At 47.8% G+C, this 72,089-nt stretch overlaps 2 protein-coding genes across 2 annotated transcripts; one reads left to right on the top strand and one right to left on the bottom strand.

The window, feature by feature from the left end:
- The first annotated feature begins 37,254 nt into the window (after positions 1-37,254).
- Positions 37,255-40,229, top strand: LOC147957349 (multiple organellar RNA editing factor 2, chloroplastic-like). Its single transcript, XM_087536305.1, has 4 exons — positions 37,255-37,733; positions 37,865-37,962; positions 38,050-38,115; positions 39,803-40,229. Exons 1-4 carry the CDS (start codon positions 37,336-37,338, stop codon positions 39,946-39,948), a joined length of 708 nt encoding a protein of 235 aa, XP_087392431.1. The 5' UTR covers positions 37,255-37,335; the 3' UTR covers positions 39,949-40,229.
- A 481-nt stretch (positions 40,230-40,710) lies between these two features.
- LOC147957348 (protein ENHANCED DISEASE RESISTANCE 2-like) lies at positions 40,711-48,581 on the bottom strand. Its single transcript, XM_087536304.1, has 22 exons — positions 48,040-48,581; positions 47,211-47,285; positions 46,666-46,719; positions 46,104-46,169; positions 45,657-45,757; positions 45,520-45,578; positions 45,315-45,431; positions 45,174-45,214; positions 44,970-45,070; positions 44,788-44,883; positions 44,092-44,156; positions 43,939-44,010; positions 43,684-43,839; positions 43,327-43,547; positions 43,201-43,237; positions 42,961-43,094; positions 42,780-42,881; positions 42,220-42,264; positions 41,698-41,838; positions 41,525-41,620; positions 41,258-41,359; positions 40,711-41,175 (listed from the first exon to the last, which is right to left on the bottom strand). The coding sequence occupies exons 1-22, from the start codon at positions 48,325-48,327 to the stop codon at positions 41,059-41,061; spliced, it is 2,286 nt and encodes a 761-aa protein (XP_087392430.1). The 5' UTR covers positions 48,328-48,581; the 3' UTR covers positions 40,711-41,058.
- Positions 48,582-72,089: the final 23,508 nt, after the last annotated feature.

The raw sequence follows: 72,089 nt of genomic DNA, 5'->3' as shown, positions 1-72,089 counted from the left end.
TTACCCCTCTTGCGACATGCCTACAATGTGGTTATGCCTCTAAGTCGTGCTCCGACACGTGGGAGATATAGCCGCATCGTGGGTGTTACACTATTCCAACTGACCTCAAGCAAATCTAGAAGTTAACTGGATGTGTGGCGGCCTTAAGCCGCTTTATCTCCCGATTAGGAGAAAAGGCACTCCCCCTTTATCGCCTTCTTCGGCGCAGCGAACACTTCAAGTGGACGGACACATCCACGGCCAGATTGGAAGAAATAAAAGCCATCCTGGCCACCAACCCAATCTTGGCCGCGCCAAATGTCGGCGAACCAATGCTGTTATATATGGCGGCAACTCACCAAGTTGTAAGCGCGGTGCTCGTCGTCGAACGAGAGACGGACGGACATAAATTCCCACTTCAGAAGCCGGTATATTATGTATCCACTGTCCTCACTCCATGCAAATCAAGGTACCCACATTATCAAAAGATAGCATACGCGGTATTCATGGCATCCAGGAAATTACAACACTACTTTCAAGAGTGTTTAATTACGGTGGCCTCAGAAGTACCACTCAACGACATAATAAACAACCGCGATGCCACGGGCCGGATTGCCAGATGGGCTATCGAGCTCCTCCCGTTCGACATAACATATAGACCACGGCGAGCCATTAAGTCACAAGTACTGGCCGATTTCGTCGCTGAGTGGACAGAAGCCGAACTCCCTAAAGAGTATGGTGCGTACTCCAATTGGATCATGCACTTTGACGGCTCTAAAATGCTGGCTGGTCTGGGGGCTGGCGTCGTCCTGACGTCCCCCACCGGAGATACAGTTCAATACGTACTCCAAATACTATACACAGGCTCCAACAACGCAGCCGAATATGAGGCCCTATTACATGGTCTCCGGATGGCAGTTTCCATGGGCATTCAACGCCTGGAGGTGCGTGGGGACTCGAACCTCGCAATATCCCAAATAAATGGAGACTTCGATGCCAAGGATCTGAAAATGGAGGCATATCACAACGCCGTCCTCAAAATGTCAGCTCGGTTCGAGGGGCTTCAATTCCACCATGTGGCTCGGGAAAACAATCAGGCGGCGGATATCCTCGCCCGTATCGGCGCCAAGCGCGATCCTGTCCCACCTAGCATCTTCTTGGAAAGGTTGTTTAAGTCATCCGTGGTATGGGAAGGGGACACCGGTAAACATAGTCCGGACCCGGCCACAACACCAGATACCGAACACTCTGACACAATCGGAGGCTCTGCCATCGAAATAACACCTTCAGCCCACGTGATAATGGTCGTCATCGCCCCGTGGACAGAACCATTCCTGGCCTACCTAACCAGGCAAGAACTACCGAGGACCAAAACGAGGCACGCTGCATAGTGCGGTGGTCTAAAGCCTACAAGGTCCACGAGGGAGAGCTTTATAAGAAAAGCACTAGCGGAGTCCTTCAAAGGTGCATCTCCGAAGAGGAAGGGTGGAAACTTTTGGCAGAAATCCATGCTAGACTCGGCGGCCACCACGCCGCAGCCCGGGCCCTTGTAAGCAAGGCCTTCCGTACAGGTTTCTATTGGCCGACGGCCCGAGCAGATGCACAGTCCTTGGTCCAATGTTGCATCGGTTGCCAGCTTTTTCCAAACCAAAGCCATACGCTGCCTACCGCTCTCCACACAATCCCCATTACTTGGCCCTTTGCGATCGGGGGGCTTGATATGGTCGGACCCCTAAAAGGGGGAACCCATAAGAAAAAATACTTAGTGGTCATGGTGGATAAATTTACCAAATGGATAGAAGCCAAACCTGTTAAAACGGCTGAATCCGGACCGGTGATAGACTTCATATCTGGGGTTGTACACCGTTATGGCATCCCCCACAGCATCATCACTAACAACGGCACGAACTTTACAGCCGACGAGGTAAAACTTTGGTGCAGCAACATGGGCATCAAGCTCGATTATGCTTCTGTCTATCACCCGCAAACTAACGGTCAAGTCGAGCGAGCAAATGGTCTTATCATGAGCGGCATCAAAGCCATATTAGTGCGGTCCTTAAAGGAATCAAACACGCACTGGGTAGAGGAGCTCGACTCCGTACTATGGGGGCTGCGGACCACACCGAATCGCACGACCGGATACACATCGTTTTTTATGGTGTACGGCGTAGAGGCGGTTCTGCCTTGCGACATAATTCATGACTCACCTCGAGTGCGCATGTACGAAGAAAAAGAGGCCGAGCTCGATCGGCAGGACAGTTTGGATGCCCTGGAGGAGGAGTGCGACGTGGCAAAAGCCCGTTCCGCATTCTCTCAGCAACATGCTTGAAAGTATCAAAGCAGAGAAGTGCGGGCCAAAACCTATAACATTGGCGAACTAGTTCTACGCCTGCCGGAGAAGAAAAAGAACAAGCTCAAGCCCAAATGGGAAGGTCCCTTCATTATTGACCAGGTTCTGACCGGTGGAGCATATCGTCTGCGGGATGCATCGGACAATCGACTCGAGCCAAACCCATGGAACGCAGCCAGACTCCGAAGATTCTACGCCTAGTGCCGGACTCTATGTTCGTCTCCTTACCCCCGTCAATTTTTTTTTTGCATATCCGGTATCTGTCTTTTCTCTCTTTCTTCTTTTTGTCTTCTCCTCAAGGCCTTAAAAGGCTAACTTGTGTCTCTACTACACAATCTCGACGCGCTAACCGCGCTCATTATACATGGGGGCTTCTTATACAGAAGCTTAATATAACTATTTTTCTGGGCTTTATGCCCCACACATGTGTTATTCTTCCACATGTACCTTTTTCGCCATTATATGCATCGATATGACTTAAGTTTTGGCCAAGCTGGGTTGCCTGGCTCTTGTATTTATGCCCTACGTTCCTGTTAATTTGGCTAGGGCATAAGGGGAGCACCTCTGCGATTGTTACTGCCGGGTCAGCCGGATGTGTACCTCAGACTGGGTGAAGCCGAAATCTAGCGTTCTTAAGGGAATATTCGGTCGGTGAACAAAAGATGACTTTTATTTATTTTGATACATGCCCCCAGATGTTTATAGCATGCGTCTCTTTTCACAGTTCGGACATGCACATTAGGGATGCGTACCCAGGGAAAGGAACCCTTAATGGAACTATTCTCCCTGGAAGATGTTTCTTACTATCCATGTAACATAACATAGCTAGTTGGGTACTTGTCTGTTCAAGCACTTATGATCCCTACGCCTGGTTTCCACGCATACCCCGGTTTTTACATAACCGAGCGGGTATTCGGATACACTCCGGACTATCGGGTCTAGAGGTCGAAGCGAAAAGGTCCGCCATGACAAATGATTTACAATCTGGCTAGGGACATTATATATGTCACTCGAAGTACACAGTCACTAGGACTGATTAAATTCTTCTTCTATACCATCCAACAGGCTGTAGCCTACAATCCTGTTGGGAATACTTTGCGGCTAATTCTACTTGGTCATACACCAAACTGACGGGGATCTCTTTCCCATCGGGCCCCACAGGTCCGACCTCGGCCATGTGATTTGGGTCAGCTTTGGTATATCGTGTCTTCACCATGGCCCAGGCTTCCCTTGCACCTTGTCGGAAGGCTAATATCTTCCATAATCGGAAGCGCCGCCGCGCTCCCTTGAGCTTTTCTATAAGCTCCCACATGCCTCCTGGCGGGGACGCGGATGGCCACAAGGCTTGGGCAATAACCTGCATCACCTGCCGAACTTGTTTGTGCAGTTGTGAGAGCTCTGGTAGAAGATCACCAGCAGACCCGGGCATCTCCTCCGCGGGATGACCCGTCAGCATACCTGCAGACATAACTCTGTTAGCCGGCTTCTTCGCCGAACTCTTTCCAAAGTTCGTTCAAGCACTTACTGAAAATGTCGCGTCAAAGCCGCTTATTCTCCTTCACGGAGTCCGCAAGCTGGGCTCGGACATCTTTCAGTTCCACGCCCAGCTGGATATTGGCGTCCTGGAGATTATTTTTCTCCTGCCTGACCCGCGTAAGCACGCGCTCACCAGCATTTAGCTGTCGATCAGCAGGTTCTACATTCTCCGGCACGGCCTCCGGATTCACTCTGGAGTCATCTGCAACATCTACTGTTAGATTTGCATGCATGCCGCATACTATCTGGTACCTGTCATTCTTTGCAATGGAAACAAGTGTTACCAGAGGGGGCCTTCTCGGACTCCTTCAACGCGGCAACCGCGGCCCGTAGCTGGGCTTTGCACTCTTCCAGCTCTTGAGACAATTGGGTATTCTTCTCTGTAAGAACCTGCACAAATAATGATCCTTAAATCAGTTGTGTCAACTGTTTCAAGTCTCAGGGGCTACTGATATATATAATCGTCAGATTTCTTACCCGTATATCCTTTACATACTGGTCTATGGCTCTGGCTAGACCGTTTTGAGCAGCACGGATGTACGCGTCTCCTGAGTTGAAGGCATCAAACGCCTCTTGGGAGAAACAAGTGTCACGGAGTACGGCCCGGCGACGCCTGTGATTCATGGCGCTCTCCACTTTGGAATTTATAGCGGATAGTCTGTCCGCATCCTCTGTAGGAGGAGCATCCGGCGTTCGCCCCGTGTTAGCTTCCGCCTCTATGTCCGGCTCTGGAGCCATATTGGTGGAGGCGTGATCGGCAACCTCTCCGGATATAGTCCGGCGAGCGTTTTTCCTACTAGGTAACATGGACGTCATTGTATTTTATGAAAGACAACAACCACAGAGCGAGGTTCTGTATCATACCTCTGCGCCGGCGTCTCAGTCCTGACCGCCTTCCTTTTTGGCCTACCCGGCTTCGGTGTCCCTTGTTGGCGAGTCACTGCGGGTTCGGCATGGCGTCCCGAGGGCCTTCCCTGTAAAACACCATATGTGTACGGTAGGTGAAGTGCATAAAAGGGGATCCTTCTTGGAAGTTCGGACTCCGGTTTTTCTTACATGCAATGCAGGGAGTAGCCTAGGATAGTCGGCCATGATGGCCACCATGGCATCGTCGCAGCTCAATTGATAGAATGTCATGTCTATCAGCTCCACAAATATGTCCGGATCCTCTTCGATTCCGGGATCGAGGGCCCGGTCAGGGTCCTCCGGTTGTGGAGGTGGGCTGTTGACCTCCCTTACAGCTTTTCGCAGTTCCTGCCATGAAACGGCAAGGTGAGTATTTATGACGAAGAATGCGGGAAGGTTGGGAGTAAAGAGTGACAGCTTACCCAGCTTGGAGCGTTGTACATGGAGAATCCATCCCGTGGCTTAATACGGATGAACTCCTCTTCCTCTCCCTCGAACAAATCAGACAAATTTTTTGCTAGAGCAGCAGCTGAGTCCGGTCCCTTACACACGCAGCGGGTGACATCATCTTCTCCGTTAAAGCGCCACATGGGGTTCCCTCGATATTGAAGTGGCTGCACACCCCCCTGATACATCTCCAACGTATCTATAATTTTTGATTGCTCCATGCTATATTATCTACTGTTTTGGATGTTTATGAGCTTTATTATACACTTTTATATCATTTTTGGGACTAACCTATTAACCCAGAGCCTAGTGCCAGTTTCTGTTTTTACCTTGTTTTAGAATATCAAAGAAAAGGAAAAGCAAACGGAGTCCAATTGACCTGAAACTTCACGGAACTTATTTTTGGATCAGAAGAAGCGCAGAAGACTTGGAGTGCACGTCAGGGGATCTACCAGGAGGCCACGAGGCAGGGGAGCGCGCCTCCACCCTCGTGGGCCCCTCGTGGCCCCCCTGACGTACTTCTTCTGCCTATATATCTCCATATACCCTAAAAACATCCGGGAGCACAATAGATCGAGAGTTCCGCCGCCAGAAGCCTCCGTAGCCACAGAAAACCAATCTAGACCCGTTTCGGCACCCTGCCGGAGGGGGCAATCCCTCTCCTGTGGCCATCTTCATCATCCCAGTGCTCTCCATGACAAGGAGGGAGTAGTCCATCCTCGAGGTTGAGGGTATGTACCAGTGGCTATGTGTTTGATCACTCTCTCTCGTGTTCTTGAGGTGGTACGATCTTGATGTATCGCGAGCTTTGCTATTGTAGTTGGATCTTATGTTTCTTCTCCCCCTCTACTCTCTTGTGATGGATTGAGTTTTCCCTTTGAAGTTATCTTATCAGATTGAGTCTTTAAAGATTTGAGAACACTTGATGTATGTCTTGCCGTGCGTATCTGTGGTGACAATGGGATACTACGTGATTCACTTGATGTATGTTTTGGTGATCAACTTGCGGGTTCTGCCCATGAACCTATGCATAGGGGTTGGCACACGTTTACAGAGGGATAAGTACAGGTTGTTACAAGAGATAACTACAACCCTAGATACTAACCATACCAGATAACTATACAGTTTAACACCTGGCGGTGCTGTTCTTCTTCCTCCATAAGGAGAGATACACTGCAACCTAGTCTCCGAGAGCATGGGTGATTCCTCATGGGTATAGAATGTAATTTGCCAGTGGTGACTGCCAACGTCGAACACAGCCGATTCTACACTCTTGGAAGCCCCGAGTCGCTTCCCGTGCAGGCTGTATCCTGAGATCTCAAACACGTGGGAGCCCTGCACCGTCTTGCCGACGCCGCGCCCGCACGCCATGACTCCCATCATCACGCGCTTCCCTTGTCTTGCTCGGGGTTAGGGTTTGGTTGGGCATCTAAAAAAGGGTTTGGTTGGGTGTACAGGAGGACCAAGCTAGCGGAGGAGGGCACGAGGCCTTTTTGTGCAGAAAATAGCGCAAGGCCACGCGGACACTATATATGAGCTGAACCTGGACTTGGACTATTCTTTCGATTCACCTGTCACAGCGGATGGACTCAAAAAACTATTTAGGACACATCTAAATGTGACATATATATTTGTGGTTTATTTTTTTCCCATTTTTTTTCTTGTTGCTACGTTACTTGTGGGAGATTAGAGCAACTCCAATGGGGCGACTCAAACGAACGGCGCATTTGTCCGCTTTTTGTCCGTTTGGGTCGGCCGCCCGCTCGTCGTCTGTCCAGTTTTGCATTTAGGTCGGCAGTGCGCCTAATGCGCCGACCCATTTCATGTCCACGCTCAACTTTAAAAAAAAGGCCCGCGGCCGATCATGCCAGCGGCCATGTCTCATCATGCCAGCACCGGCATACAATGTCGGCTTCAGAAAATTCACCACAGTTCATGGTGGCGCACTCGCCAGCCGGCCGGCACACATGCCAGCACACAAAAAAGGGGGGGCTTGAGTTCAACCACGCCATCGCAGCCCCCGTGGTCATGCCAGCACACCTGCCGGCATACAAAAAAGACGGCGCTCGCCGCCATAGATCACTCGTTGTCGAACTTGAGCATGTCGGCCTGCATCTTCTCGAACCACGGCCTCTTCCTTGGCGACACGGTGTTGAGATACACCTTCATGATCTCCACCCCGGTCATCATGCTCGCGAGAGCCAATTCTTTGGCCTTGGTCTTGACGTTAGCGGCCTCGATCTCTAGCATCTTGGCTTGCTTCTCCGCCTCGAGCTCGAACATCTTGGCTTGCTTCTCCGCGTCCATCTCAAGCCTCCTCCTATGGATCACCATGAAAGCGTCCATTTGCTCCGCCTTGAAACGCCGGTGCTCCTCCTTCCTTGAGTCCTTCTTGTTCATCATGCCCTCCACGCTTGCGATCAAGGCGTTGGATGCCGCATCCCACTTGTCCTCCTTCTTGGAGTTGGTCTTTCCCCGCGGCCGTGCCGGCTCGCCCTCCCCAACCTCCTCCACGGCTTTCTTCTCCCCACGCGACTTGAGGGCGGTGTATTGCGCCTTGAACTTCTCCTCGTTCTTGATGACCCGAAAGCAATGGGAGAGGTTGAAGCACTTGCCATTGTGTTGAACCTTGAATGCCTCCAAAGGTTGAAATGCCTATAAAATGTTTCCATGCAAGCATATGGGCAAATGATATGCAAATAAACACGCAAGCATGAACTTGATGACACAAAAGAGGGCGGCTTGCTAGCATACCATGTCTTGCATGCAGATGCCGCTCACGGGGCGGGCCTTGATGCTCTCAAGAGTGGCGCAAAACTTGTTGCACTATGTTGGATCACCCTCCATCGCTTGGAAATGGACATTCACCCGCGCGTGCTCACAATTTGGTAAGGCGGAAACTTCTTGCGCTCATGAAACTCCCGGTGGACACGAATCTAAAAAGTTGAATGCTTTTGTTCGGCGCCGGTCTTGGGGTCTTGTCCAATGTCTCGCCAACACTCGCAAAGAAGCATGTCCTCGGTCGCTGATGAAGCTATGTACCTAGGGTAGGGTCATGGACCTGTCCAGCATACCCTCCCCGAGGACATCTTTACAAAGAATCAGAAGCAGTCGAAGAGAAAATATCATCCACTCGACCATGAAGATGTGCTCACTCGACTTCCTTGAAGACACTCGACCACCAGAAGACGAGAAGCCCTCCACTCTGCAACGGTCGCGACTTAAACCATAGCATTATGGGCATTTATAACACTTTATTGTAGACGTTACCAGTAACGCCCCACCTTTATGAACATTGAACCCTGTGTAACAGAGGGGAGCTGGGGTCCTGGCGCACTCTATATAAGCCACCCCCCTCCTCTGGGACAGGGGTTCACACTTTTGTAAACACACACACACGTATAATCCAGTCGACCGCCTTAGGGCACCGAGACATAGGGCTGTTACTTCCTCCGAGAAGGGCCTGAACTCGTAAAACTCGTGTGTACAACTACTCCATAGCTAGGATCTTGACTCCTCATACCTACCCCCCATTCTACTGTCAGTCTTAGATCCACGACAGTTGGCGCCCACCTTGGGGCAGGTGTCTTAGCGACTTATTGGAGAAGTTGCAATTTTTCCGATCCCCATCATCATGGTTCCAGGCGGAGGTTTGGCTGAGGGCCGCGAGATCCGTCTCGGCGCGCTCGTGTTTGTCGCCGACGACTCCGCTTGGCTTCAGGAGGCACCACTCGACGTTGATGCGCTCCCCGCCCGCGAGGCGACGCACTTTCACGCGTGCGTCCGTGACGTCCTCCTGCGGCAACCGTCGACCCAGTACCAGTCGACTCCTACGGCTTTCCCCCTCCCTGTGACCCGCCGGAACAAGCGCACCGGCCGGTCGAGGGTTCAACGGTGGGTGAAGCATGCGGTGGCCCGCCAGTCAGCCACCCCTCAAGTCGCGGCGCTCGAGCCCGACGAGTCTCTCTACGGCTTGTTCGATCTGTCGACTGGCTCCGTAGAGACTGCATCCGAGTGCGGCAGCAATGACTCGGCAGCGGAAGTCCTGATGGTCAATGGACCACGCGGTCCTCCTGGCTTCGATCGTGAAGACGGAGGTGATGGGAATGGCGATCTGTCGCGCGTTCACGAGGAGTACCGCCCCGAGCCTCTCTCCTCGCAGCGGAGAGAAGAACTTCGTCGCCGAAACATGGATGCCCTGCATACTCCTATAGTTGGAGAAACGCCCGAGGCCCAGGCCTTGGAACAGGCTCGCTTGGCCAATCTGGCTGAGTGCACTCGGCTGGAGAACCTACAGCGTGCACTCGACGATCGCGCTCGTCAACGTGCTCTTGAGTCCTGCCGACGCCAACTTTTTCCACCTCCGGCTCAGGTATACCGAACACCGATCCAAAACCTAGCAGCTGCGGCCCGGATAGCAGAGTCGATTCAACCTTCCCAGTCAGAAGCTGGCCGAGATGTGGCGCAGATCAGGGCCTTGCTCCGGGCAGCAGGAGAGCAGAATACGGCCGTGTCTCAGTCGCGGGATAGGACCATAGCAGATATTGTTGGGGAACGCGGTAATTTCAAAAAAATTCCTACGCACACGCAAGATCATGGTGATGCATAGCAACGAGAGGGGAGAGTGTTGTCTACGTACCCACGTAGACCGACTGCGGAAGCGTTGACGCAACGTAGAGGAAGTAGTCGTACGTCTTCCCGATCCGACCGATCCAAGCACCGTTACTCCGGCACCTCCGAGTTCTTAGCACACGTACAGCTCGATGACGATCCCCGGACTCCAATCCAGCAAAGTGTCGGGGAAGAGTTCCGTCAGTACGACGGCATGGTGACGATCTTGATGCACTACAGCAGCAGGGCTACGCCTAAACTCCGCTACAGTATAATCGAGGACTATGGTGGCTGGGGGCGCCGCACACGGCTAAGGAATAGATCACGTGGATCAACTTGTGTGTTTCTGGGGTGCCCCTGCCTCTGTATAAAAAGGACTAGAGGGGGGAGGCTGGCCGGCCAAGGGTGGTGCGCCAGGAGAGTCCTACTCCCTCTGGGAGTAGGATTCCCCCCCCCCCCCAATCCTAGTTGGAATAGGATTCGCGGAGGGGGAAAAGAGAGAGGGGGGGCCGGCCACCTCTCCTTGTCCTAATAGGACTAGGGGAGGGAGGGAGGCGCGCAGCCCATCTTGGGCAGCCCCTTCTCTTTTCCACTAAGGCCCACTAAGGCCCATATAGCTCCCGGGGGGTTCCGGTAACCTCCCGGTACTCCGGTAAAATCCCGATTTCACCCGGAACACTTCCGATATCCAAACATAGGCTTCCAATATATCAATCTTTATGTCTCGACCATTTCGAGACTCCTCGTCATGTCCGTGATCATATCCGGGACTCCGAACAACCTTCGGTACATCAAAATGCATCAACTCATAATAATTGTCATCATAACGTTAAGCGTGCGGACCCTACGGTTCAAGAACAATGTAGACATGACCGAGAAACATCTCCGGTCAAAGCTTGCATCAACGTAACCTCTTACGATGAGCTCTTTGTCACCTCCATATACGAGAAACATATCCTTAGTCCCCTTCAGGTATTTCAGGATGTTCTTGACCGCTGTCCAGTGATCCACTCTTGGATTACTTTGGTACCTCCCTGCTAAGCTTATAGCAAGGCACACATCAGGTCTGGTACACAGCATTGCATACATGATAGAGCCTATTGCTGAAGCATAGGGAACATCTTTCATTTTCTCTCTATCTTATGCAGTGGTCGGGCTTTGAGTCTTACTCAATTTCACACCTTGTAACACAGGCAAGAACCCTTTCTTTGCTTGATCCATTTTGAACTTCTTCAAAATCTTGTCAAGGTATGTACTTTGTGAAAGTCCAATTAAGCGTCTTGATCTATCTCTATAGATCTTTATGCCTAATATGTAAGCAGCTTCACCGAGGTCTTTCATTGAAAAACTCTTATTCAAGTAACCCTTTATGCTATCCAGAAATTCTATATCATTTCCAATCAGTAATATGTCATCCACATATAATATCAGAAATGCTACAGAGCTCCCACTCACTTTCTTGTAAATACAGGCTTCTCCGAAAGTCTGTATAAAACCAAATGCTTTGATCACACTATCAAAGCGTTTATTCCAACTCCGAGAGGCTTGCACCAGTCCATAAATGGATCGCTGGAGCTTGCACACTTTGTTAGCTCCCTTTGGATCGACAAAACCTTCCGGTTGCATCATATACAACTCTTCTTCCAGAAATCCATTCAGGAATGCAGTTTTGACATCCATCTGCCAAATTTCATAATCATAAAATGCGGCAATCGCTAACATGATTCGGACAGACTTAAGCATCGCTACAGGTGAGAAGGTCTCATCGTAGTCAACCCCTTGAACTTGTCGAAAACCTTTTGCGACAAGTCGAGCTTTGTAGACAGTAACATTACCATCAGCGTCAGTCTTCTTATTGAAGATCCATTTATTCTCAATTGCTTGCCGATCATCGGGCAAGTCAACCAAAGTCCATACTTTGTTCTCATACATGGATCCCATCTCAGATTTCATGGCTTCAAGCCATTTTGCGGAATCTGGGCTCACCATCGCTTCTTCATAGTTCGTAGGTTCATCATGATCTAGTAGAATGACTTCCAGAACAGGATTACCGTACCACTCTGGCACGGATCTTACTCTGGTTGATCTACGAGGTTCAGTAGTATCTTGATCTGAAGTTTCATGATCATTATCATTAACTTCCTCACTAACTGGTGTAGGTGTCACTGAAACAGTTTTCTGTGATGTACTACTTTCCAGTAAGGGAGCAGGTACAGTTACCTCGTTAAGTTCTACTTTCCTCCCACTCACTTCTTTCGAGAGAAACTCCTTCTCTAGAAAGGATCCATTCTTAGCAACGACTGTCTTGCCTTTGGATCTGTGATAGAAGGTGTACCCAACAGTCTCCTTTGGGTATCCTATGAAGACACATTTCTCCAATTTGGGTTCGAGCTTATCAGGTTGAAGCTTTTTCACATAAGCATCGCAGCCCCAAACTTTAAGAAACGACAACTTTGGTTTCTTGCCAAACCATAGTTCATAAGGTGTCGTCTCAACGGATTTTGATGGTGCCCTATTTAACGTGAATGCGGCCATCTCTAAAGCATAACCCCAAAACGATAGCGGTAAATCTGTAAGAGACATCATAGATCACACCATATCTAATAAAGTACGATTACGACGTTCGGACACACCATTACGCTGTGGTGTTCCGGGTGGCGTGAGTTGCGAAACTATTCCGTATTGTTTCAAATGTACACCAAACTCGTAACTCAAATATTCTCCTCCACGATCAGATCGTAGAAACTTTATTTTCTTGTTACGATGATTTTCAACTTCACTCTGAAATTCTTTGAAATTTTCAAATGTTTCAGACTTATGTTTCATTAAGTAGATATACCCATATCTGCTTAAGTCATCTGTGAAGGTGAGAAAATAACGATATCCGCCACGAGCCTCAATATTCATCGGACCACATACATCGGTATGTATGATTTCCAACAAATCTGTTGTTCTCTCCATAGTACCGGAGAACGGTGTTTTAGCCATCTTGCCCATAAGGCACGGTTCGCAAGTACCAAGTGATTCATAATCAAGTGGTTCCAAAAGTCCATCAGTATGGAGTTTCTTCATGTGCTTTATACCGATATGACCTAAACGACAGTGCCACAAATAAGTTGCACTTTCATTATTAACTCTGCATCTTTTGGCTTCAACATTATGAATATGTGTAATACTACTATCGAGATTCAATAAGAATAGACCACTCTTCAAGGGTGCATGACCATAAAAGATATTACTCATATAAATAGAACAACCATTATTCTCTGATTTAAATGAATAACCGTCTCGCATTAAACAAGATCCAGATATAATGTTCATGCTCAACGCTGGCACCAAATAACAATTATTTAGGTCTAATACTAATCCCGAAGGTAGATGTAGAGATAGCGTGCCGACCGCGATCACATCGACTTTGGAACCGTTTCCCACGCGCATCGTCACCTCGTCCTTCGCCAGTGTTCGCTTAATCCGTAGTCCCTGTTTCGAGTTGCAAATATTAGCAACAGAACCAGTATCAAATACCCAGGTGCTACTGCGAGCTCTAGTATGGTACACATCAATAACATGTATATCACATATACCTTTGTTCACCTTGCCATCCTTCTTATCCGCCAAATACTTGGGGCAGTTCCGCTTCCAGTGACCAGTCTGCTTGCAGTAGAAGCACTCAGATTCAGGCTTAGGTCCAGACTTGGGTTTCTTCTCTTGAGCAGCAACTTGCTTGCCGTTCTTCTTGAAGTTCCCCTTCTTCTTCCCTTTGCCCTTTTTCTTGAAACTAGTGGTCTTGTTAACCATCAACACTTGATGCTCCTTCTTGATTTCTACCTCCGCAGCTTTCAGCATTGCGAAGAGCTCGGGAATAGTCTTGTTCATCCCTTGCATATTATAGTTCATCACGAAGCTCTTGTAGCTTGGTGGCAGTGATTGGAGAATTCTGTCAATGACGCAATCATCTGGAAGATTAACTCCCATCTGAATCAAGTGATTATTATACCCAGACATTTTGAGTATATGCTCACTGACAGAACTATTCTCCTCCATCTTGCAGCTATAGAACTTATTGGAGACCTCATATCTCTCAATCCGGGCATTTGCTTGAAATATTAACTTCAACTCCTGGAACATCTCATATGCTCCATGACATTCAAAACGTCGTTGAAGTCCCGATTCTAAGCCGTAAAGCATGGCACACTGAACTATCGAGTAGTCATCAGCTTTGCTCTGCCAGACGTTCATAACATCTGGTGTTGCTCCAGCAGCAGGCCTGGCACCCAGCGGTGCTTCCAGGACGTAATTCTTCTGAGTAGCAATGAGGATAATCCTCAAGTTACGGACCCAGTCCGTGTAATTGCTACCATCATCTTTCAACTTTGCTTTCTCAAGGAACGCATTAAAATTCAACGAAACAACAGCACGAGCCATCTATCTACAATCAACATAAACAAGCAAGATACTATCAGGTACTAAGTTCATGATAAGTTTAAGTTCAATTAATCAAATTACTTAAGAACTCCCACTTAGATAGACATCCCTCTAATCCTCTAAGTGATCACGTGATCCAAATCAACTAAACCATAACCGATCATCACGTGAGATGGAGTAGTTTTCAATGGTGAACATCGTTATGTTGATCATATCTACTATATGATTCATGCTCGACCTTTCGGTCTCTGTGTTCCGAGGCCATATCTGCATATGCTAGGCTTGTCAAGTTTAACCTGAGTATTCTGCGTGTGCAAAACTGGCTTGCACCCGTTGTAGATGGACGTAGAGCTTATCACACCCGATCATCACGTGGTGTCTGGGCACGACAAACTTTGGCAACGGTGCATACTCAGGGAGAACACTTCTTGAAAATTTAGTGAGAGATCATCTTATAATGCTACCGTCAATCAAAGCAAGATAAGATGCATAAAAAGATAAACATCACATGCAATCAATATAAGTGATATGATATGGCCATCATCATCTTGTGCCTGTGATCTCCATCTCTGAAGCACCGTTATGATCACCATCGTCACCGGCGCGACACCTTGATCTCCATCGTAGCATCGTTGACGTCTCGCCAATCTTATGCTTCCACGACTATCGCTACCGCTTAGTGATAAAGTAAAGCATTACATCGCGATTGCATTGCATACAATAAAGCGACAACCATATGGCTCCTGCCAGTTGCCGATAACTCGGTTACAAAACATGATCATCTCATACAATAAAATTTAGCATCATGCCTTGACCATATCACATCACAACATGCCCTGCAAAAACAAGTTAGACGTCCTCTACTTTGTTGTTGCAAGTTTTACGTGGCTGCTACGGGCTTAAGCAAGAACCAATCTCACCTACGCATCAAAACCACAACGATAGTTTGTCAAATAGACTCCGTTTTAACCTTCGCAAGGACCGGGCGTAGCCACACTTGGTTCAACTAAAGTTGGAGAGACAGTCGCCCGCAAGCCACCTATGTGCAAAGCACGTCGGGGGAACCGGTCTCGCGTAAGCGTACGCGTAATGTTGGTCCGGGTCGTCTCGTCCAACAATACCGCCGAACCAAAGTATGACATGCTGGTAGGCAGTATGACTTATATCGCCCACAACTCACTTGTGTTCTACTCGTGCATATAACATCAAACCATAAAACCTAGGCTCGGATGCCACTGTTGGGGAACGCAGTAATTTCAAAAAAATTCCTACGCACACGCAAGATCATGGTGATGCATAGCAACGAGAGGGGAGAGTGTTGTCTACGTACCCATGCAGACCGACTGCAGAAGCGTTGACGCAACGTAGAGGAAGTAGTCATACGTCTTCCCGATCCGACCGATCCAAGCACCGTTACTCCGGCACCTCCGAGTTCTTAGCACACGTACAGCTCGATGACGATCCCCGGACTCCAATCCAGCAAAGTGTCGGGGAAGAGTTCCGTCAGCACGATGGCGTGGTGACGATCTTGATGCACTACAGCAGCAGGGCTACGCCTAAACTCCGCTACAGTATAATCGAGGACTATGGTGGCTGGGGGCGCCGCACACGGCTAAGGAATAGATCACGTGGATCAACTTGTGTGTTTCTGGGGTGCCCCTGCCTCTGTATATAAAGGACTAGAGGGGGGAGGCTGGCCGGCCAAGGGTGGCGCGCCAGGAGAGTCCTACTCCCTCTGGGAGTAGGATTCCCCCCCCCCCCAATCCTAGTTGGAATAGGATTCGCGGAGGGGGAAAAGAGAGAGGGGGAGCCGGCCACCTCTCCTTGTCCTAATAGGACTAGGGGAGGGAGGGAGGCGCGCAGCCCATCTTGGGCAGCCCCTTCTCTTTTCCACTAAGGCCCATATAGCTCCCGGGGGGGTCCGGTAACCTCCCGGTACTCCGGTAAAATCCCGATTTCACCCGGAACACTTCCGATATCCAAACATAGGCTTCCAATATATCAATCTTTATGTCTAGACCATTTCGAGACTCCTCGTCATGTCCGTGATCATATTCGGGACTCCGAACAACCTTCGGTACATCAAAATGCATAAACTCATAATAACTATCATCGTAACGTTAAGCGTGCGGACCCTACGGTTCGAGAACAATGTAGACATGACCGAGACACGTCTCCGGTCAATAACCAATAGCGGGACCTGGATGCCCATATTGGCTCCTACATATTCTACGAAGATCTTTATCGGTCAGACCGCATAACAACATACGTTGTTCCCTTTGTCATCGGTATGTTACTTGCCCGGGATTCGATCGTAGGTATCCAATACCTAGTTCAATCTCGTTACCGGCAAGTCTCTTTACTCGTTCCGTAATACATCATCTCACAACTAATATATTAGTTGTAATGCTTGCAAGGCTTATGTGATGTGCATTACCGAGAGGGCCCAGAGATACCTCTCCGACAATCGGAGTGACAAATCCTAATCTCGAAATACGCTAACCCAACATGTACCTTTGGAGACACCTGTAATGCTCCTTTATAATCACCCAGTTACGTTGTGACGTTTGGTAGCACCCAAAGTGTTCCTCCGGCAAACGGGAGTTGCATAATCTCATAGTCATAGGAACATGTATAAGTCATGAAGAAAGCAATAGCAACATACTAAACGATCGGGTGCTAAGCTAATGGAATGGGTCATGTCAATCAGATCATTCAACTAATGATGTGACCTCGTTAATCAAATAACAACACTTTGTTCATGGTTAGGAAACATAACCATCTTTGATTAACGAGCTAGTCAAGTAGAGGCATACTAGTGACACTAAGTTTGTCTATGTGTTCACACATGTATTATGTTTCCGGTTAATACAATTCTAGCATGAATAATAAACATTTATCACGATATAAGGAAATAAATAATAACTTTATTATTGCCTCTAGGGCATATTTCCTTCAGATATGTGGTCGCAGATATGGTCCAGTCGGCCCATAGCCCGAGATCGACCCCGAGGCGTGAGGGACGTGGAGAGCGGCGTGATCAGTACAGAAACCAGGAGCAGTATGATCGTCGAGCCGATCGCGATGGTCGCCATCGAGTGCCCACGCCTCCTCCAAGGAGTGGGTCGTACGTGCCGCGGCCACATGAAGACAGGCGCCCTAACAGCGTCGGAAGAGGTATTCCAGTCAACCCCAGGGAGCCAGGCTTTGATGCGAGATCTATTCTCGTACAAGGCTTGGTCGACAAAAACAGAGCTCACCGAGATGGCCATGACAGAGGCCCGTAAACCAGCAACAGGGTGCATGTCTTGGCCTAGAGTGCTTCAGCAGAGCTATCAGAGCTGCTGTGATTCCCCCCAACTTCAAGTTGGCGACTGGAGTCAGTAAGTTCACCGGAGAGTCAATGCTTGACACCTAGCTCGAAGACTACCGAGTGGCTGTCCAGATTGGTGGCGGCAATGATGAGGTGGCCATGAAACACCTTCCTCTAATGTTGGAGGGCTCGGCTAGGGTGTGGCTGAATCAGTTGGCGCATGGCAGCATCTATACTTGGGAAGATCTCGCCCGAGTGTTTGTCAGAACGTTTGAGGGTACTTGCAAGCGGCCAGCAGGTTTGACAGAATTACAGTGTTGCGTCCAGAAACCGAATGAAACTTTGAGAGATTATATCCAGAGGTGGATCACCCTGCACCACACGGTGGAAGATGTGTCTGATCATCAGGCAATTTGTGCTTTCAAGGAAGGCGTCAGGTACCGAGAGTTGAATCTGAAATTCGGTCGGACAGGAAACATGACTTTGACTCGGATGATGGAAATCGCCACCAAGTATGCCAATGGTGAAGAGGAGGAGCGACTGCGGAGCGGCAAGCACAAAGTAGTCGCCCACGAAGCCGGAGGAGGAAACTCCAGTCAGAAACAAAAACACAAGGCCGAACCAGCTGCTCCGGGTGAGGCCTTGGCTATGGTTCAAGGAAAGTTCAAGGGGAAGCCCAAAGGGCCGTGGAACCCCAAGAAAGTAAAAGATCAAGATGGAAATGGCGTGTTGGATCTGCCGTGCCATATCCACACCAAAAAAGACGAAGAAGGTAATTTCATTTACCCGAAGCATACCACTCGACAGTGTCGGCTCCTGATCCAGCAGTTCCGAGAGAAACAGCCCAAGGAAAAGGAGAAGGAGGCAGACAAGGCTGAGAGTGAAGGGGAAGATGATGATGGTTATCCTCACGTGAATTCCACTCTGATGATTTTTGCTGATGTTGAAAACAAGAGTCGATTGAAAGTCATCAACAGAGAAGTGAACATGGTCGCTCCGGCGACACCCAATTACTTGAAATGGTCGCAGACTGCCATTACGTTTGACCAGTCTGATCACCCAGCGCACATCGCCATCCCTAGGAGGCAAGCGCTGGTGGTCGACCCGGTGGTCGAAGGCACTCGACTGACAAAGGTCCTGATGGACGGTGGCAGTGGCCTGAACATTCTGTACGCAGAAACGTTGAAAGGAATGGGCATTCCGATGTCCAGACTCGGTGGAAGCCACATGAGTTTCCATGGGGTCATCCCAGGCAAGAAGGCTGCGTCCCTCGGTCAGATTGCACTCGACATGGTTTTCGGTGATGCCAAAAATTACCGCAAAGAAAAGTTGACGTTTGAAGTCGTGGATTTTCAGAGTGCGTATCATGCAATTCTGGGCAGGCCAGCTTATGCACGATTCATGGCTCGACCTTGTTACGTGTACCTCAAACTGAAGATGCCTGGTCCCAGAGGAGTGATCACTATCTCTGGTAATCGAAAAAATGCGGAAGAGTGTTTCCAGAAGGGCTCAAAGATCGCCGAGGCCCAGATGGCCATGGCAGAATTGCAAGAATACCAGAAAAATGCAGACCCAAGTGACTTGTTGCGAGCCAAGAAGCCAGCCACAAATTCAGCATTCCAGTCGTCTGGCGAGACGAAGTCTGTTCACATTCACCCGACTTGATATCCAAGGGAAGGAAAGCAATCGGCGAAGAGATGGCTCGGCTTTTGGCAGTTGAGTTTATCCGAGAGATTTACCACTCTGAGTGGTTAGCCAATGTTGTCATGGTCCCAAATAAAGACGACTCACTCCGCATGTGCATCGATTTCAAGCATATCAATCAGGCCTGCCCGAAAGATCACTTCCCTCTCCCTCGCATCGATCAGATAGTCGACTCGACTGCTGTGTGCGAGCGTTTGTCCTTTCTGGATGCCTACTTCGAGTACCACCAGATCCGTCTGTACGGACCCGATGAAATAAAGACATCTTTTATCACCCCGTTTGGGTGCTTTTGTTATGTCACAATGCCATTCGGCTTGAAGAACGCCGGAGCCACATTTATGTGAATGAATCAGAAGTGCCTGCTCACTCAGATCAGTCGGAATGTGGAAGCATACATGGATGACATTGTGGTCAAGTCACGTAAAGGTTCTGACCTGCTGACTGACCTCGCCGAAACCTTTGCCAACCTCAGAAGGTATGATATCAAGCTCAATCCATCAAAGTGCACGTTTGGAGTTCCAGGCGGAAAGATACTCGGTTTTCTTGTTTCCGAACGAGGAATCGATGCTAACCCAGAGAAAGTAGGCGCTATACTTCGGATGAAAAGCCCTGTGCGTGTGCATGATGTCCAGAAGCTTACTGGTTGCTTGGCCGCCCTAAGTCGATTCATTTCTCGCCTCGGTGAAAAGGCCCTGCCTCTTTACCGACTGATGAAGAAATCAGATGCGTTCGAGTGGACTCCAGAAGCTGATACAACATTTGCAGAGCTAAAAGCCCTGCTTTCCACCCAGCCGGTGCTTGCTACTCCAATCAGCAAAGAGCCTCTTTTGCTTTATATAGCAGCCACTGGACAAGTCGTTAGTACAGTACTTACGGTCGAGCGGGAAGAAGAAGGAAAAGCGTACAAAGTTCAACGCCCAGTTTATTATATTTCTGAAGTCCTGACCCCGTCAAAGCAGAGATATCCTCACTATCAGAAGCTTGTCTATGGAATTTACATGACCACGAAGAAGGTTGCGCACTACTTCTCAGATCACTCTGTTACAGTCGTCAGCGACGCTCCATTGTCAGAGATTCTGCACAACAGGGATGCAACTGGTCGAGTGGCAAAATGGGCGATTGAACTCCTTCCCTTGGATATCAAGTTTGAGGCAAAGAAAGCTATCAAGTCCCAAGCAATAGCAGATTTCCTCGCCGAGTGGATCGAACAGCAACTGCTGACTCAAGTTCACTCGGAGCACTGGACCATGTTCTTTGACGGATCCAAGATGTTGAACGGTTTTGGTGCTGGAGTAGTTCTGGTATCCCCCCAAGGAGACAAGCTCAGATATGTCCTCCAGATTCACTTTGATTCCTCCAACAATGAAGCAGAGTATGAAGCACTCCTGTATGAGTTGCGCATGGCCATCTCACTCGACGTCCGTCGCCTCATGGTCTATGGCGACTCAGATTTGGTAGTTAATCAAGTGATGAAGGAGTGGGACGTCAGAAGCCCAGCCATGACTGGTTACTGCAACGCGGTGAGAAAGCTTGAGAAGAAGTTCGAGGGGTTAGAACTCCACCACATCCCCCGATTGAAAAATCAAGCAGCCGATGAATTGGCAAAGATAGGTTCCAAGAGAGAGGCCATTCCCAGCAATGTGCTCTTGGAGCATATTCACACGCCGACAGTTCAGGAAGACCCTTTCATTGAAGAGCCCCCACAACCCAAGAGCGCCACGGGTCCGACTGAAGTCGAGGTCCCAGCTGTGGTCGACCTAATCATGGAGGTTCTGGCCATTACTCCCGACTGGACGGTGCCCTAAATTGCGTACATCCTCAGGAAAGAGCTCCCAGAGGATGAAGAAGAAGCTCAACAGATCGTCTGCCGATCTAAAGCATTTACTATGATAAGAGGGCAGCTGTTCAGAGAAAGTGTGACTGGAGTCGGTCAGAAGTGCATAACACCAGAAGAAGGTCGAATGATCCTCAATGACATCCACTCGGGGACCTGTGGTCACCATGCGTCCTCTCGGGCCATCGTGGCTAAAGCATACCGAGCTGGATTCTATTGGCCACGAGCAAATGAGATGGCGAAAGATATAGTCGACAGATGTGAAGGCTGTCAATTTTACTCCGATATGTCTCACAAGCCAGCGTCAGCCCTGAAGACCATCCCCCTCGTCTGGCCCTTCGTTGTTTGGGGACTGGATATGGTTGGACCGCTGAGGACCGGCAGAAGCGGCTTCACTCACGTGCTCATTGCAGTCAACAAGTTTACCAAATGGATCGAAGCCAAACCCATCAAGAACCTTAACGCTAGCACTGCTGTCAGTTTTATCAGAGAATTGACGTTCTGATATGGAGTCCCACACAGCATCATCACGGACAACGGATCGAACTTCGATTCCGATGAGTTCAGAATTTTCTGTGCCTCTCAGGGCACTCGAGTCGACTATGCTTCTGTTGCTCACCCGCAGTCGAACGGACAAGCAGAAAGAGCCAATGGCCTAATTCTCAAAGGACTGAAGCCCCGACTGATGTGTGATCTCAAACACGCAGCAGGTGCTTGGGTTGATGTACAGGACGATGCCCACACCACCGTCGGGCCCCGCCCTAGCTCGGAGACCCCCTGCTAGTAAACAGGTGGTTAGAGCATCTCCAGCCACGCCTCCAACAGACCCTCCCCAGGCGTTTTTACCGCGCCAGCGCCGAAAAAACAGCCCAGTCGCGCCCCCAGAATCCCGTTTTTCGCTAGCTCGGGCCGAAACTGGTGCCGGCGGACCCAGGCCGAACCCGGCTTCTTGGGGGGCACCTGGGGCGCCGGCACAAGTGAAAAGGGCGCGTGGGTCCGCCCTGTCGGCGAGGTGAGCGCCTCTTCCCGCCGTTTCTTCCCGCGTTTTCCCCACTTCCCTCCCGCTCCTTCCTCCCGCCAATCTCCCTCCCGCTCGCCTCCCTCCCAGTCGGCCGCCATGCCACCGAAGAAGTACGTCGCCCCTCGCGCGGCGGCAACCGCGACCGCCTTCGTCGCCCAGCCGAAGCAGAGGAAGCCGAGGGCGCCGCCGGTCAAGCCACCGGGCATGTCAAACGCCAAGTGGAGGGCGGAAGTTCAGCGGCAGGAGGCTGTCACTGCCGACCGGCGGAACAGGGCCATCGCCAAGAAGGCCCGCGACAACGCGGCGTGCGCGGCTGCGGCTGCCTCGGCGGACCAAGACGAGTCCGAGGCGACTCGCGCGGGGATGATGAATCCACCCGGAAGCCACGCCCAGTACGCGCCCTGGGGCCAGCAAGGCGTCGGCTCTCCGCAGCCATGGGGATCGCCCTTGCCGGGCTACGCCAACGGGGACGCGCACGGTGAGTTCAACCCAAACATCACCTTCCCCCATGGATACCCGGCCCAGCGCACGCCCTCTCCCGCCTTCGCCGGCGTGCGGTACCCTCCATACAACTACTCGCCGCCCACCTACGCTTCCTCCCCGACGCCCCCGCTACGCCGTGGCCCGCTGCCCTTCTCGCACCTTGGCGACACCGACGAGACCGAGGCCGACATGGACGACATCATCGCGACAGGTTCGGCCACGGCCGCCTCGTCTCCCGGGTTCGTCACCTAGGACGAGGTGGTGGATCTCAGCGGCGGCATGGACGGCGAGCTCGGCTATGTCTACGGCGAGGACGAGCAGGAGGAGGAGGACGACGACGACGAGGAGGAGGAGGAGGAGGAGCCGACGCCTGCGACGGCGAAGGGGCGCAAGAAGAAGAAGCGGGCGGCCAGGACAGGCGAGCCGCGCATCAAGTGGGCATCCAAGGAGGAGGACTGCCTCGCCGAAGCATGGAAAGTTGTCTGCCTTGACCCGACGACCGGCACGAACCAAAGCATCGACACGTACTGGGACCGCATCAAGGCCGAGTTCGACGAGCGCAAGCTCGTCGACCCCTACTTCAAAGGCGTCTACATGCAGCGCGGCTCCAAGGCGATGGCGAACCATTGGGGGCGTATTCAGGGGCGTGCAACAAATGGAATGGGGTCGTCGAGGAGGTCGCGGCTCGCCCGGAGAGCGGCGCCAGCGTCGAGGATCAGGTATGCCACGCCGGCCTCCCGCCTCTCTTTGCCGTGTACGCGCGCCAACTGTTTGTTCCTCCGCGCAGTTGCTGCGCATGTTCGCCTTGTACCGGCAGAGCAACAACGACGCCGAATTCAAGTTCCTCCATGTCTACAAGCGCATTGACAAGTGTGAGAAATGGGCGGAAGTCCGGCGCACCCTCGACAAGGCCAAAGAGACCTACAAGCCGGACGCGCCGACTCCTGGCGCATCGGAAGGGCGGCCGGACGGCAACAAAATTGCCAAGAAGGGGAAACACGCCGACGCGGCCATCGCTCGAATGCAGGAGTCCATCGAGCACTGCCTCGCCGACGCGCAGGCCCGTGTCGTCCTTCGTGAAGAGAAGACCGAGGCGCGGTGGTCGGCGTTGATGTCGAGCAGCGCCGTCAAGCTCGACCTGCTCCGGACGAACGTCGCCGCGAAGAAGAGAAACACCGACCTGGCTTTCCTGCTGGGCGGGGCGGACATACTCCAGAGCACCGACGAGGCGGTCAAGGCGTGGTACTTGGCGGAGCACGGCCTCATCCTGAACCAACTTCCCTCGACAAGGCCGCCGACGCCGACACCAAGTCTGAGTGATGACGCCTTCACGACGCCGCCCAGCAGCACCAAAGTCGCGCCGACACCGCCCAGCAACGAAGCAGCTCCGACACCGCCGAACCCGCGCAGGCCGACTCCGCCGACGCCTGAAGCCGACCCCGCCGAGTGATTCGTGGCGCACACGAACTTGCAGCGCTCTGTTTTTTGTACACCAGACTACATCCGATCGCCGAACTGTGATTTGTGATCGCCGGATTTGTGGCGTCTTTTGTGATGAGCGGGAACGACCAAGTTCGAATTTTTCGCATCCTGAGGCCGGCGCCTGGGGGCGTGACTGGGAGTTAGGTCGCCCCAGGGGCAGAGCTAGCGCCGGTTCGCCCCCAGGCCACTCTTTTTAGGCGCCCTGGGAGGCCGAACGGCTGGAGATGCTCTTACAATCATGAGCCTAGCCGCACACAAACGGATTAGAGATCGGATTGGGGTTGGAAAGAACTTGGATTTGGGGGGGAAACGAAGTGGATTGAGAACTGATTTGAGGGGATTTGGCTACTCCGCGTCTCACAGAGTCACATGTTGTGGCTCGTGAAAAATCAGATCAGGGAAATCGCTGGTTCAGCTCAACTCGGTCGATGGATTCGTGGGTGAGGGAACATGAAAGGTGAGGGATTTCAGTGGTTTGGTGAGACTAGCACAAATACCTGTGCGTTGTAACGGAACAAAAAAGGTGTCTTTCAATTTTAAAGAAATACGCATTTCAAAATCCAACCAATTGCACCATTAAAAAAAGTATATATTTTGATTCCATTGTAATTTATTAATTATTTTAGCTATTGTTGCCTTATTTTCGTGATAGTTGGGCGAGCACAGGTTGTGAAAGGCCCAGGTCGAGCAACATGCACGACATGATGATCTCTTCGTTGGGACAAACCTCCATACAATACCAACATCTTATGGTCTACGCATTTATCCTCTCGAAAATATGCTTTTATGGTCTACGGATTTTAATTTCAAAAATAGAAGGATTTTTTCACGGAGCAAAATTTTTTTTGAATGGATGAAATTTATTTGATATTGCGTGATTATGTCACACAGAGCTGCGGGAGAGATGGTAAAATGGAGTGGAGTGCTCCCCCCCCCCCCTCCCAGCCAGCGTGAGAAAGATGCTCTGTTGTCTCATTCTCTCTACTCTTCATCCCTCCGTCTCCCGGTATCCCCTCTGTATCTCAGCAATGACATCGGTGACATCTAGAGTTGAGGAATATCTTAGTTGTTAGCAAGCCTTAGTGTGCTCCAATTACCTTCTCTGTTAAGAAATATTTAATTCTAATATTTCACTCACTTTTAATTATTGTATATGATAATGTATTCATAAGATGTGTTAGGCATGAACATTAAACTATGATAGTACGACAAATAACAGCAAGTAAATATAATCGGTGCTCATTCCGTATTCTTTTTTTTTCAATCGATAGTACACATAGCAACATTCAACGGTTTCCGATAGGTGTAACCATTAAAAAAAGGCAAATAGACCAAAAACCCTTACCTAGAGAGCTTCCTTATCCACATAGCAGATCCAGCAGCGGTGCAATCATTAAAACAAGCGAATAGACCAAAATCCCTGAGACAGCTCCCTTATGCACAGCAACGCTGCTCATCATTAACCCACCATTGCCAGCCCAATGGTAGTGACGCTAGTTATTCAGCATGAGGTTGTGTGTTCGATTCTTTGCACCAGCACTATTTTTGCTTCGATGTGTCTTAAATGGGCCAGGATAGGTGGGTGGCGCACGAGCTCGGCCTAGGTGGCGCATTGGGCCAGGATAAGTGCGTGACGCACGAGCTCGGCTCAGGCGGTGCAAACTCGATCGATATGTAAAATGTATCAGGTCGGACGAGCTATTAGTACCACCTCGTTTATAACAATTTTGTCTATACAAATCGTAAAAGCGTATTATGACTGGACGGAAGCGTATTGTGATGATGAACCCACGAAGTTAATTCGTGCTTTATTATTAGAGATAGATACGGTGATTACCGCCGGATCTTGCCGGATCTGAAGCCTCGGTCGCCCGAAGACACTAGAACCGTCACGAGTTGGATGGACAGAGCGCTCTCCGATGCTTCTACACGGCTAGTACTTTCCGGCAGGGGCATGCGAGTCGGATGACTACCCTTTATATCTTCTTTCAAATACGTGCGCCCGTCAGCTGAATTGGGCTATGATCAGTGCAGCCCATTTTACACCTTTTGCGCATTTTTTATAAATTTGAACATAGTGTGTAAATTATGATCTATTGTAAATACAAATGAAACTACTTAACTTTAAAATTGTACACGTATTACTTTCAAAATATTTATATATATTTAAAAAATGTTTATGAATTACAAAAAGGTTTGTACAATTTAGAATAATAAAAGTATTTGTAAAATTAAAATTCAAAAATCTTATTTTAATTATATAAATATTTCAATGATTATACGCACATATGTAGATCTCAACGTTCATATAGTTAAAAACATTCATAATTAAAATTTAAGCTGTTGAAATGAAGATTCAATCGTGCGTAAACATTTTAAATGTCCGCATTACCTGATATTTATATTTTTTGGATTAATTGAAAATGTTGATTTAATAAACATTCTGAACATTCGCATTAACTAAACATTTTTATACAATACACTGGTTTACATTTAAATCTATTCTTTACTAATTCAGATCGGAGGGAGTACATATGTTTTACAAATATCTTTTATTCGTAATGCTAAATAATTTTTATATACACATGCTTATATTTAAATGTTTTTCATTTACTAATCACCATTTGTATGTATAATATTTAACACACTGATATTTAAACATAAATTTTAGTACCTTTTTTTAGGAGTACATAATTTTAGTACCTACATCAATCAAATATCTTAAAACAAAGTAGCGCGTGCAGCTCCGCACGCATACTAGTTCAATATATATTGATATCCATATTAGCTAGTACATCGTGAATGCTACAGTGGTATAGCTGTTGGAAATATGCCCTAGAGGCAATAATAAATTAGTTATTATTATATTTCCTTGTTCATGATAATCGTCTATTGTTCATGCTATAATTGTATTAACCGGAAACCGTAATACATGTGTGAATACATAGACCACAACATGTCCCTAGTAAGCCTCTAGTTGACTAGCTCGTTGATCAATAGATGGTCATGGTTTCCTGACCATGGACATTCGATGTCATTGATAACGGGATCACATCATTAGGAGAATGAGCAACCATAGCACCTGGCCTGTGACTCTATGTTTGTATAACCTTCCTCCTTGGTTGTGCATGAAGCGGAAGTTCATTATGATGCCAGTGCTCATCCAAGGCCCTAAGCAACCCGGCAACGACATTGATGTGTACCTAAGGCCATTAGTTGAAGAACTCTTACAACTATGGAATGGAACAGGTGTATGTGCGTGGGATGAGCACATGGGGGAAGAATTTGACCTAAAGGTGTTGTTGTTCGTGACCATCAATGATTGGCCTGCTCTCAGTAACCTTTCAGGACAGAAAAATAAGGGATACCGCGCATGCACGCACTGTTTGGACGATACCGACAGTATATATTTGGCTAATTGTAAGAAGAATGTGTACCTGGGACATCGTCGATTCCTTCCGAGCAGGCATCCCGTAAGAAAGAAAGGCAAGCATTTCAAAGGTGAGGCGGATCACCGGACGAAGCCTCGCCACCGTACTGGTGCTGATGTACATGATATGGTCAAGGATTTGAAGGTGGTCTTTGGAAAGGGTCCTGGTGGACAACCTGTTCCGAATGACGCTGACGGACGCGCACCCATGTGGAAGAAGAAATCTATATTTTGGGACCTGCCGTATTGGAAAGACCTAGAGGTTCGCTCCGCAATCGACGTGATGCACATGACGAAGAATATTTGTGTGACCCTGCTTGCCTTCTTGGGCGTGTATGGGAAGACAAAAGATACACCTGAGGCACGGGAGGACCAGCAACATATGCACGGAAAAGACGGCATACATCAGGGTCATGCAAGCTACGCTCTTACCAAAGAAGAGAAGGAAATCTTCTTTGAATGCATGCTCAGTATTAAGGTACCGTCTGGCTTCTCGTCGAATATAAAGGGAATAATAAACATGGCAGAGAAAAAGTTCCAGAACCTAAAGTCTCATGACTGCCACGTGATTATGATGCAACTGCTTCCGGTTGCATTGAGGGGGCTTCTACCGGAAAACGTTCGATTAGCCATTGTGAAGCTATGTGCATTTCTCAATGCAATCTCTCAGAAGGTAATCGATCCAGAAATCATACCAAGGTTAGAGAATGATTTGGTGCAATGTCTTGTCAGTTTCGAGTTGGTGTTCCCACCATCCTTCTTCAACATCATGACGCACGTCCTAGTTCACCTATGCGAAGAGATTAACGTTTTGGGTCATGTATTTCTACACAATATGTTCCCCTTTGAGAGGTTCATGGGAGTCTTAAAGAAATATGTTCATAACCATGCTAGGCCAGAAGGAAGCATCTCCAAGGGCCATCAAAATGAGGAGGTCATTGAGTTTTGCATTGACTTTATTCCTGACCTTAAGCCGATTGGTGTTCCTGAATCGCGGCATAAGGGCGGACTGGATGGAAAAGGCACGCTAGGAGGGGAACAAATAATATGTATGGACGGACATTCTCTCACTGAAGCACACTACACAGTTCTACAGAATTCCGCCTTGGTGGCTCCGTATATGGATGAACACAAGAATTTGCTACGCTCCAAACACCTGGAGCGGTCTGATGACTGGATTACACGTGAACAAATCAGGAGTTTCGCCAACTGGTTGCAGACACGTACCATGCATGACACCTCTATTGAAGATGACATGTACTTGTTGTCCCAGTTACCATCTTCGAATATAATGACTTTCAAAGGGTATGAGATAAATGGTAATACATTTTACACGATCGCCCAAGATAAGAAGAGCACCAACCAAAACAGTGGTGTCCGCTTTGATGCAAAAACCAAGACGGTAAAGGAAACATATTATGGTTATATACAGGACATATGGGAACTTGACTATCGATGTGGTTTGAAGGTCCCTTTGTTTCGGTGCAAATGGGTCAATATGACACGAGGCGGGGTAACGGAAGACCCGCAGTATGGAATGACAACAGTGGATCTCAACAATCTTGCGTATGCAGACGAACCATTCGTCCTAGCCAATGATGTGGCACAGGTTTTCTATGTGAAGGACATGTCTACCAAGCCAAGAAAAAGAAAAGATAAGGAAGCGAATGCATCGTACGATGAGCCAAAGCGGCACATAGTTCTTTCTGGGAAGAGAAACATCGTGGGAGTGGATGACAAGACAGACATGTCAGAAGATTATGAAAAGTTTGATGAAATTGCTCCATTCACAGTGAATATTGACCCGAGCATCCCGTTAAATGATGAAGATTTTCCATGGTTACGGTGCAAAGGGACACACGCGAAGAAAAAGTTTCACACCCAAAGATCTGGGATGTGATCGACTTCACTATCATCACTTTCTTCTGTGTTTCACACCCAGAAGGGAATCTCTGTAATAGTTAGGGTAGTTATGTGTTTTGGCATTTGAAACGCGAAGAAATTTTATGTGCAAACAAATTCTTTCATGCCTTTAATGATTTTTAAAGTTAAGTTATTCACGAACTAGTGATTCACACTAATTTCAAATAATTCAAAATTTAAACTATTCAAATTTGAAAACTACGGGCACTAACAGAAAGTTTGTAATTTTTTGTACCTAAAGCAAAAATATTCACAAAGAAACTCTAAATACACAAAAAAAACAACTCAAAAATAAATAAAGCAAAAAAAATAAAAAATAAAAAGCCCGCCTACTGGGCCAGAGCGGCCTACATACAACTAGAAACACAACCTGTTGTTGGGCCAGGATGCAGGCCCACAAAGGCCCAGTAGGCCCACAGGGCAGCACAGAACATGTAGGCCCAGTAGGCCTGCTTTGGAGAGGAGCTCGAGAGAGCTACCGCACGGGGGGTTATAAACCAGTGTGGACGCCCCTCGGCTAGCGAGGTGGGACTAAACTTGCCGCACCGCACCTGCGCCAACACACCCCCTTTAGTACCGGGTGGTGGCACCAACCGGTACTAAAGGGGGGGCCTTTAGTACCGGTTGGAGCCACCACCCGGTACTAAAGGGGGTGCACTTCCCGCCGCTTGGCCTGGCCAAAACAGGCCGTTAGTACCGGTTGGTGGCTCCAACCGGTACTAAAGGTCCATCCTATATAACTAAACACTTCAAAATTTTCAGTTTCTCATCTGCTTCTTCTCCTCTGCCCCGTCGCCTGCCGCCCCCGTCTCCATATCCCTCGTCGCCGCCCCCGTCGCCGCCCGTCGTCCCCGTCCCCGTCGTCACCGCCACCCCGTCCCGGCCCGTCCCGCGTCGTCCCCGTCCCCGTCATCGCCGCCCCGTCCCTGTCGTCGCCGCCCTGGCCCGTACGTCCCTGTCCCCGTCGTCGCCGCCCCGTCCCTGTCCCCGTCGTCGCCGCGCCCGTCGCCGTCCCCGTCGCCGCCCCCCGTCGCCTCTCGCCTCGCCGGTGAGCACACACACACATACATTTTTTTAGTTTTTTAGTTATAGAAATAGTTATAAAAATGTTAGAATTTTTTCTTTTTTTAGTTATAGAAATAGTTAGTTATATAGCATTGTTAGAAATGTTATAGAAATGTTAGAATTGTTAGAAATTTTTCTGTTTTTTAGTTATAGAAATAGTTATAAAAAAGTTAGAATTGTTAGAAATTTTTCTGTTTTTTAGTTATAGAAATAGTTATAAAAAAGTTAGAAATTTTTATTTTTTTAGTTATAGAAATATTAGAAATGTTATACAAATGTTAGTTATATATAGAAATGTTATAATTTTTTTTTTTGCTTTTTAGTTATAGAAATATTAGAAATGTTAGTTATATAGCATTGTTAGAAATGTTATAGGAATGTTAGTTATATAGAAATGTTAGAAATTTTAGTTATCAAAATTCAATCATTAAAAAAATGTTACTTTTTGCGGGCATATAACTAGTATTTGTTCTCGACGATGCCCGGCCCACATCCTCGCCGTCGACCCGTCCGCGACGACGTCCGGCTGACCCATGTCCGGGACTGGGCTCCGCCGGGCTGGCACTGGGAGGTGCTGCCTGGAGGGGCGCGCCGCTTGATGAGGAACCCGGCCCCGGGTCCCGTCGTCGACCCTGATCTCGTTTGGTGGCGTTCGCGTGGGCCAGTTTCGGTGCGGAGGGAGCCGGCCCCGCCGGAGGTGGTACATCACCGTGTCAGGGAGGAGGACGAGCACGTCCATCGCTACATGGTTGCGTTAGAGGGCGGCAGGTTCTCCAATACCTGGCAGTTTCTTCAGGGATCTCACTTCAGCTATGATCCTGTGAGGGTTCCTTCTCTTTAGGTGTCCACCGCCCGCGCCGCATGAACCGCGAGTGTCCTAGATTCTTGTGTAGTATTCGATCTTTATTAGCTACCTAGCCAGTGATGTATTCGATATATAATATTCGAGACGATGTATTCGAGATTATATATTATTCAAGACGATGTATTCGAGATTATATCTATTATTCGAGACGATGTATTCAAGATTATATCTATTATTCGAGACGATGTATTCGAGATTATATCTATTATTCGAGATGATGTATTCGAGATTATATCTATTATTCGAGACGACGTATTCGAGATTATATTCGATGATGCTTATTATGTACTATGATTGATTCAGTTTTTCCTTATTAATTGATTGCATCCATGCATTGTAATTTGAATATATTTCTTTTGGATTAGTTAAACAAAACCTATGGCGGACAATACCGGCAGAGAGGGAGAAGAGGCCCTGTTCAATATCATACGCAATCCTCGCGGGCCAGATGATGATCAGAATGAAGAAGATTATGACGGCTCCGAATATCTAAACAACACCGGGGAGGGTGATATGATATTCGATCGCGACGACCGAATTGATGAAGTCATGAACTATGAACATGACGAAGAAAATGTTGATCTTCAAACAACAAAGACCGGCGAGGTATATATATTTATATAAGCAGGCATCTGGTGATCATCACATGTTTTAAATGACTTGAAGATATATTAACGAATCGATCTTTCTTCTTTCAGCCATCCGGATCGAGCAAATCTTCAGGCAACAGGACGAAACGAGGCCCGAACAAAAATTTGAAGGAGGGCGTAAAGTACAATATCGAGGCAATCAGACCTAATGGTGAACCATTAGCGCCTAAGAAGATTGCGGACAAGTTCATTCGTCAGTGCGGAGTTCTTGTGAAGGACCAACTCCCGATCTCCCTTCAAGAATGGAGAGAGCCAGCAAAGCCACGTCCAGGAGTTACTTTTGTCGACGACAGACAAAAACATTTGCTTTGGGAAATGCTCATGGAACATTTCACCCTACCAGATCATTTCACAGATGCAGATGTGGAGAAAGTCAAGGACGCTGCTCTTAGGAAGATGGTGGTTGCATTCAAGAACCACAAGATTCATGAATGGGCCAAGTACGTCAATGGAGGAAGGAAGACTCCAGTATTCGAGGGAACACTAGAGAACCAAGGTGCTCATTGGGACGATTTCATGAAATTCAAGGATTCGGAATTATCTAAGGAACGATCGAGAATAAACAAGGCCAATGCCGCAAAAAAGGATAAGTTCCATAAGCTGGGGCCAGGTGGCTATGCGGTGGGAATGCCTAAGTGGGATAAGTCTGAGAAAGAGATGCTGGATGCAGGTGTCACTCCAGAAACATTGAGCTGCCCCCCAGGTGCAGGACTTGGTTCTATGCGCATGGGGGGGGAGTTGGACCCGAAGACAGGCAAAGTTTCGAAGAAGGCATGTCTAGACGGAGCCGAAGATAAGCTACTTGTTGCAATAGAAGAGGCTCGATCGGGGTTGTTCGAGCCCAACAGAGAGAATGACGAGCTTACGCGTGCCCTGGGAAATCCTGAACACCCGGGAAGAACACGAGGCATGGGCGCTATTCCGTGGTATGAGGGGTTTTCGAACTGGAACGCCGACTACAGAACCCGTGCGAGAAAGAAGATTGCGGAGGAGAAGAAGAGGAAGATGGAGGAGGAGCAGAGGAAGCTAGACTATGAACGCCTTCAAGGCCTAGAATCAGCGCACGCGGACTTGGCAGTCAAATTCCAGTGGCAGCAGGAGCAGATCGACTCACTTAGCCATCAAAGGGGGTCTCAGCAGCTAGCGGATGATCCACCATTGGATAGCACCGTCCCATCCATGCCGAGAAGCAGCGTGGGTTCCGCCCCGAGCGACGCATTGCTGGATAGCTACCCAGTGGATGACATCATGGAGAACACTAACTGCGAGCTACACTTCAAAATGAAGAACATATCCATGAAGATGGCGGACGCCCTTGCTTTTACAAATCCCCTCGAGGCAACCTCCCATTGCAACCCGATTCCAGCGGGCTATGCTCGTGTCTTGGTTGATGAGGTGGTGGACCAATATTCGGGGCTAGATCTTGACATTCCTGGAGGTGACGATGAGCACACACTAGGAGAGGCCAACCATCGTATCATCCTATGGAGAAAGGATTGCATCATCTTTCGAAGGCCACCGACACCGCGTCATCCGACTCCTCGTCGCAGTCCGCCACCGAGTCAGCAGACTCCCGCTCCTCCAAGTCCACCAATGCATCAGGCCACTCCTCCTCCAAGTCCGGCACAGCTTCAGGCCACTCCTCCTCCAAGTCCGGCAAAGCGTCAGGCCACTCCTCCTCCAAGTCCGGCACAGCTTCAGGCCACTCCTCCTCCAAGTCCGGCACAGCATCAGGCCACTCCTCCTCCTCCAACTCAGCCACGTCAGCCATCTTCGTCGCCTCAGCAATCACGGAAGAGAGCCGCCTCAGCTATGGTGCGTAGCGGTACAAGTCGAGGTAGTACTGGAGGTACAGGCGGAGGAAAGCGATTTCAATATGGTCCAAGCCTCGCGCCTCTTCCGCAGAGGCCTTACGACAAGTCCGAGGAGGAAACGTAGCCATATCGAAGGCCGAGGTGGAAGCCCATTTTGCACAGAAACCGCCACCGCCGCCAAGGGAGAAAGTGCCTGTGGAAAAGATTGACCACTTCATTCGTATGGCTAGAGCACTAGCTCCCAAGCCTGTTGACACAGACTATGAGCGCCACATCAAGAAGTTAAATCGAGCACGTCTACAGAAAGAGGCGAGCTCGAGCTCGAGCAAATCAGCTGGCAAAAGGAGCGGTAAAACCATTCCCCAGCTGGGAGAATAGGCGACGCAATCAATCCCCCCGCTTGTTGTGCCAACAACACATGAGAGTAGGCGCGCCCAATATTATCGTGGGCAAACCGTTAATGTTCTCGGGGTGGGCGATGTGGTAATAACCGAGGAGCATATTGCGCAGGCTGAATCGATCGGGATCACTGTTGAACAACTCCTCGATATCGAGTCCATGTCTCCGACTAGAGAGGAGGGATAAAACGGAAATATGCCCGGGGCCAACCTTTGGTCAAGCCAGAGGAGGTCAATAAGCTCCCAACGAGAATGTATGAATTGCATCAATGGTACATGGACATTACCAAGATTTCCAATCGAGAGTCCCTCATGATGAATGTCAACAAGGATCATTACTACCATGAGAAAGCTGTGACCGTTGAGTATTCAGAACTATTTCAGCTATACAATAAAGACACACTCGACAAATCTATCGTCAGTTGCTATTGTCTGTAAGTGATTTTTTTCTGTAATTTAAGTCTCAAGCTAGCTGTAGTGATCATTTTGATCAATCATTACCTGTAATTATTCTCACTATATTCTTTTCTATGGTATTATGCAGGATGAAGATTTATGAAATGAAAAAAGGTGGACGCTATGGCATTGGGTTCGTTGACCCAAATACCATTAATGAATGCACATGGAAAATAGATCCATATCACGAAAAAAGTGTAGAGGAAAGCATGCTACAGTTTTTCAAGGAACTCAAATACAATGAAGATATACTACTTCCTTACAACTTCCAGTGAGTCACACTGTCTTGTACTACAAATTCTGTTTTTCCCTACTAGCTAGCTACATGTTTTTGCTTACATATGCCCGCTTAATTAAGAAATGTAAACGTGTGTGCATGCAGATTTCACTGGATCTTGTTAATCATTAAAGTTGATGAAGAAACAGTTGAAGTACTAGACTCACTACTTAAGAAAGCAAGTGACTACACCATCGTGAAGGGGATAGTCAACAGGTAATTTCAATCATTATTAACTATATCTCAGCCTATTTAATTAGTTCGTCATTTCCTGATAAAAACTATTTAATAACCCATTTATTCATTTTCTTTGTCGGCGGGCAGGGCTTTGGGCAAAGTTTATCTGGGCCACTCTAGGCCCATGGAAACAAAATCTAAAATGATATCGACCCAATGTAAATAATTAAGTAGTACTAGCTAGCTGTCATCTCTTTAATTATCATGCTTGATTAATTATTATCTGATCAAATTCCATTCTCGTAAAGGCCCTGAAGCAGGTGCCGGGGAATGATCTATGTGCATACTACGTTTGCGAGAACATTCGCATGATGGCGTCCGAAAGGAGCAAATCTCAAAGACAGGAGTGGGTACGATATCGATTGTCAGAACACTATTCACAATTTTTACACCATTATCGATATCTAGTCACATAACTAATACACATGCATATCGATCTCCTTCTTAACAGTTCAAAGAGGTGCGGGACAAGCTCCTAGCACAGGACCGCATAGAAGCAATTCAAGAGGAAATAGCGGGATTTTTGCTCGACCAGGTCATAGATCCCAAAGGAGAATACTATTACCCGCTACCGCCCCATGAACCACTTCCAATTGTTATCGTGCTCCGAAGGCACCAATTAGCTAGGCTAATGTCACTGGCTCCGAAGGCACCAATCAGGAGAAATTGTATATATATATATATATATATCATCGAATGTCTCACAACCACCATTAATTAATTCACACATATATACACACATGTGTGTATATATATATATAATGATCGGTTCTACTAGAAATTCTATTTATATATATGCATAACGTGTACAATATGTAGTATCGTAAAATACCAACAAACGAAAAATAATTAAATGAAAAACACAAAATTAAATAAAAAAGAAATCATAAACCCAAAACCCTCCCAACCTTTTAATACCCATTGATGACACCAACCAGTACTAAAAGGCTCCCTGCCCCCGAAGCTGGCTCGTGCCACGTGGTTGCCCTTTAGCATCGGTTCGTGCTAAACCGGTACTAAGGGAAGGGGGGCTTTAGTGCCTACACTTTAGCACTGGTTACCAAACCGACACTAAAAGGCCTTACGAACCGGTGCTATTGCCCGGTTCTGCACTAGTGACGTGGCATGCCCATGAAGCGCTAGAGCATGGACTTGCCCAACCGCTGGTGAGGCTGCGTCGCTCAGGTGAAAAGAAATAACGAATCTACATTCAACATACGGATGGTAGTGATGGGCAATCTACATGAATTTTTAAGGGTAAGAACGCACCGTCCTTTATTTCAGGTAGATGCAAAACTCAGCCACCATGGCTCCAAAAACGAGGCCTAGGGTTCCTCTCTCTCCTGCCGCCGCCGGTCCATCTTGTTTTCGATGAGGGAGTGGCGATGAAGGTTGCATGTTTTCGGCTTGCTTTAGTATTTGTAGTCGTCGCTATATGGTCTACGGACTTGGATGTAATTTTTATTATTTCTAGTGTTCGTTGTATTACCATGGTTGAAGGTAAATAGGTTGGAAGTTTTTTTTTGCAATTTTTTTTAAATATGATCCAATTTTTCATTTGTTTCCACCAATAATCTCTAAATGCATGTGCCATATACTAGTGTTTTTTTAGGGGTTGCCATATACTAGTAATAATAATAATAAATTAACACAACACCTAGTAATAATAACTGATTTTAGGTGAACCAACCAATGATTGGATGGTTAGAGGGATTATGGTACTTCCTGTCCATCAGAGTTCAAATCCTGGTGCTCGCATTTATTCCTGGATTTATTTCAGAATTTCCGACGATGCGTATTTAGTGCGAGGAGACGTTCCCGCCGCCGACGAGGCGCCTACGATGACTTCGTAAATCTCAAGATGATACGTCGGCTCAGTATTTCGAAGGTGCCTATAGGGGTAAGATGTGTGTGCGTTCATAGAGATGAATGTATGCTTGTGTCTGTACTGATGTTAAAAGAAATAACTGATCTTGAGTAGCTCACACATCCGGCCCGCATTTGGCCTACAGGCCCATCTGAGCAAGAACAAACCCGTCCTCAACTACCCAAAATCCATCACGCTCACAGACACCCACCCCACCTCGCACCACCGGGAATCCCACTGCAGCCGCTAGGGTTTTACGCAGATGGCCGCCGCCGCAGCAGCCGCCGGAGCGCGGAGGCTCCTCGCCCGCCGCGCGTCCTCCTCCCCCGTCACCATCTCCGCCCTCCTCCGCCGCGGGGGCGCGGCGGCGGCGGCGCCCCACGAGCCGCTGCTGCGCCCGGCGGCCCTCGCGGCCGTCGCCTCCCGCCTCGGCTTCCTCCGCGGGATGGCGCGCCGGCCCGGCGGCGACGGGTACTCTCCGGCGCGCTCCGGCGGAGGAGGAGGCGGAGGGGACCGCGCGCCCACCGAGATGGCGCCGCTGTTCCCCGGGTGCGACTACGAGCACTGGCTCATCGTCATGGACAAGCCCGGCGGCGAGGGCGCCACCAAGCACCAGATGATCGACTGCTACATCCAGACCCTCGCCAAGGTCCTCGGAAGGTGCGCCCCGCCCCAACCCGACCCGACCCTGATGTGTTCACCTCATTTCTTTTCCAACATTATTGATGTGAGACAGGGTGGTGTAGTTCTTTATCTAACTCTTGTGCTGGATTTTCTTGTGCCGGATGCAGCGAGGAGGAAGCCAAGAGGAAGATTTACAATGTCTCCTGTGAGCGATACTTCGGTTTTGGGTGTGAGATCGATGAGGAGACATCCAACAAACTGGAAGGTTTGTTTCTGTCTGTTACCGTTTATTGCCCTCCTGTTTATTTTTTGGAAGATGAAATATACCTGATGCACTTTTGGTATGTTGCAGGCATTCCTGGTGTTTTGTTTGTGCTTCCTGATTCGTATGTTGATCCTGAGCACAAGGACTATGGAGGTAGGTGTTTGTCTGCAACCATGTCGAGGAGATCAGTTAATCTTGTCGGTATCTATGCTATTTATAGGTGTTCCACATTATTAGTTCTATGATAGAATTGTTCTTAGAACACTGGATACTGAATGTAGTGTCCCCCATGTCAATTGGTAATGTGAATGAACCCTATATGCGCAGTGTCTCTTTCAGGGAGTAATGCACCTCGGAAATGGAAGTGCCTATCTACCGGGGATAGGATATTCAGTTGATTACAATGACATTTCTTCAGACCAGACATGGTCCCAAAATGATCTAGTTCATCTTGGAAAATTATGACGTCTTACATGCAATGTTCTGCCTTGTATGTTAATGAACTAAGATAAAAATGTTTCTCTAACAGATCAGAACCTCGGTAAAATGTCGTTTAGATCAGTAGAGATTAAACACTACTAGCACATTTACCCTCTGGGGTGTTGCTTATTTGAACCATTTATCTTTTTTGGAGTTTTGTTCAGTCACCATTCTTTTCAACAGATTTGTATCCATCTTGGCAAAAGAATGAAGCATACTCGACGATGTCTTGCTTTGAATGCTAACGGGCTAAGAACAATGTATCTCCTACAGTTCAGCACCTCAGCGAAATGGGGTTCTAATCAGTGGAGATGAAACATTGGATAGCTCATTTACTGTCTTTTAATCTCTTTTGATTTAACTAGTCATTCTTTACAAAATGTCCTTTCATCCATTTTGGCAAAGTTGTGAAGTCTTAAAGGCAGTGCCCTGCTTTGAATGCTAGTGACTAAGAAAAGATGTCTCTCTGATGGTTCAGCTCCTCATCAAGATGAGATTCTGATCATTGCAGATGAGACATTGGTCACGCATTTACCGCCTCTAGGGTTGTTGCTTACTTCAAGATATCCATTTTTTTAATTTGGTTCGTTAGCATTCTCATCAAACGTGACTCAGTTGTCCATCTTGGCAAAGCGTTGAAGCCTACTTGGCGATGTATTGCTTTGAATGTTAATGGACTAAAACTAAATGTCACTCTTAACTGTTCAGCACCTTGGCAAAATAGATGGGGTTCTGATGAGTGGAGATGAAACATTAAGCTTCCTTTTGATCTCTTTTGAGTTTAACTAGTAGTCATTCTTTATGAAAGTTCTTTAGTCCATCTTGGCAAAGCTGTGACGTCTCAAAGGCAATGTCCTGCTTTGATTGCTTATGGACTAAGAATAAACGTCTCTCTGACTGTTCAGCACCTTGGAAAAATGGGGTTCTGATCAGAGGAGATGAGACAGCCACCATATATTCTGCCTTTTTCCTCTTTTGAGTTGAATTAGTGGTCATTCTTTATCGAAGTTGTTTTGTAGTCCATCTTAGCGAAGTGGTGAGCCTTAATTGGCAATGTCTTGCTTTAACGGGTGTGTCCTCAGTGGAAGGGGCACAAATCAGTAGGTGTAACATTTCGCTGAATTGAAAGGTGGCTATTATTGTGGGTTCTGCCTAAGGGATAACACTTATTTGTGTACTTCGCTGATTTAGGCAATACCTTGTTTTAGATGCTAATGGACTTGTAAGCAAATCTCTGATACGGCTATTATCTTTTCCCGTCTAGCCTGTTTAGTATTTAATATATTTGGATTAAACTAGGTTGTTTAGATTACCCTCATAAAGTAATGTACTCATTTTCTGCGATCTATTTGATTTGCAGCTGAGCTTTTTGTGAATGGAGAGATTGTTCAGAGGTCTCCGGAGAGGCAGAGAAGGGTGGAGCCTGTGCCGCAGAGGGCATCAGATAGGCCTAGGTACAATGACAGAACCCGCTACCAACGGAGGAGGGAGAACCAGCAGCGGTGATGAGCTGAGGTGCTCAATTGAAGATCAAAAAATAACAATACCTGGTGGCTTCCGCCGGGTAAACTGAAAGGATAAATATCATCTACGGAATAGAAGAACTGCATGTTCACTGTATGCCAACACAAGTGTTTTCTTTTCTTCATGTTGGTGATCGCGCATCTTGGATGTATCAAACTAGTTATTAGAGTGAGCTTAAGTATTTGGAATTGCATGTTACCGGTAACTCTATAGTCATGTGTGCTTGTAAATCTGATTTGATGAATAAACTGCTACATTTGCTAGTTGTCAGTTGGCTAGAATTTCTATAAATCTTGGTCGCCTAAAACTGCATGCTACAAAGCTAAAACTTGCACCCCTAAATTATCGAACTTAAGTTAAATGTTGGTATGGCCTTTGGGTCATGTATGGAGTAACTGGAGATGGGCATTGTTGATTGTTCAATTGTGGATCCAGAAGCTTAGAAATGGGACAGGCTTTAAGAAAGTTCCAAGCAAACAGCTCCTTAAATTGTGGATTCAGAGACCAAAACTTTCACTGACAATGTGAGTGTCCGTTAAGTTGGAACAGACGTTAGAGCGCAATAATAATAGAGAAACACATCAAATATGCAAACACAGTAAGAACATGAGAACCAACAGAAAAAAGAACTCATGGTAAGCAACCATTTGGTGAAGAATCATTTGTATGAAACACAGAAAAAGAGTCATTTGTATGAATCTGTGAAATTCTTGAATTGCGCAAGAGAAAAGGCTCACAGGCAAGTGAAGCAATGAATTAAACTATTGTTGCCAACTGTAGCATATAAAGTGACGTGACATAGTATACACAATAAAGAATCAAGTCGAGTTACCCATGAATAATGGAGCTACGGTAACACCGTTTCAACAGAAGAAGCGGCAATTAAGCTAGGTCTGCAGTATGTACATACTTGAACTGCACCGTATAATCACCTACCAACGAGTAGCAACTGATCAATGTGGGTGGAACTGGTAAGAGCAAAAACTGTATGCCGTATGAACTTCGCCGATGATGCTTTACAAACTGCAAATCGCTGCAGCGGCTCGACATGGGAGAGTTTGAGGAAAGAATTAAAAAATCTGCACAAATGGTTCACCCCCCAGGCGAGGAAGTGTCATCGAGCACGGGAACTACTGCTGCGGAGGGTTCGATGTGTGAGAACCGTGCAGCGCCTATGAGTTGCTCCGGGAGCTCATCGTATGTGTTTGCCTGCAGGTGTAAAGATGGTCAAAGAAATAATTCCTTTCAAGTGGAATCTTGAGACTTCGGCAACTATGGTGGTTTTTTTTACCTGTATGAGAAAAGCCATATCGACTACTAGACTGGTAACTACACCAAAGACCAATCCCAGAACGCCATTGGCTACTGCTGAGGATCCAATGTCTACATCAACCTGCACAAGAACGGGTGCATCAGAATGTAGACCCAGTGTGCCATAGATGACCAGAAGAATGCAGTGCTTATGACTCAGTTATAACTTCAACTGTTCCACGTACAATGCACTTTGATATTTTTACATTGAAAAGTAATATTTTTTTCAGTAAAATTAGTGCCTTACTTCAATGTACTCCGGACCACGGATATAGCTGCAATCAACAGCCTTCCCCAATAAGCAAGGGGTACTTCCAACGCTTTGTCGCACTATCCAAGATCCCTGAGGAAGTCAACATGCTAGAGGTGAGCAAAGCTAACATCAATGCACTCGAACTGCTATGCATTAAAAATTAACACCTTTGGAACAGATGGGATAAGCTTCAGTCTGCTGTTCCGGAAATCATCATCGCCATCGGCAAAACGCTGCAAGAGCGATCCTTTTTTCAAGGATTTTGTGACGAAGTAGAGGATCAAACTGTGATGAGTTGACCCGGGAATCTGCAAAAGCATGCTGACTTAATGTACATGGAAGAGAATTACTATTTCCAGAGGGTGCACAATGGTCATAAGATCAACAAATAGAGGTTAAAACCATGCAGTGTATAATGTTAACCATACAAAAATTGCAGAACAGTATTTTGCATCTGTTCTCGTTTGTAATGTTTTATGGGACTATCACCACTAGGATGCTAAGAACAGATACAGATTCCTGAGCAAGCACTTTGTCAAAGTCAGAACCAAAAGTTCAAAAAATATAGTGCAAATGGAAGTGACTGATACTTTCTGCAGTGCGTATGGTCACTGTTGTTCTGTAGAAAAAGCCCAAGAAGAGGGCAGAAAGAAATGAGCCGTGGGAGGAGTGAAAGAACTGGAGCTTACTTGTATGTTTACTACAAAGCTGAACATCCCCTTCTCAGCAGCAACCTACAGTTGTACAAGGTTTCAGGCAAAATCAATACATAAGAGTAGAACTGGGGGATTTAGTACCTCCCTTAAGTTCATGCATAGAGGCATACATTTACAGTGCTAACAACGTGCATGGGTTCTCATGCTAGCACAATAATGTGGTGCCGAGCTTTCACAAACATTCAGTATATTTTACATGATAAAAGACCTAGCTACTGGTATGCAAAGTACAACTATATGAAGCTTCCACAGTTCCACAAACTATATCAAGCTTCTAATAGTCAGTATCATTATACCATGAATGAAAGAAAATGATAGTGTGAGGTTTAAGAAAACAGAGAAAACGAGTATCTATTTATTTAATTGTAGTTCTGCACACACAAAAAGACAGTAATACTAAAGTATTCCAAATGCTGCTTTGCAGGTTAAGACAATGGGTGGTTCATGCGCTGACACAATCATATTGCAAGAATTACGAAAACAATTCAACTGAGATAAAATAGACAGTTAATTAACCATACTAATTTACTTACCTGAGCAGCACATCCTTTACGCTTGGCGACATGATCCATACGCTTGGTATCCTTAAACCAGTCAGCTGCGACAAGCTCCATAAGGTACTTGCCTGCAGATACCTGAAACTCAAATAACAACATAATAAGCTCTTGATAATCTGCTTCTTCGAAAACAAGAAAAGATGTTGAACATTTGGACCTTTGATTTGTCATGAGAAAAGTTCTTGCTACGGACTTTGAAGATATTGCTATCAGGTACTGACCAACTGTTACGGCTTTTCTCATTTGCATCCTGACGAATAATGCCCGAAAAGCAGGACAAATCTATTGGATCTGGATCACCCGATATGATGCAAAGGAGTGAGATTAGAGTTGGGTGGTCATACAGGTAATTTGTACAGATATTGGAATACAAGATGCAGTTGGGTAAGAAACGAACCAGAGCCCTTTGCGTCACTGTCAACATTGCCATCTTCCTGTACATGAATTGCAATGAGATTTTAGCATAGTGTACCAACAGATAACTTCTTGTAAACAAAGGAATAGCTCTGGTCAGGGTTATCACCTCCAAGCTAGATTCGGGAGCTTGAAAGTCATCATCATCTTCTGACTCATCATCTATCATATCTGAATTTTCATTAGCCGAGTCTGCTTGTTTGGTCTTTGAGTCAGCCTTTTGATGTTTCTGATCCTTTCTAAAAGTGGGCACACTAGCCATAGTATTCATCACAGGAATCCTCGGAATTGTGTGAACGTCATCATTTTGGGAAAAGTATTCACGCAATCCTGGAAATATATACAAATGCCAAACAATCACGGACTATTAACAAAAAGGAATACTGAAATGAGCAGTTATGATTTACAAGATTTTTTTAGTAACAGGTATTCATTTCATGCCATAACAAGTTGCAAGAGTTGTTACCAGCAACGCAGTTCAGCATCTGCAGCACAGAGTGGTACTGAAATGATGTGACATAATTCACACCCCATCCCTTGAGATCAATTTGCATAAGGTGTTGAACTTGAGTGCGAGGTCTTCCATTCACGGGTTTGAGAGGAGTGATCTTGAAACCTCCACCTGAACTAATAGGAAGTTCAGGAAAAGATAAAAGTGACAAAACCTGTTTTTAAATATCTCAAGACGAGTAGGATTTCTAACAAGCAGAAGGCAAATTACTTTCAATAGAAGCCCTCGCAAATCCTGGTTGGGGACCACAGTTCGGGTGTTCAGTAGATCGAAACAACACAACTGCAAGTTTAAACATGAAGCATCAAACAAGATGCTTTAAACGGATGATGTAACTAGAAATAAACTTACTCTAAAGCTTACCATAACTTCCATCATCGTTGCGCCGCCAATATCGTACATAACAAAGATCTCGTGGCCAGACAATCCTGCAGGCTCAGTTGTTTACACAAGGAAGAAAATCTGAGCTAATGCAATGTAATATACATATTAAAAACTTAGAATCCATAGCGGCCTTATGGTTCTGCCACGTAGACATGCAGCTTTGTAGTCGTCTACCAAAGTAAGCAGACGAGTCGCCTATTCGTTGCTGTCATGTGGTACATTTTATATCTCACCCCTGTTGCCAGCTCCTCTGGTAAGTTGGTTTTGCTTCATTGCCATTCATTTCACTTTCACGTTTATGCAGCAGGCTTAGGTGCGGATACAGAGACCTACTATATATGATCGGCGTAAACTATACAGCATGGCTGCTTATTGCCAGATAGTGGAGTATCCAGCCATCAAAAAGTGCAAAATACTGAATTTGCTACTGAGTCCAGATAATGTCAATCTTACAATGCTACAGTATATGACTATAAGCCAAATTTCGAAGTCCCGAATTCAGATTTAAACGAGTCAAAGTCCATGCTCAGATAGTTCATTGACCTGCCAGGGTTATCCAGCCTACTCTTGTTATTTTAATAGGAGTTTCAAGTTGTAGCAGCAAACCAGCACCAGGTAAAAGACTTCAATTCAACCATCATGCAATCTGTTGATATACAACAAAAAGGTTCTTACATTGAACACCAATTCAGCTGTAGCCGATGATATAGTATTGCAGTATGACCATCAACCTCTTCAACTAAACTCCCATACTGGAAGCTACAATCCCACCTACATTTGAGTGTAAAGAAAACCTAGATCAACATACATATATATCAATATATGGGCAAGCAGAAAGTAAAGGAATACACACTTACTCATATCTTGTTACATCCATACTCATTATCAGCCCAAAAATGGCTTCACATGTGGCTTCCACGACACCAACAGCCCTCATTGATCGGCTACAGCTTCTTGCCTGCACATGACATTTTTTTTTTGTAAATATATCCTCTGGTTAGCAATTAGCAGGGGTTTCAGCACCTCTCTAAAACTAAATCGGTATAAAAGAAAGTACATACAAGGTATTCGACCTCCACAGGTTCTTCAAAGATGCGCAACCCTGCCAATGATAAAAACAAGATACTAAATTTATTTCCATATGAACCAGGTATGGTCTCTTACGGATGTTACAGATCTATGTAAGGAACTAAAAAACTTGCCATTCTGGCATCTAAGAAGCCGCCAGTTCTTTCTAGAATTAGCTTGATTGGTGTCATTCTGATTTGACAGACCAATATCAGGTTCTTTGGTCCAGTCATGTACAGAATCAGGAAGGCCTAGAAGAAGAAATGACATATTTAGAAGTCAAAATCATTAATATAAAATAATAGATTTTGGCAGAAAATGAGTAACCAAACTTCCTACCCTTCCCTATAGTTGTCCTACGAAGCAGAATGGGACGGGGTTCCTCTTCATCTTCAGGTCTACAAGAGAATATCATTTCCAATTAAGTATTAACCGAAAGAACTAATCTACAATTACAAGTACGAAGATTCACTTGCCCACTATCAGGGTCAGAGAATGAAGGTGGTCCTCCAAGATCCATGTCAAAGTCCAGTGATGCAAAAGCTTTACGGTTTTTAGCTGTCATAGTGTCCTGTTGCTGCATAATGAAGATCTTTATCAGAATGGAGTGCGGTGTTCGCCTGTTGTAGTTCTACAGAATTTGGCACTGAGTTCTTCTGGATGATTATACACTATGTGACTTAATACATATTCGTTGGTGCATTGCAGTCTCCGGAAATTTACCAGTTGGCAGTGTTTTATGGAATCTACAAGGGAAGAACAATGGAGTGCATTTACAATCTAGCAAACTAAATGTTATTCACTTGCACACAATGACCAAACAAGCAAATAATAATAAAAACGCCCATGATGTCTGATTCTATAATGTTTACAGCAATTGACATATGCAGTTACAGTTTTTCAGACCTACTACACCTGATTACCTGATCGATAAGGAGCTCTATCTTCTTTTTCCACACTAGGGCCTCCTCGATATTACGTGCACCCATCTGGTTGAAGAATGATAGGAACATGAATGATGGACAGTAATAGCAAACGGTTTACTATATACTCATGAGAAAAAATACTGGACTGAGAAGATTGCCAAAAAAGGGAGCCCCCCATATCAAAATTGCCAAACTTCAGCACATAAATTGCATAACATTCACTTCATTATCAAGCAGAAGTAATACTAAGTCCCATTTTGAAAAGCTAGAACAAAGATAACATTATTTCATATATAAGCAGACCCACGTGATGAGGATATTATTGCCTTTTGAGGCTAAAAGAAGTATATCATTTCATTTGCAACTAAACTATACTCAGGAAAATGGTGCTACTAGTCTGCCTGGCTATTTGCCATTGCAGTATATTGTAGCAGTCACAACAATATCCAGCAAGGAAAAATATATTCCAAATGTAGGCAAAGGCACAGGAATTAATATGGATATAGTCAGATGGTTCTAAATTCTGGTAACATTTGAAGAGCTCGGATTTGTAACAAACCGTGATTGGATTGTCCTTTTCTTTCTTGTTGTAGACACACAGAACGTAAACCATCTGCGAGAGCAAGATAATGATTAAATGTGTAGATGACAGTGCAAAATTAGAATACACGTCAAAATTCATGCATATGCTGGAATATGCACATATGCGGAGTATATATTAACCTTACAGCAATGTCTGATGATTTGTCTAAGTTGATCAACTGTGCCGAAGTAGACACAATATATTGCCATTTTAAAATTTTCAATTTCACATGTTTTGTGTTCACTTTGTATGGTTTACCTGTTAACAGAACAGTTTACACGAATGATCAAAACTATAATACGCCAGTTTGGCAAGTGAAATACATGCCACACTATTTGTTTAGCAATCCTGTTGTGCTCAGAGGTACAATCCTAATAAGGATACCATTTTTTTAAAACTAACATGACAGAAATTGTATTCAAGAGAAAAGCTAATGACAAGTGGATTTCATGTGCAAGGAACTGATACACCTAGTGCTCTCAACTAAAAACGCAGCATGAACTAAGCAAAAGAGAACTTACTTGTCCATGATGTGTTTTAAGCCCTCTATCCTCCACTCTGCAGTTCCCATCTACGTGAAGAGACTTAAGTGGCACCTGCACATCCACAAGATTTGCTCCAGAAAGTTAAATGCAAGCACCATGCCCCTGTTGCGGAATATACCACTCAAACAATGTACTGGTATCAAATTGTCACGTTTTTTTCATTGTATTGGAAACCTCTTGCTAAGGCTCGAACAAAGAGGAATGCAGCTAACTGGAACTTGTCGGTTCCCACAGAAACAGGGGAATTTGTTCCAAGCACTCTTACCCTTAACCCCATCTATGTGCTGTCCATCTATGAAAACAGCACCTTACAAGATAACAGTAGACTCTATTATTGGAACAGTAAAAGAGGTCATCCATGTGCTCCAGGCACATCAAGCAAGTTGCTCACATGATTCACAGGAAAAAGAAAAACCCCACAAATTCAAAGAAAAAGCGCTTAGTCAAGAGCAGTTTAACTTATAATGAACAAATTCGTTCAGCTTCAGAGTTTACAACTGACACCAGCTCACTGCACGAGGAAACATTGAATTCAACCCAGCAGATCCTGGCCTAACTATGGCACCGAACTGCTCTCCGCCCAAAGTTATTTACCGCAAGTAGAACTGACAACCGATTGAATCCCCCGATCGCCCTCCCCCGCTCCACCCAAATTGGCCAGAGCGCACCACGAGCGAGGAAAAATCCCGCTGAAAACTCGCCGGGGAGCAACCGGAGCTCTCCCCGGAAGGTGGACCGCGACCCCGACGACTCCGACAAGCTAATAACTGCACAGTATGGAGCTCTGAAGCTGTGGAGCACCTACCATGTTGTTGTCCTTGGGCTGCTTCTTGTAGTAGGCGAGGAGCTTGTTGTCGAGCACGAAGTAGCGGGTGTGGAAGAAGGACCTCCCGATCTTCCGCCGCCCGTACCGCACCATCCACCCCTCGTGCCGCACCGCCGCGGCGTCGGCGCCGCCCATGGGCGGCAGCAGCAGCTCCCCGCTCCGCGCCTTCGCCGCGGCCGTGGACGGGGCGGGGGCCGGCCTCGGGGGAGGGGCGTCCGCTCCGCACGTCCGCCCGAGCTCTCCGCTCCTCGAAGCCGACGAGCTCATCGTCCTCGGCCCGCGTGGGGGTGGAGCTCGGTCGTCTGTCTCGCCTCGGCGGCCTGGTCAGTGAGCCATTGCCCGGGTAGGCGGGGAGGAGGAGGAGACGGGGAGCCCTGGGGTAGGCCGGCGGCCGGAGTCCGGCGAGGCGAGGCGCGGCGGCGGAGGAGGAGGGGGGAGAGGGGCTGGAGGCGTGGGGAGCGGGGAGAGGACGGCGGCGAGAGTTTGTTTTTGTTTCTTTCGGAAATCCAGGCGGGGATAGCTAGACCGGAATTAATTACTGTAGTCTTAAATAAAATCCACTAAATTATTGATTTTTTTAGGGACCCTAAATTATTGATTTCGTGTTGGCAGCTTTTGTTTCCAGCTCTCCTACTACTGCTTCTCCTTTTGCTACTTTTCTCTGTAGCACCTCGTGTCTAAGTCAAATTACTCGTTGTGCAGTCCGCCCGTTTGTACCCCTCTTCCTAAGATTTTGGGAATTCTTCCTTTCCCAGTTGCAAAGTGTAGAGTGTAGTACTCCCTCCCTTCCGAATTACTTGTCGCGGGTATGGATGTATCTAGATGTATTTTAGTTCTAGATACATCCATTTCTGCGACGAGTAATTTGGAATGGAGGGAATACATACGTAAAAAAAGCAGAGCTATATTATAAAAGTTCCCTGCAAGTACAAAAACACGCAAAAAAATATAATGAACCGAGGTTCTTGGACCATCGAACGACCACTATTGTCCGTTGACGCACCGATGCCATCACTTCTGTACCGGAGCCGGCTTGTCTTTGTCGATGACATCTAGGAGGTCTTCGTGCTCGTGCCACTAAGGACTAGCGCCCCGGAACCACAGTCGTAATCATTGAACCCTTGAATCGATCTTTAGTGTCTGATACTAGATTTCATCGTCGCACATGTATGACGAAAACCCTAACCTTGCCGCTCTAAGAGGACGGTTGAAATTTGTGTCGAAGCTTCGTTACTCATCCTGGCAGACAAATTCAAGGAGGATAGATTTCTGGAAGACTAACTCAAAGATGAAGCGCCACCCATGCAAGGATTAAAAAACGCTAAACTAAACTACTAACCGGCTCTGAACCACCGGAATTGCCGTTTCCGCTACCAGCCGCCGAAGTGACGGGCAGAGCGGAGGAGAATCTACGGGCTGGTTGGTGAGAGGGAAGAGAACTCCGCCTTAGTGCCTACGCGTCAGGGGAAGGAAAAGATGTGTGGCCTTCTAACCCATATCGTCCTAACAATGCACTCTTAGATCTTAGACGGTACATTGTTACGTGTGTTGCGCTCTAGAATAAATGAATATCACGTATACTTGTGTGAAAATAAGGAACTTAACATAGCCGACAGTTGTGTTTTGTATATAAAACAGTATAGATGTGGATCAACTTTATCTATTAATTGAAAACATGTCATCTACCTCTCTTAACTTTTATAAAACGTTTTAGGTCTTCAGGTTTACAGAGGCGGCGGTGGCGCGGAGGGGGGGGGGGGGGTGATGGTTATTGGTGTATTCCACTTTCGATGGCATGTCGTGCCGCCCAGTGGTGAATCTACAAAAAAAAATGGGCCTTGAAAGTAGTAGTCAAGGCTAATCTTCTATATCTAAATAGCTAGCCCCCACTAACCTATTTCTCTCAACATGCAAGCATGCCACCTCATCAAGCAACATGCATTAGAAAAGACCCACTTCAGCATTCAATGAGTCATAGGAAAAGGTTGACTTCAACATGCAAACATGCATGATATATTTAATAAATATTTTACAAAAATACAATAATCAAACACAATAAACCATATGTATTTTTAGATTTAGCTCACATATTATTTCTCCGAATATTCTTATTTCCATAAAATTATTAATATCTTAGAAAAATATTGCAAAATAATCCCGCAGCAACGTGCGGGGCATCGTCTAGGTTTATAGTGCTAGAGGGGGGGGGGGTTATTGGGGTATTCCACTTTCGATGGCATGTCGTGCCGCCCAGTGACGAATCTATAAAAAATTGGACCTTGAAAGTAGTAGTAAAAGCTAATTTTACAGTGCTGAAGGGGGGGGGGGGGGGGGGCTCAAGCCTGTTAAAGCCCCCTAGTAGATTCGCCCCTGGTGCCGCCGCCAAGGGACGTAATATTTGGATGACGGCTATTTTTTTATTTTTTGGGGGGCCCGGATGATGGTTTATTAACAAGCCAGGACGCGCCTCGCATTTCACCTTTTCGTCTGCCTATGTTGATTACGTCTTATAGTAAAGCAGCCACTGAATGGTAGAATTAGCACCAGCATAGGATGTGCAACAAGACAAAAATGTCGTGCTTTACGACGTGGCCGGCATGGGATGTTTGCTGACATAGTAAAACTTGGACAAAGGACAAAAAATAATAAAAAAATAACGAGCAAGGAAAAATGCAATGGACTCGTTGTTGAGGAACTGAGAGGCATCTCGATAATTAACTGGATTATCAGGAGCGAGAGGCGGGAAGACGCCCGAAAGCTACCGCGCGCGCAGGGCCGTGGATGCGGGCGCGTGGACAGTCGCGATCGGCAGAGTGACTCACCGGGCGACGGGTTTGATCCCGATCCCGTCGCCGTCAAAGTGTCATTTACCGTGACGACGCTGCTGCCTGCTGGTCGCAGTGATTGCAATTATTTGGATTATATTAGTTTGTGTTTTTCCCTGCGTGCATTTTGAGTAATAATTAATTGGTAGGAGTAGACGCGGTTGGTGTCGACAGGAGGGAATTAAATCACGCAGCCGCCAGCGCCAAATGCTGACAGATCGATAGAAGATGAGCAGAAAATGTGGCCACTGTCGTAATAACCCGATTGGAGGCAACGAATTGGTAGTCGTAGTGGGGAGTTGCTGGTCGGCGGCGGGAGAGGAGGCAGTGTGAGTGCGCAAATCTGCATTTTTCGAAAGTTGATACTGATACGAAAAAGAATCGACCGAGAGCGGGCCGGGCGTCCACGTACGTAGGTGGGTGCTTGCCAATCATGCATGCAGATGCAGTCTTTCTGTCCTTTTATTTCCTTTATGTGTTTCTTTTCGAACCTACTACGTACCATTCATCTTGTTCTGAGGAGAGGAGTGTATGTAACAGTAACTGTCGTCAGATTCCAGGGCGTTGCCGTTGCCGGCATGCATGCGACGCCGCACGGATCTCGGCGAGGCTGGCTAACGACGTGCATGAGCGCGCACGTGCCGGTGCCGACCGACCATTACGGCCGGACTATGAACGCCAAGCGCTCAACTGCCATCACGTGCGCGCACTTGGCCGTATGCTTTGGTTGGCCGCGGAAGCTTCTTCTTCTTACATTTACATATGATGATTCAATGATTGGCCACGGATGCGTGCGTGTCGTGTGTGGATATGGATGGACGATGGATGCGTTTCTTGGGCGTGCTACTACTTGCTCATGCGGTGAGTGGATGAGACGAGCCAGAGGAAAGCATACCCGACGCCGGCTGGTGGCCGGTGACGGTGATGCCATGGGACTGGGAGGGAAAGCCATGGACGATAAGCTTCGCGATTTCAGATAGATAATATGGTGTTGAAAAAGCACGCATGCTCTCCTCCTGCTCTCAGCCATGGGATGCTGGTCGTGTTGATTAACAAACTGCTGGATTTGTTATTTATCGACCGGCCGTGTGGTGCGTTACTGGGACCCGCGATGGATATATGACTTGCTAAATGGAGACAAATAAAAAAGGTCAGCAGAAAAATTGACCATATTACCAGGATGCTGATTCGGATACAACAAATTACTACACTTGGTCAGGTAGGTGAGTGCACAACAATCATGCTCAGACTAGTCACAATGCAGAGTAACATACACAGTACTAACATACACATATCCCTAGATTATATTACTACCTTCATAGTGGGTAGTAACATAAGTGTAGTGTCATGCAAAGCTTCATTTATTAGGTTATAGACTCATATTGCATTGAGACATGTGATGTTACAGTGACTAGCTAAGTTACTGAAACTATCTCTCTCCTCATTAACTTATTGCCACATAAGCAAGTTTGGTGAGTTTGAGTCGATGTTACTGCTGAAGTTACTCTCACTGTGGCTAGTCTCAGAGAATGGGCGTGGGAGGTGACTGGACAGAGCGGGAGTTACGAGCCGCGACCCATTTTCTTCCGCCCTTCCCAACGCATGCAGGCGACGGGCACGTGCGGCTCGAGCGAGCCTGGCTCGCCAAAAACGGGCGATTTGGCCGTTCCCTGCATGTAAGTCCAAAGATGCTTTAAGTTCTATGCAGGCCAAAAAATAGATGTAATCTGGGCAACCAAATAGGTAATTTTTGTCCCGCGCAGGCTTGGTTGGCCTATATGCAGGCGACCAAACACGCCCTAAGTGATGGAGAACGCATAGCAGTTGTTCATAGGAGACAAGTAATGAGCATTAGTCCATGGGCGTCATCACAACACCCCTCACATGCTAGTACACCACCGGTCGCAGTGCATTAGCAGTAACAAAATTGCCTCTAAGCATCATGCGTCGGTCGCCGACTTCTTCGGGCCGGGGAGGCATGCTCCCGCTGTGCCTATGAGGCACTGGGGGCTAACCACAAAATTTAGATGTTTGGGGAGAGGGGGGAGGGGCAGAGAATATTCTTTTGAATCTTAGGACCCTAAAAAGTTCCTTCACAATTTTGACCAACGTTGTTTGTGTGTGTGTGTGTGTGTGGGGGGGGGGGGGCATGGCCCCCCTGCAGGCCCAGTCATAGTTATGCGTGTGGTGTGTGTGTGTGGGGGGGGGGGGGGGGGGGCTTGACGGGCTATAGCAGAGCCAATGTTTTTCTTCTCATGGCACAATACTCTTATCTACTACATATTGGTTCCCCTCGCCTGCTTTGTTTCCTTCTCCTCTTGTCTACAATGACCTCTCCGGTTGCTGGTTTATGGCTTCATTAATTTTAATTTGGATTGTTATGCCTATATAAGAAAATATACGCTGAAATAGTACATTCAAATTGCCAGATCCAAGAAATATGAAAAATGAAAGGAAACTATGTCCATATCGGATTAATAACAAACTTACAATATATTATAAGAGAAAATTAATTTTAAAGTTCACACATGGCGATTTGCAGCGTGAAACATTATGGGGTACCTCGGATGTCGACGGCCACGACGATACATAGCACACACGCACCAACTACATGAATGCCAGTAATGGGGTACCAGTACCTCAGATGTCGACGATACATGGGATGGGGAACAACAACGTGGAAGGGCATGGTTCATGGATGTGGAGGAGCAGCAGTTGGCAACATCTGTTCGATGTTGGGCTTGATGGGCAGCAAATCGAGGTCCTCTAGTGGGTGCTGTCATAAGTGATGCTGTCGTCCATGTCCAACGTCCTCGCTGGACGGACCAGTGCCGCCGCCTAACTCCAGTATCCTCATCCTTGAGGAGGGGAGAGCGGGAGGGGGGCTGCCATGGAAGGGGATATCTCCGCCATCCTCCTCTTCATCGGGCATGGGCCCGGATCGACCCCAAGATGCCCCCCCTAAGGCGCAAGGTGGGATCTGCGTGACTCCCGGGCGGCGCCGTTTTACTGTCTAGGATGCTGAACAAAGGATCAGGGGAAGAAATGAAGAAGGGGCAGGAGAACCGTGACGGCGCCATCGATTGGTAGAGTAATAGTAGTAGATGCAGGCAGGAGTCGGTCTACTTGTCACGGACGTGATGCATATATACATGATCATTGCCATGAATAGCATCATAACTGTACACTTTTCTATCAATTGTCCGACACTAATTTGTTTACCCACCATATGCTATTGTTTCGATAGAAAGCCTCTAGAGAAAACTATGGCCCCTGGGTCTACTTTATCATATTAAGAAAACCAAAAATACTTTGCTGTAATTTTATTTGTTTCTTTTTGTTTTACAGTTTATCTATCTATAACTACAAGATTTAATCCTTGCAAGTAACGAGTTCAAGGGGATTGACAACCCTCTTGCCCGCATTAGGTGCAAGTATTTTCTTTTGTGTGTGTAGGTGCTGCTATTCACGGGGATTTAGTTGGAGCTCCTATTAGTTCGATAACTTTGGTTTTCACTGAGGGAAAATACTTATCTCTATTGTACTACTTCACCCCTCCTCTTCGGGAAAAAAACTCAACGCAGTTTACAAGTAGTAGTAGGCGGTACCCGCTATGACTCCCTTGGGTGGCTTTATCGCCGCAATTGAGCATCCAAATCCAAGAAGGAAACTAATTCCGTTTTTCCAAGACTACTATTTTTTTTGGGTATATTTGTTCCAACTTCATTGAGACCAGGTTCACTTGGAGAATGTTTATATGTTTCTTTGAAGCAAGAAATAAACATTCCAAAATCTTCATCTGATATTTGATTCCATCTTTTTACTATACAATAGACTAAATAGGCTACGCCCTTATATTCTCTGTGGAGAAGTTGTTCATCCGTTTAATTGCCATTGATTTGTGACATTTTGTATACAGTTATGATTTCTTTGTGGTCTGCTTGAACAGTTGAACTTCACATGGCATCCACAAAAGATATTGATAGGTTTGTACTTCTCCTTTTTATTATAGAGAAGGGGTCATCCTACGGTATGAATTCAAAATTTTATACACGCATGAATAATGAATTTGATGTGATTTGATTGAGACGTGCGTTTTTGCACACTTACTAGTTGGTAAGAGGAGTAGACGTGGTTGGTGTTGGCGTGAGGGAAATCACACACCCGCCAGCCAAATGCGGACACGATAGAAAAATGAGCAGAAAATCTTACCATTGTCGTGATAACCCGATCGGATGCAATGAATTGGTAGTCGTAATGGGATGCGACGGGAGAAGAGGTAGGTTTTTTTTTTTGAGTGGTGGGAGAAGAGGTAGGTGGCAGTGCGAGTGCGCAACAATCATACATTTGTATTTTTCGAAAGTTGATACTGATTCTCGAAAAAAGGGAAAAAAGTTGATACTGATGGATGGTGTGCTGGCCGGCGTCCACGTACATACGTGCTTGCCAATCATGCATGCAGATGCGGTCTTTCTCTCCTCCCTTTTTCTCTTTCTTTTCTTTTCGGAACCTACCATGCATATATAGGTGTGATGAGTAAGGGCATGAATAATGGTTGGTAAGATAGTCTTATTTTAAGTTTTGCATATAATCTAAAGATAAAAAAAAAGAGTCTACAAGGAGTCATCTCTTAGCTATATCTTTAATAACTAACAATTTTTAAAAACGTGATGAGACGTATTATTACTAAAAAAAGACAAGCCTTTTCTTATAAGTTCTCTTTCTTTCTAAAGCCTACCATGCATCTTGTTGTGATGAGTATCCAACTATGATCAAATCATGGCGGGGTCTGTTTCTTCTTCACATGCATGGGCGGTGAGTCGTTGCCGGCACGGATCTCGGCGAGGCAAACAACGTGCATGCATGAGCGCACAGGTTCCATCACCTGGTCATGCGGTGAGTAGTGGATGATAAGACGAGCTAGAGGTAATCAGACGCCGGCCGGTGGCCGGTGGCCTGTGACAGTGATGCCATGAGAGCAAAAGCCATGGACGACAAGGCATGCTCTCCTCTGTTCTCAGCCAGGATGCGTATTGGCTCGACAGCTGGCCTACGTACGTATTGGGATATTGCGTGTCGGTTTATTGCTACGCTACTGTATAATCGGCTCTAAATCAGTTGACAGTATATAATCCACTCACGTGCTACGCGCACGACCGTGGATGCGGACGGCTTGACGGCCGCGATTGGTCACGCGGTCGACGGGCCGTGATCAAGTGTAGTTAGTGGTACGACAGTTCTAAGGAATGGATTTGGTGCAATCTGAGGTGGGATCGGGCTGTTGGGTTTGCCGTGACAGACGCGCCCGATCGCTCTATATCTGTTCTATATTTAAGCTAAGATATAAGGATGCCGGTTAGTCCAGGTGTTTGAATCTTTTTGAGGCGTCCGTGGATCAAAATTTCATGACCAATTAATGTATGGGTGGGTCGTTCGAGCGTTTATGGAGCCATTTGGGGCGCCCGGCTGCATATGCTCTTAATAACCCAATCGGATGCAACGAATTGGTGATCGTAATGGGGAGCTCCTAGTCGGCGACCGGAGAGGGGGTGGGTGGCAGTGCGAGTGCGCAACAACATATACATCTGTATTTTTCGGAAGTTGATACTGATCGATGGACCACGTACGTAAGTAGGTGCTTGCCAATCATGCATGCAGATGCAGTCTTTCTGTCCTCCTTTTTTCTCTTTCTTTTCTTTTCAGAACCCACCATGCATATCTTGCTGTGATGAGTATCCAACTATATTCAAATCATGGCGGGGTCTGTTTCTTCTTCACGTGGGCCAGTCGTTGCCGGCATGCATGCGACGCCGCACGGATCTCGGCCAGGCTCGCAACATGCATGCATGAGCGCGCACGTGCCGACCGACCGGTACGGTCGGACTATGAACACAAGTGCTACTGCTATCACGTGCACTTGGGCTCCTGCTTTTTGGCCGCTGAAGCTTCTTCTTCTTACATATTCTCTATCTTTTCTACTAATATATAAAACTTTTTAGTTATTTTAATATTGACTATATAGATACTAAAATGAGTGAATATACATATTAAAATGCTGTCTAGATACATACGAATCAAGAAAAACTAAAAGATCATATATTAGGGAATGGGGGCAGTATAACTGGCCACCGATGCGCGCGCGTGTGTGGATCTGGATGGACGATGCATGTGTTTCTTGCGCGAGTTTTCAGATAATATACATGCCGCTCCCCCCTAGTCTCAGGCTGGCTATAGTGAAGATAACATAAGTAGTATCATGCACTTGGGACTCGCAGACATATTTATGTGGCAGACAATTAAAGAAGAGAGAGATGGTTATAGTAACATAGGTAGATACCGTAACATAATAAATGTGATGCTAATATGTGTCATGCATGGCAATAAATAAGATCACCTATGATACTAATCTATGATACTATGCACTATAAAGATAGTAACATATATAGACTAATAACATATGCATGTTACTAGTCTAAGTTACTCCCCACTATGACTAGCCTCAGCCATATGAGATGTGTATTGGCTCGAGTGTCCCCTCCTCGAATCACTTGCATAAGCCGTTTGTTCAGATGAAACTAGCTAGATTATGGGGAACAAGCGGCGGGACCGGTCGTCAGCGTTGCGTCGTCCGTCCCTACGTACGGGCGACGGGCCGTGGTCAAGTGCCATTAGTGGTACGGCGTCTACGTCGTTACATTAGTGAGTAAGTGACGATGCTGCACGCTGGTCGTGTGGATTAACTAATTGCTGGGTGTGTTGATTGGTAGATTTGGTTGTTGCCGGTAGGAGTGAAAAACCAATGCGTTTCTAGTAGCCACGCGATCGACGACTTGCTAAATGGAGACAAATAAAAAACATATGGGTCAAATTAGTACAAACCTGTCTACACTAAGATAATCCGGATACGTACAACAAATCACACTACACTCGATCTGATGCGATACGTAGGCAGGTAGGTGAGTGCACAAGCACAACACCCCGATACACTGATTGGTTTCGAAAAGTTAATTGGCAAAATAATGGCGCTGGCAGGGGGTCGACGTGCGTGTTGGGCCAATCATATGCATGCACCTGCACCTGCACCTTGCTTTGCTTTTCTTCCTTTTTGGAGCCTAGCTAAGCTATGATCAATCTCTACTACGTAAAAAATATGAAAATCTAGCTATCAATCCTCTCGACCGATAGCTTAATTCTGGCCAAACCGTACTTACCAGATCTCGGTCGGCGCATGCAAGAAGGTTCTGCTCCTCTCCTCAGCACATGCATGTTGCACTGGCATGCGCGTGGTGCACGGATCTCGAGGAGGCGGCAACGTGCGTGCATGCGCGCCAACGGACGACCGGCGTGCGCTCACGAACTGTTGGTCAACATGTATGCGCGCACTTGGCTGTCTGGACACCGCGAGCGAGCTGGCCAGGTGGATGGGTTTCATTGGCCGCTATGCAATCTTTCATGCAGAGCTTGGATAGCCCTTTCTGTCAAAAAAAAAAACTTGGAAAAGTGAACTCTGCCGACGTACGGGTGAGAAGGGGAAATTGAGCCTGGAAATCTCGGCGTTTCATTGAGCGGGTGCGTCAAAGGGAGTTGCCGGCCTCGTGAAAAAAAAAAACCGAAAGTGATTTGGGCGAGCGAGACACGCATGAATTCACGATAGCAATGACAGTTTTTCTTTTTTCAAAAAACAAATGCTCTCGCTGCAAGATGATGATGTGCCAAAAAAAAGGCCCATGTTTCCCTAAGACCTTGTACAATGTAAGGTGCTTGGAGAAATAAACCAGACTTTCCTTAAACACCAGTGCTTATTTTTAAGGGCAGACACTTAATTTTAGGCACCAGTGCTTCAGAAAAATCCGGTTTATTTTTTTAAGCAGCTCCCTAAGCACGTAGCATCGTACAAGGCCTAAAAAAGAGGCCCACCCCCCCGACCCTCTGGCCCCCAATTTTAGGACAGTGCATCCAACAGTTGAGTTCCTCCACACACACGTTTCGGCCGTAGCGAAAACTTGCTACAACAGGACCTGCTACGGGATCGCAGCAACTCCTTGCGTCACGCCAGGATGTGGTAGATCGAGACAGAGGGGAATAAGGGCATCTCCAGCCGTTGGCCCCCCAGGAGGGGCAAAAAATCGCCCCCTGGGAGCGCACCGGCGCTAAACCGCACATTGGGGGCGTGATGCCCCCCAGTCGCGGCCCCCCACGGGTTTTTAAAAAAGTCAAATATGGCGCAAACACGACTCAAATTTAACGCAAACATCGGCGAGTTCGTTCAAATTTAAACGTACTTTACAAAAAAGGGAAAAACTACCGCGGGCTACCCCCGCCGTCTCCCTCGCCGCCCGCCTCGCCGCCCGCCCACGCGGTTCTACATGTCGAGGAGGCGATAGAACCGCGTGTAGTCACCGCCGCCGCCGTCGTCGTCGCCCCCGCCGACGCCTCCGCCGTCCCTGCTGCATCCCTCCCCCGGTTGGCGCGGCAGGTTGGACGGTCCGGGGGCGTCGTCGTCGTCGTCGCTGAGGACCACGACGCCGTGCTCGTCATCGCGCCCACGCTTGCGGGCGGCGATCTCCTCCAGGGCCCGGCGCTGCCGGACCATCTCGTCGCGGAGGTAGTCGTCCCGCGCCCACCGCAGGGCGTCCTCGTCGGAGAAGCCACGCCGGGGTATCTCCTTGTACTCCACGGGGAGGCCGGGCTCCGGCTTGGGCTCGACGAGGACGAAGCGGCCGGTGGGGGAGGCGTTGTCGCCGATGCGGACGCCGGAGCTGCGGGTGCGCGCGCTGACAGGCGCGCCCTGGGCCTCCGGCTTGACGGGGCCGGACGAGGAGGAGGACCCCCGGTCTCCATGCGCCCCAGGGTCCAAGAGCTTCCCCGGCGGCGTGTGAAGGACGGGGGAGCGGGGTACTCGAGGCGCGGCGTGTTGCCGCCCTCGATGTACTCGAGGACGGCCTCCAACGTGCGCCCGGGCACGCCCCACCACCGACGCCGGCCGACGGCGCTGAGCCTGCCGGAGGGCTCGACGCCGTTGGTGGCCTCGAGCTGCTCGGCGTGACGGCGGCGGAAGTAGGGCTCCCAGAGCGGGCTGTCCGGGACGTACCATGGCCCCTCCCTCGCCGCACGCGGCAGGGACGAGCGGATGCGTGCGATCTCCGCACGCCGCACCGCGCCGGTGGGTATCGGGGGCACCGGCATGCCGCCGACGCTGATCCTCCACGCCCCGGGTACCCGCATTTCTGGCGGGACCGGGTACTCGGCCTCGAAAAGGAGGCGAGCCTCGCTCTCGTGAAGATGGCGGCGGCCGAAGCCATTCGCCGCCGCGCCGTCGCCTGGGAAGCGCTCGGCCATGGGTGCTGGAGACAGCGAGAGAGAGGAGAGGGAGGAACGACGACAACAAGAGAGATGAGAGGGAGGAACGACAACGGCGAGAGAGTACGAGTCGCCGAGTGCGCTGGGGCGCGTCTTATATAGGCCGAGGCGCCGCCCGTGCGCGAGCCGCCGTGAGTACGCGTGGCGGGCGAGGGAGGGCGAGGGACGCGCGTCATCCGGTCTTCACTGCGCCGCACGTGAGGCATCAATGGCGTAGGCTGACCGGCGCGACAGCGTGGCAGCTTTGGCATTGATTCGCCGCGGGAAACGAGGCGATGAGGACGAGGAAGGGCCGAGAAGAGGGTAGAGTCGCTGACGCGGCGGGCCCGCGGCTGTTTCGCGCCAAAACAGTTCGCCTCAGCGCCCCCAGGCGCCCCCCAGCGCGCCGGGTTCGGCCTGGGTCCGCCGGCGCTGTTTTCGGCCCAAGCCGGCAAAAATCAGGCTCCTGGGGGCGCGACTGGGCCGATTTTTCGGCGCCGGCGCAATAAAACGCCTGGGAAGGCCTTCCTGGGGGCGCGGCTGGAGATGCCCTAACTTGGGGAGGAAGAAGGAGCACAGAGGAAGGCTTGGGATTAAAGACAACAGTATTCAGTTTACAGATCGATGCCTCCCTCTCCTCGCACTAGCCTATAAGTAGATGTCATTACAGGCCCCACTGGGCCGGCCCATCAGGCCACTCACGCACACACTCGCGGGCACAGCCCAGGTCGTTACATGCCCCTCCCCTTAAGAACCATGACGCCCTCGTACTGTTCATCATCTTGCCGTTGTCGCTGGTGCTAGCAGTGATGCCCACTCCCAAGTTGCCATTGAGAGAGGAAGGCCACGCCAAGCAATCTTGACTTGCGTCCGAGTGTGACCGCCTACCTGCACCAAGCGAGACTGTAATACCTGAGCTGGATTTAGCGATGGTGAGATGTGAAGGGCAGCAAGATCAGTGGTGCTGTCAGTCTGCACTGGAGGCTGAGCCGGTTTCAGTAGCGAGACGTGGACCACTGGCTGTATTTTGCTGGACGCTGGAAGGGCAAGCCGGTAAGCCACTTCGCCCACTTTTTCCAAAATCTGATAGGGGCCAAAGTATTTGAACCCGAGCTTGTGGTTGGATCTTCGGACTACTGACTGTTGCACATAGGGCTGAAGTTTGAGGTATGCCCATTCCCCCACTGCAAACTGCCGATCCGATCGGTGTTTATCTTCTTGTACCTTCATGCGCTGTTGAGCGTGCAGCAGGTGCTCCCTGATCAGGCCTTGCATCGGGTTGCGTTCAGCTAACCATCCTGACAGATCAGAGGATAGTGAGCTCTGAAGATTTGCATCTCCTAAGTGTCTGGGTTGATATCCATAGAGAACTTGAAATGGTGTTTTGCCCAGTGCTGAATGGTAGTTAGTATTGTACCAGTACTCTGCTTGCGGCAGCCAATAAGCCCATTTCTTTGGAGCAGAGTGGACCATGCAGCGGAGAAATGTTTCCAAACACTGGTTGAGTTTCTCAGACTGACCATCTGTTTCTGGATGACTTGCAGAACTCATATTCATCTTTGTATCAGTTAATTTGCACAGCTCTTGCCACAAAGTGCTTGTGAAGATAGGATCTCGATCAGTGACTATCACCATAGGAAGGCCGTGGAGCTTGTACACGTTATCCAGGTAAAGTTGTGCTACTTGGAGAGCTGTGAATGGATGTGCCAGAGGGAGGAAATGACCATACTTGCTAAACTTGTCAATGACCACCAGAATAGTGTCAAATTTTTTGCTCTTGGGAAGGCCTCGAATAAAATCCATAGCGACCAAGTTCCATGCTTCTTTAGGCACTGGCAGAGGGCTGAGTAAACCAGGCTTCCTAATATGTTCAGCTTTAGCTTGTTGACACACAGTGCACTCTTTCACATAGCTCTGAATATCTTGCTTCATGGCAGGCCAGGCAAACAGAGCTTTAATCCTTTGGTAAGTACCCTGAAATCCTGAGTGACCTCCCACTCCACTAGCATGTAAGGATAACATAATTGCTCTCTGTGCTTCAGTATTATGACCCAACCACACTCTGACCTTGTATCTGATGATACCTTGATGTAACACATATCCCTTGTCATTTGAGCCTGAGAGAGCTAGTTCTTGAAGCAATTGTTTGTCCACCTCATTTTGCCGATATCCTGCAGAGACCACAGTCAGCCACTTAGGTGTGCGGAAGGAAATTGTATGCAGTTCACTAGGTGAAGGTGCTCTTGAGAGAGCATCAGCTGCTGTATTGTCCTGTCCCTTTTTGTATAGTATATTATACCTCAGGCCCAGCAACTTCAATAGAGCTTTCTGTTGCATAGGACTACTGATTTTCTGATCTTGCAAGTGTGTCAGACTCCTATGGTCTGTTGCTAATGTGAATGGGGCATGCTGTAGATAACTTCTCCACTTATCCACAGCTAGTATGATAGCTAAACATTCTTTCTCATAGGTGGAGAGTGCTTGAGCCTTGGGGCCCAGTGCCTTGCTCAAATATGAAATAGGGTGCCCTTCTTGCATTAACACTGCCCCAATTCCACTGTTGCTGGCATCAGTTTCAATCATGAAGGTTTTCTTGAAATCAGGCAGAGCAAGTACAGGGGCTTGGGCTAAGGCAGTTTTCAGGCTCTGAAATGCAGCTTCTGTAGTAGGTGTCTAGGTAAACACTGCATCCTTTTTGAGCAAATCAGAGAGGCTCCTGCTGATAATTCCATAGTGTTTAATGAATCTTCTATAATATCCAGTAAGGCCTAAAAACCCCCTCACTTGCTTCACATTTGTTGGTACTGGCCAATCTTTGACAGCTGAAATTTTAGCAGGGTCAGTCTGAACTCCTGCTCCACTGATTACATGACCAAGATATTCCAACTCCTGCTGGGCAAAAGAACACTTGCTCATCTTGACATATAGATGATTTTCTTGCAGAATGGTGAAGACTTGTTCCAAGTGTTGGAGGTGCTCTTCCAAAGTTGCACTATATATAAGGATATCATCCATAAAAACTAGTACACATTTTCTCAGTAACAGTGCAAACAGTATATTCATGGCAGCTTGAAAGGTTGCAGGGGCATTGGTTAACCCAAATGGCATGACTTTGAATTCATGCAGGCCATGATGAGTTTTGAAAGCAGTTTTATGTTCCTCTCCATCAACCAATCTGATCTGATGATAGCCAGCTCGCAAATCCAGCTTTGTGAAGTATTTTGCTCCTGCTAATTCGTCCAGCAATTCCTCCACAACAGGCATGGGATATTTATGTTGCACTGTAACTGAATTTAGCATTCTGTAATCTACACAGAATCTCTAGGTTCCATCTTTATTTTTGACCAGTAACACAGGTGAAGCAAAGGAACTGGTGCTATGCTGTATAACTCCCTGATTAAGCATGGTGGTCGCCTGTGTTTCTATTTCCTACTTTTGCATAGGATTATACCTGTATGGTTTAACATTCACAGGTTTTGCTCCAGGTAACAGAGGTATCTTATGGTCAAACTCCCTGTGGGGAGGAAGGGAGTCAGGAGTAGTGAACACTTGTTGATGCTTGTCAAGAAGTGGCTGAACTACAGGTGGAATGCAGGTTTCTGTCATAGGTCTCTCTGCCATATGACACAGGTGGATTACTTGCTCAACTGCTCTAGTGTTGAGGAGGCCTTGTAAGTGTTTCCCAGAGATAGCTATACAAGAGTTGAGTTTATCTTTAACTCCTCTGAGTGTGATTCTTGCTCCTTGGTACTTAAACCTCATGACTTTCTTTCTCCAGTCAACCCACATAGGACTCATTGTTTCCAGCCACTGCATTCCTAATATGATATCATAAGTGCCTAGGGGAAGCACTTTGAATTGAGTATTGAAGGTGGTTCCCTGACAAAACCACTGTAGGTTTGGCACTTGTGTATTACAGGGCAGAGTACCTCCATTTGCCATAGTGACAGTTGCTGCAGGGATTTCTTCAGTTGTGCACTTGAGTTCTTTTGCTAAATCAGCTCGAATAAAGTTGGTATTACTGCCTGAATCCACCAATATTAGGAGCTGACGTTTGCCCACCATACCTTGCAACTTGATACTCTCTTTAGAAGATGTGCCTGTGGCTGCTTGCACTGACAGTTTCATGCAATCGTCGCTGTCCTTGTCTGTGGGTGGAGAGACCACTTGTTCGCTGTCAGACTCACTAGAAACTGATTCAGACGCCTGCAATGCATCCCACAATTCCTCCATCACATGTAATTGCACCTTGCTGGGGCATTTGTGTCCAGGGCCATATTTTTCCCCACACTTAAAACATTCTCCTCTCGCCCTTCGCTGAGCTCTGAGTGTATCGACTTTGGCCGGCACTTTCGCTTGCTCCTCTGATCGCTTGTCAGTTGGTGAGGCGCCCATTATACCCTGATGCACATAAGGTTTGGAACTGGACCGTGGCTCCCATTTCTTGTTGGGCTTAGTTGTGTCTTCGACCAGGAGCGCCTCTTGTGTTTGGGCCAGTGAGTAAGCCAAATCCACTGTGCTTGGCTGCTGCAACTTCACAGGTGCTCTGATTGCTGGCTTCAGACCTTGAACAAAGCGGTTAATGAAGAACGTCTCATCGTACGACTGATTGTAAACAAGCATCTTGTGCATGTGCTCCTCGAAGACCTGGGCATACTCATCTACTGTGTCAGTTTGCTTCAGTGCAAAGAATACATCAATATCTCTGGTGTATTTGTTTCTGTTGAATTTGGCGAACACTGCAACGCACAAGGCTGCCCAACTGTCGATTGTATGCATGGCTTCGTAAGTCTGAAGCCAGCGAGCTGCATTGCCTGCAAAATGCATTGTTGCAAAGTCGACCCAAAATTCCTGCTGCACATTGTACATCCGGAAGTACTTTTCACACTGTTGTTTCCACCACTTTGGATCCTCCCCATCGAACTTGGGAAATTCAGACCGAGGAATGCGTGGTCTGTATCTGTTGTGGTGTGATCGGTGTCCGTAGTTGTTGTAGTGATCTGGTTCCTCCTGATCATCCGAGAAGTACTCACTGGCAGCGGGTCTGGTCTGAGAGAGGTCACCACGGTGTGATTGGGGGCGATTCAGATAAGGTTTCCGCAGATCTGTCGCTGGCGGCGCGTGCAGGCTGCTCTGTCCCTCCATGTGCAGCGGCCCGGGGCGTTGCGGTGGTGGTGGTGGCGGTGGTGGTGAATGCACCAGGCCCGTTGCTGGTGCTCTCTCCAATTGGTCCACCCGGCGCACCACGCCGTCCAGAGCGCGCTTCATCTCCGCCATAGCTGCGTCGAGGGAGTTGTTGGCGACGAGAACGCGGCCAAGGGTGGCCTCCGTGCGGCCCAGCGAGGCCGTGGTTGTCTGCGCAAGCACATCGAACGCTTTGGCAGACGAGGATGCGTACTTGTCGAGAGATTCCTGGAGATCGTTCACCCGCTCCGATGTGGCAGCCCCTGCATCTGAGACCGCCTTGCTCTGCTGGATCGTCTCCTGCACCAATTTGTGCAGATCCGCCCGGGAAAGCTCCGCCGCCGCCATACGCGCCATGATCGTCGGCTTGGTGGAGCGCGCCGTTTGTACCGGTCGATCTGCCCAACCAGACGCAGGTACACCGAAGTGTTTTGCGCGAATTCACCCGAGGGGATCCGCACCTTTTGCCTGGAATTAGGAGCTGGTCGATGGATTGATCGGAAGATCGCGAGAATTATTTCGAAGCAGAGGACGTGGATCGATATGGGCTCTGAGTACCAGATGCTACGGGATCGCAGCAACTCCTTGCGTCACGCCAGGATGTGGTAGATCGAGACAGAGGGGAATAACTTGGGGAGGAAGAAGGGGCACAGAGGAAGGCTTGGGATTAAAGACAACAGTATTCAGTTTACAGATCGATGCCTCCCTCTCCTCCACTAGCCTATAAGTAGATGTCATTATAGGCCCCACTGGGCCGGCCCATCAGGCCACTCACGCACACACTCGTGGGCACAGCCCAGGTCGTTAATCTGTCACTTGGTCAGTGCCTGGCTCGGTGGATAATCCAAAGGGAAACAACACGCATGAAACGATGGCTTGCTTGCTGATGACCCATGACCGTGGCACTGATAGAATGAGAGGCGTCCCGGGAGGGCAACCCTGAAAGCTCCATATATTGTGTAATGTCAATAAACAGTTAATCACAAGGCATATTCTCATCCTGTCATGGCTAGGTGCCATACTGTCATGGTATCTAGGAGTATTTACTTCTAGGACTTCAAGTGAGCATGTCAAAAATAGGAGAAACTGGGTCAAGATGAGAAAAAAAAGACCTTTTCCCCTGTTTTTAAAGAAGAAGTGACATCCATTAGACGTCTTAGATTTGGCAATTATTAACGAAAACAATAGCTAGTATAAAAAAAGATGAGGTGAATCTAAACGTGCTAGAAACACGCACATGAGAACGGGTGCTACTATGTCTTGCTTCTTTTTTTAGAGTTCTTTGTCTTTTTTAGAACTCTTTGTCTTTATTTTAGAACTCTTTGTCTTGCTTATAGTGAGCGAGATGGAGCTGTCCAGGGGTGAGTGAACAAGAACAACACTCCGATATATATACTGATTGGTTTGGAAAGTTTTTATTTTCTTTTTTGTGGGTGATTGGTTTGGAAAGCTAATTATAGCAAAATAGTGGCGCTGGCCAGGGGTTGACGTGTTGGGCCAATCATATGCATGCACCTTGCTTGCTATTGGTTCTTTTTGGAGTATCAATCTCTACTTTTTTAAATAAAAGAGGTAAAGCTATCAACCCTCTCAATCCATAGCTTAATTCTGGCCAAATAGTACTTGGCAGATCTCGGTCGGCGCATGGAAGAACGTTCTCCGCCTCATCACATGCATATGGGGTTGGTGGCCTTGAGCTGCTCGGCGTGACGGCGGCGGAAGTAGGGCTCCCAGAGCGGGCTGTCCGGGACGAGCGGATGCGTGCGATCTCCGCACGCCGCGCCGTGCCGGTGGGTATCGGGGGCACCGGCACACCGCCGGCGCTGATCCTCCATGCCCCGGGTGCGCGCATGTCCGGCGGGACCGGGTACTCGGCCTCGAAAAGAAGGCGAGCCTCGCTCTCATGAAGTTGGCGGCGGCCGAAGCCGTTCGCCGCCGCGCCGTCGCCTGGGAAGCGCTCGGCCATGGGTGCTGGAGACGGCGAGAGAGAGGAGAGGGAGGAACGACGACAAGAAGAGAGATGAGAGGGAGAAACGACAACGGCGAGAGAGTACGAGTCGTCGAGTGCGCTGGGGCGCGTCTTATATAGGCCGAGGCGCCGCCCGTGCGCGAGCCGCCGTGAGTACGCGTGGCGGGCGAGGGAGGGCGAGGGACGCGCGTCATCTGGTCTTCACTGCGCCGCCCGTGAGGCATCAATGGCGCAGGCTGACCGGCGCGGCAGCGCGGCAGCTTTGGCATTGATTCGCCGCGGGAAACGAGGCGATGAGGACGAGGAAGGGCCGAGAAGAGGGTAGAGTCGCTGACGCGGCGGGCCCGCGGCTGTTTCGCGCCAAAACAGTTCGCCTCGGCGCCCCCGGGAGCCCCCCAGCGCGCCGGGTTCGGCCTGGGTCCGCCGGTGCTGTTTTCGGCCCAAGCCGGCAAAAATCAGGCTCCTGGGGGCGCGACTGGGCCGATTTTTCGGCGCCGGCGCAAAAAAACGCCTGGGAAGGCCTTCCTGGGGGCGCGGCTGGAGATGCCCTAACTTGGGGAGGAAGAAGGAGCACAGAGGAAGGCTTGGGATTAAAGACAACAGTATTCAGTTTACAGATCGATGCCTCCCTCTCCTCGCACTAGCCTATAAGTAGATGTCATTACAGGCCCCACTGGGCCGGCCCATCAGGCCACTCACGCACACACTCGCGGGCACAGCCCAAGTCGTTACATGCCCCTCCCCTTAAGAACCAGGACGCCCTCGTACTGTTCATCATCTTCCCGTTGTCGCTGGTGCTAGCAGTGATGCCCACTCCCAAGTTGCCATTGAGAGAGGAAGGCCACGCCAAGCAATCTTGACTTGCGCCCGAGTGTGACCGCCTACCTGCACCAAGCGAGACTGTAATACCTGAGCTGGATTTAGCGATGGTGAGATGTGAAGGGCAGCAAGATCAGTGGTGCTGTCAGTCTGCACTGGAGGCTGAGCCGGTTTCAGTAGCGAGACGTGGACCACTGGCTGTATTTTGCTGGACGCTGGAAGGGCAAGCCGGTAAGCCACTTCGCCCACTTTTTCCAAAATCTGATAGGGGCCAAAGTATTTGAACCCGAGCTTGTGGTTGGATCTTCGGACTACTGACTGTTGCACATAGGGCTGAAGTTTGAGGTATGCCCATTCCCCCACTGCAAACTGCCGATCCGATCGGTGTTTATCTTCTTGTACCTTCATGCGCTGTTGAGCGTGCAGCAGGTGCTCCCTGATCAGGCCTTGCATCGGGTTGCGTTCAGCTAACCATCCTGACAGATCAGAGGATAGTGAGCTCTGAAGATTTGCATCTCCTAAGTGTCTGGGTTGATATCCATAGAGAACTTGAAATGGTGTTTTGCCCAGTGCTGAATGGTAGTTAGTATTGTACCAGTACTCTGCTTGCGGCAGCCAATAAGCCCATTTCTTTGGAGCAGAGTGGACCATGCAGCGGAGAAATGTTTCCAAACACTGGTTGAGTTTCTCAGACTGACCATCTGTTTCTGGATGACTTGCAGAACTCATATTCATCTTTGTATCAGTTAATTTGCACAGCTCTTGCCACAAAGTGCTTGTGAAGATAGGATCTCGATCAGTGACTATCACCATAGGAAGGCCGTGGAGCTTGTACACGTTATCCAGGTAAAGTTGTGCTACTTGGAGAGCTGTGAATGGATGTGCCAGAGGGAGGAAATGACCATACTTGCTAAACTTGTCAATGACCACCAGAATAGTGTCAAATTTTTTGCTCTTGGGAAGGCCTCGAATAAAATCCATAGCGACCAAGTTCCATGCTTCTTTAGGCACTGGCAGAGGGCTGAGTAAACCAGGCTTCCTAATATGTTCAGCTTTAGCTTGTTGACACACAGTGCACTCTTTCACATAGCTCTGAATATCTTGCTTCATGGCAGGCCAGGCAAACAGAGCTTTAATCCTTTGGTAAGTACCCTGAAATCCTGAGTGACCTCCCACTCCACTAGCATGTAAGGATAACATAATTGCTCTCTGTGCTTCAGTATTATGACCCAACCACACTCTGACCTTGTATCTGATGATACCTTGATGTAACACATATCCCTTGTCATTTGAGCCTGAGAGAGCTAGTTCTTGAAGCAATTGTTTGTCCACCTCATTTTGCCGATATCCTGCAGAGACCACAGTCAGCCACTTAGGTGTGCGGAAGGAAATTGTATGCAGTTCACTAGGTGAAGGTGCTCTTGAGAGAGCATCAGCTGCTGTATTGTCCTGTCCCTTTTTGTATAGTATATTATACCTCAGGCCCAGCAACTTCAATAGAGCTTTCTGTTGCATAGGACTACTGATTTTCTGATCTTGCAAGTGTGTCAGACTCCTATGGTCTGTTGCTAATGTGAATGGGGCATGCTGTAGATAACTTCTCCACTTATCCACAGCTAGTATGATAGCTAAACATTCTTTCTCATAGGTGGAGAGTGCTTGAGCCTTGGGGCCCAGTGCCTTGCTCAAATATGAAATAGGGTGCCCTTCTTGCATTAACACTGCCCCAATTCCACTGTTGCTGGCATCAGTTTCAATCATGAAGGTTTTCTTGAAATCAGGCAGAGCAAGTACAGGGGCTTGGGCTAAGGCAGTTTTCAGGCTCTGAAATGCAGCTTCTGTAGTAGGTGTCTAGGTAAACACTGCATCCTTTTTGAGCAAATCAGAGAGGCTCCTGCTGATAATTCCATAGTGTTTAATGAATCTTCTATAATATCCAGTAAGGCCTAAAAACCCCCTCACTTGCTTCACATTTGTTGGTACTGGCCAATCTTTGACAGCTGAAATTTTAGCAGGGTCAGTCTGAACTCCTGCTCCACTGATTACATGACCAAGATATTCCAACTCCTGCTGGGCAAAAGAACACTTGCTCATCTTGACATATAGATGATTTTCTTGCAGAATGGTGAAGACTTGTTCCAAGTGTTGGAGGTGCTCTTCCAAAGTTGCACTATATATAAGGATATCATCCATAAAAACTAGTACACATTTTCTCAGTAACAGTGCAAACAGTATATTCATGGCAGCTTGAAAGGTTGCAGGGGCATTGGTTAACCCAAATGGCATGACTTTGAATTCATGCAGGCCATGATGAGTTTTGAAAGCAGTTTTATGTTCCTCTCCATCAACCAATCTGATCTGATGATAGCCAGCTCGCAAATCCAGCTTTGTGAAGTATTTTGCTCCTGCTAATTCGTCCAGCAATTCCTCCACAACAGGCATGGGATATTTATGTTGCACTGTAACTGAATTTAGCATTCTGTAATCTACACAGAATCTCTAGGTTCCATCTTTATTTTTGACCAGTAACACAGGTGAAGCAAAGGAACTGGTGCTATGCTGTATAACTCCCTGATTAAGCATGGTGGTCGCCTGTGTTTCTATTTCCTACTTTTGCATAGGATTATACCTGTATGGTTTAACATTCACAGGTTTTGCTCCAGGTAACAGAGGTATCTTATGGTCAAACTCCCTGTGGGGAGGAAGGGAGTCAGGAGTAGTGAACACTTGTTGATGCTTGTCAAGAAGTGGCTGAACTACAGGTGGAATGCAGGTTTCTGTCATAGGTCTCTCTGCCATATGACACAGGTGGATTACTTGCTCAACTGCTCTAGTGTTGAGGAGGCCTTGTAAGTGTTTCCCAGAGATAGCTATACAAGAGTTGAGTTTATCTTTAACTCCTCTGAGTGTGATTCTTGCTCCTTGGTACTTAAACCTCATGACTTTCTTTCTCCAGTCAACCCACATAGGACTCATTGTTTCCAGCCACTGCATTCCTAATATGATATCATAAGTGCCTAGGGGAAGCACTTTGAATTGAGTATTGAAGGTGGTTCCCTGACAAAACCACTGTAGGTTTGGCACTTGTGTATTACAGGGCAGAGTACCTCCATTTGCCATAGTGACAGTTGCTGCAGGGATTTCTTCAGTTGTGCACTTGAGTTCTTTTGCTAAATCAGCTCGAATAAAGTTGGTATTACTGCCTGAATCCACCAATATTAGGAGCTGACGTTTGCCCACCATACCTTGCAACTTGATACTCTCTTTAGAAGATGTGCCTGTGGCTGCTTGCACTGACAGTTTCATGCAATCGTCGCTGTCCTTGTCTGTGGGTGGAGAGACCACTTGTTCGCTGTCAGACTCACTAGAAACTGATTCAGACGCCTGCAATGCATCCCACAATTCCTCCATCACATGTAATTGCACCTTGCTGGGGCATTTGTGTCCAGGGCCATATTTTTCCCCACACTTAAAACATTCTCCTCTCGCCCTTCGCTGAGCTCTGAGTGTATCGACTTTGGCCGGCACTTTCGCTTGCTCCTCTGATCGCTTGTCAGTTGGTGAGGCGCCCATTATACCCTGATGCACATAAGGTTTGGAACTGGACCGTGGCTCCCATTTCTTGTTGGGCTTAGTTGTGTCTTCGACCAGGAGCGCCTCTTGTGTTTGGGCCAGTGAGTAAGCCAAATCCACTGTGCTTGGCTGCTGCAACTTCACAGGTGCTCTGATTGCTGGCTTCAGACCTTGAACAAAGCGGTTAATGAAGAACGTCTCATCGTACGACTGATTGTAAACAAGCATCTTGTGCATGTGCTCCTCGAAGACCTGGGCATACTCATCTACTGTGTCAGTTTGCTTCAGTGCAAAGAATACATCAATATCTCTGGTGTATT

This window comes from Triticum urartu, chromosome 7A (assembly GCF_056163025.1).
Source record: "Triticum urartu cultivar PI428250 chromosome 7A, HENAU_Tu73, whole genome shotgun sequence".
In the NCBI taxonomy this organism is placed as follows: domain Eukaryota; kingdom Viridiplantae; phylum Streptophyta; class Magnoliopsida; order Poales; family Poaceae; genus Triticum; species Triticum urartu.
The sequence above is the reverse complement of the archived record's forward strand: the minus strand, read 5'-3'. Positions and strand labels throughout refer to the sequence as shown.

Excerpts from the sequence above, each read along its gene's own strand:
- LOC147957348 (XM_087536304.1), bottom strand. The coding sequence starts at position 48,327 with ATGAGCTCGTCGGCTTCGAGGAGCGGAGAGCTCGGGCGGACGTGCGGA. Across the intron at positions 45,432-45,519 it reads TAGGACAACTATAGGGAAGG|GCCTTCCTGATTCTGTACAT; the intron begins GTAGGAAGTTTG and ends TTCTTCTTCTAG. Across the intron at positions 41,176-41,257 it reads ATATGGCTTTTCTCATACAG|GCAAACACATACGATGAGCT; the intron begins GTAAAAAAAACC and ends TTACACCTGCAG.
- LOC147957349 (XM_087536305.1), top strand. The coding sequence starts at position 37,336 with ATGGCCGCCGCCGCAGCAGCCGCCGGAGCGCGGAGGCTCCTCGCCCGC. Across the intron at positions 37,734-37,864 it reads CTCGCCAAGGTCCTCGGAAG|CGAGGAGGAAGCCAAGAGGA; the intron begins GTGCGCCCCGCC and ends TGCCGGATGCAG. Across the intron at positions 37,963-38,049 it reads GACATCCAACAAACTGGAAG|GCATTCCTGGTGTTTTGTTT; the intron begins GTTTGTTTCTGT and ends GGTATGTTGCAG.